Genomic DNA, 72,089 nt, shown 5'->3' on the forward strand with positions numbered 1-72,089 from the left:
TGACAGTGCTGTGTTTCCAGGATACCACTCATATTCAATATGGCAAGTAAAACAAAACAAAACCCTGTCTGTATATACTGAAATCTTGTATATACTTATAATATCTCTGTATCAAATGTATAGTGAAAGTATATGCAAAAATATTTTCTCAGAATTCATATCTCACCCCTGGAAGTTGTCATACTCAGATTTAGTTCCTCTAAGCTGAAGTCACTGAACAATAAAGAGTAAGGTTTATTTTACTAAAGAGTTCCAAAATTAATTAGTTTCAGTGTATTTCTGACACCTTTTATAGTGAAAGAGAATGTAAGAAAATGGAAAACTTTCATATTTCATAGACTGGGAGAAAGAGCCCTAGAAAGACAAATTTTGTGACAATAACTTCTGGTAAATAGCCAATTTTTATCAAACTGCCTCATAACGCATTATGACTCTCTCTCCAAGTAGCAGTCCAAGATTTCCAACCTGGTATTCTATTCTATTCTATTCTATTCTATTCTATTCTATTCTATTCTATTCTATTCTATTCTGTTCTGTTCTGTTCTGTTCTGTTCTGTTCTGTTCTATTCAGAATGGGAATGTTGGAAATAATTAAGGACATTTAGAAGTATAGCATATATATAAAAAAACATAGTGAACTCACTTGTACTATGGCCATCACAATGCTTTTCCTATAACATGACAAAAATCATGTGCACCAAAGGAAGATTTACCACAATTTTTGAGCTGTAATTTGATCGACAAATGTTTGCATCTTATGTACAAATACGTGTATAAACATGTATGTTGAGAAAACATTTTAAAAGCCTTTGATTTTTTAAATTAAGTTACAAGGATAGCACTCATCAAAATCAAATTATTATACTTTCAGGATTATCCTAAACTGGAAACTATCATGTTTTAAGAGACCACTCTAACAGAACTTGAGTGCTGGGTATGCAACCTAACAGTGATCAGCAAAAACCTATCAACGATGACAACAAATCCTTGCTTGAGACTTCCTATGGGAATTAAGGGGGGGAGGGGAGGTGAGGAAAGGAGGAGTGTTTTTTGTAACAGTTAATGTACATCGTAATAAAAATAAATATATCTCAAAAAGCGATAAATGGGATCATTTCTATACTATGAAAACTACTCTAATTGGAGTTAGCCACCTTCTGAATAATGCCTGTATCTGCAGGTTTCATCTCTCTGATCTGAAAGGTAGGTGTTTAGTCAAATAGGATGAATCAACTCACTTTTGACTATTAAGGGCTTACAAAATTAGCTGAGGTGTCTATCTTTTAGATAAATAAATTTGATATAATTTATTCTTAATGTCATGACAACAGTAAAGAGAAGACTAAATTGGCAAAATGTCAGAAAAGCTATGGATGTGGAATTTGTGCCTAGGAATACATAATTTTAGCTTTTTTCATCCTGTGTTTTTTAGTTCTTTCAGAGGGTTGTGTGGTTGTTTTGAGAAGCTCATGAATCATGGGCCTCTGAACACATCAGATCAGACAGGCCCTTTCAACCTCAGGGAGAGCTGTGTGGCAAGAACACATGTGTTTGGGATTAGACCTGAAATACAAAATCCTGGAATCTTTTCCTCAGCAAATGTACAAATTAACATATCATTGTACATATCCCAGTGGTGAGGTGAATGTCTGAGCAGGCACAGAAGAGAATTTTACCATAAGATTATGGGAGAAAGCGTGACTCTTTAGGAAGGACCTATGTGCAGATAAAAGGGATCAGCTGCCACCTCCTTCCAACACCTTATTTGCTGGTGCAAGAGACAGGTTGTGTGCTGGCAGTAGGAGGCTTCGGGTGGCCAAACTTCCTTCTTACTGAAGTTGTAGGTCTTGTTTTGCCTAACCCTTTGTTGTCATAAGAATGTGAATAAGCCTGTTTAAAGCACAGCTCAGACTGTGGCTTCAGATGGGTCACTGCTTCTTGAGCCATTTTAGGAGATCCAATTCGGTGCACCACGTTGGCAAACAAACAGGAGTCCTGGGCATTGCACAAAGGCAGACACAGCTGGGGAACCTGCTTAAGCCAACACTGCTACCACAGTCTAAAATGCATGCCTACTGTGTTGCTCTCATAACAGTAAGTGGTCTTTACCTAAAGAAACTCATAAAACAAGGGTCAGAAAAACCTACCTGCTTACCTACATCTGTAACTTGGGGCAGATGCCACTACTGTTTTGGCCATTTGGTTTAACAATGAACTGAGCCATAAATAAAGAAAATCCATAATAAAGAATAGCACAGAAGCCTTAAAAACACTTGCCTGAAGTAAACAACCACTAGCAACCAGATGTGCAGTTGCCTACAGACAAGGCAAGCAGACCGTACCTGCAGAACAGGCCACTGTAATCCAGAGAGCATAACTCCAAAAACATTTAGAAGGGAACAGATGAGCACCTGTGTGTGAACCACCACTGTCCTGTGTGTCTTGTGCCAAAAGAATCCCAGGCAATAGGTGGCTCATGAGCTACTTTTGGCCACCGAGTACTTCACTGAGGAACTGACACTGGAATACTGCCTTTAAGTCTTGCCTTTATACTCTCTTAAGAGTGCACAAATTTGATTGTATTGAGTTTATATGACAAGGTTTTGGTAGTGGGGGCAGGCTGTAGGCTTTTGTGACAAGACACCAGAAGATTCCCATATGTGGGAAGGAGCCAGCTCCAAGACAGGCCTGCCACTGACCAAACCTGAGCCCATCAGTGACATTGGTAGCACCCCTATGGTAACACATTTAAGAAGGGGTAGAAACTGCTGTACAACAGCAGCCAGAAGTGAGAACACGTGAGAGAAACAACCCTGCAGAAACTAAGTTCAGTGAAGAAGGAGGGGCAGGAGATCCTCCACATGCTGGAGCAGAGATTCCCATGCAGCCTGTGGTGCAGACCATGGTGAGGCTGGTTGTCCTCCTGCAGCCCATGGAGGTCCATCATGGAGCAGAGATCCACCTGCAGCCCAGGGAGGACCCCACACCAGAGCAGATGGATGCCTGAAGGAGGCTGTGGTCCTGTGGGAAGTCCATGCTGGAGCAGGGTCCTGGCAGGACCCATGGCCCCTTGGAGAGACAAGCCCAGGTTGTAGCCAGTTTGCTGGCAGGACTTGTGACCCTGTAGGGGACCCAAGCTGGGGCAGTCTGTCCCTGAAGGACTGCAACACATGGAAGGGACCCACACTGGAGCAGTTCCTGAAGAACTGCAGCCCATGGGAAAGACTCATGTTGGAGAAATTGGTAGAGGACTGTTTCCTATGGGAGGGACCCCAAGCTGGAGCAGGAGAAGAGCATGAGGAGTCCTCCCCATGAGAAGGAAGGAATGGCAGAGATGTGTGATGAAGTGACCGCAACCCCCATTCCCCATCCCCTTGTGCTGCTGCAGGACAAATGGAGGGAGAGAAGCTGGGAGTGAAGTTGAGCCCAGGAAGGTGGGAGAGTGGGGGGAAAAGGGATTTTTGATTTGTTTTTATTTCTCACTATCCTACTCTGCTACTAATTGGCAAAAAAATTTAATTTCCCCAAGTCGGGTATGTTTTGCCCATGATGGTACTTGGTCAGTGATCTCCCTGTTCTTATCTTGATCCATGACCTTTTCATCGGTATTTTCTCCCCCTGTCCTATGGAGGGAGAGGGAGTGATAGAGTGATTTGGTGGGCACCTGGTCACCGGCCAGGGTCAACCCACCACACTGACAGAAGCCAAGAAAGGAACTATGAATTACTCAGTTAATATTGATAAAATATTCAAGAGCTGGAGAATGTCTTGCACTGGGAGATGTAGAAAGTTCAATCTGTTCAATTTATAAAAAATATGTGATAATAATTACAACATGCAATGGATATGGATTTTCCTTTGGGGAAGAAAGTATCATGTTAGAAAATTAATTTTACTTTTTTTAATTTGTGAGAAAGAACAGAAGCAGATGACTGAAATCTCAAACCACAAATGAAACTCTATCCTACTCCTAATGCTCGAGGTGAGGCGTCCATCAGCCTATGAGGCTCATGGGGCACACACCATCCTTCACAGCCACCCCAACTTTAGGCAATTTCATCAACATTGTGTTTCGGAGAGGCCGCACAGGCTGTAAGCTCACAGGCCTGCTGCTGAAGTCTGCCTATTTTAATCAAAGTGCCTCCCAAACCTGTCAAGCCCATGAAAAACAGTATTCGTGACCTTTCTCCAGTATTATGCGGGAAATGCGGGGGCATACGCCCGGCGCGCCCGCAGCGAGAGGAGGGGAGATGGCCGGGTAGGGGACCACCTTCTCCTTACGGCCCCCTCAATCCCAGCGCCTCCGCGGGGTCGACGCCAAGAGCCCGGTGCCGCGGGCAGCACCGGGCAGCACCGGGCAGCACCAGGCAGCACCAGGCAGCACCAGGCAGCACCAGGCAGCACCAGGCAGCACCAGGCAGAACCGCCAGGCGCACAGCCCCGCTGGCACCGGGCTGACATGGGGCGGACCCCAGGCGGACCCCGCCCCCGCCCCGCCCGTGCTGAGGCGAAACGGCCCCGGCCCCGCCCCGCGTGTCCCCGCCCCGCCCCCGCCGGCCGCAGCTCTCGCGCAGGCGCAGGCGCAGCCGCCGCCGCGGCCGTGACCTTGCCCCGCCTGGCTCCGCCCCCCGCGGCGGCCGGTGAGCGAGCGCGTGCCTCAGCTGTTTCCGGCAGTGCGGAGCGCCGCGCAGGCGCGGTAGCGCGGCCCAGCTCCCCTCGGGGCTCCGGGCCGCCGTCGTAGTCGCCGGTGTCCCCTCCTGCCCGCTCCGCCGGGTGGCACCGCGCGGGCCACGGCCCCGCGGCCGCCCTGGTTGTGAGCGCGCTGGGCCCTGCCTGGCGCTCGGCAGCGGCCTGGGGAGCGCGGGGAGGCGGCAGCCCTTGCCGAGCAGGTACCACCCGCAGCCGGGCTGGGCCGCGTCGCCCCGGGGGGCGGAGGGGGAGGCCATGAGGGGGAGGCCGTGATGGGGAGTGATGAGCGCGTGCCAGGCACGCGGGGCTCGCGTGCGTGACGTAGGGGTGGGTGTGGGCGCGTTACGTGGGGCCGCCGGGACGGGACGGGCTGGGACCCGCCGCTTGTTGACGCGGCCGCTCTCGAAATCGTTTCTGCGAAATGGTGCAAGGTACAGACAGAACCTGCTCCCCCTCCCGCGGCGGGAGGCGCCCTGTGCCCATATAGCGGCCTGCAGCCCGGCTGCGCCTCGGGGTCGCTGCGGGAGCGGACGGGCACGGCGCAGGTTCAGGCACCGCTGAGGCAGCTCGAGGTAAGGACACCCCTGCCTGCGGTGGCATCGCGGACTGCGCCGGGGTTGACCTGCCCGACCTCCCCGACACTTGTCCCAGGAGCTGGAGAAGTCTGAGCTTGCCGGTTAGGTGAATAATGCATTCGCGGCTGCAGTTTCAGCATAACTTTTGTATACTGTGTGAAATTCTGATCCACCTCAGAAACGTCTTACCTTGTACAGTGAGAATTTTATACCACCTTTAGCTCTTAGGGCAGGAGTGTTTCATTCAACTTGTGACTTTATGCTGAAGCTCTGCTCAAAGAACTGGTGTTCAAGGGGTTGGTAATATAATGACAGTTTCATTTGAAATTTGGTCTCCGCACAAGATAATTTGCTAAAGAGATACTGGAAGGACCAGCAAGCAATTTTCTATATGTCACTAAATGCTTTTGAGAATTGTTGCATATTGCTCAAGATGGGCTTAAACTGGCCTTTAAGAAATAATTGTGTTGAAATGAAAATGTTTGGATGACGCTACCAAAAGCCCTGAGCAGCAGATATCCCCATGAGATTATTTGGTTTGAATGTTTATCTGTCTTAACTGAAAGAATAAATAAGCTGCATCTGCTTTAACCATCTCTGCAATTTTAGTTTAACCTGTTACTGGTTTGGGCTTTTCATTGTTGTTTTTTTTATATTTTTCAGATAACACCGTAATACGAGACTTATTTATTGAAATAAATTTTCTGGAATTAAGTAGACAAGCAACATAGAAAAGGTGTGGTTATTTATAAGTAATGACAATTCATTTTTCTTTAGACACATACTTGTTCTTTGTGATTAACCCAAAAAGACTTTGGTGGAAGCAAAGAAACAAATACTTGTTTTTTTATAGACCTAAATTTACTTGGAGGATAAATCATGCCATTCAGCAAAGGATTTTTCATACAAGTGAGCCTCGGTGTAAATGGGCCAGAAGCAGAACACTTTGGTATAACAAATACGTTTACAGCCATGACTTTTTATACTACAGAGTTTCTAAACTTCTAACTTCTTCTGCCAAAGGACTTACAAAAGTGAACAATCGCATGTCACGAATTAAGAATACTATAGAATCTGTTTCGAAGGCAGTGTCTAGCACTCACAGTGAACTTGTTTCACGGATAGCTCGATTAAAGTCACATTCAGATACTGCGGGAAAAGCAAATAAAAGTAATGCAGATGCAGATAACCTCAGTGCAAATCTAGAAAATGCTAAACAAGTCTCAGATGCCAGAAGTCAGGAGGATTGCAACAGAGGCCCAGCTGCAAAGAAATCCACTTGTGTAAGTGAAAACTCAGAGTCTATGTTAGTAAGGTCAAGAGGCACTTACCAAGATACTCCGGAAGATTCAGTGTCTACTAGAAACCACCTTTTTCATATAAGCTACTTTTCTACAAATTTTGGAGAGACTTTCAACTTTGTAGCTGATCATATCAACTGGTACTTTAATAATTCTGTTATGGATCAAGAGAGAAAAAGGAATGCTTTACCACAGGACTTGAAAAATGAAGAGAAGAATAAATGTGATTCATCAGAAAACACTGAAATGAGTGAAGAGAAGATAGCGGATTCAGCAACAACTTTAGCTCCTGAAGCAGAGACTCTGGGTGCTGAAAAGACAAATGCTGCTCTTCCAGCTTCCACTAAAAAAAGTATTGCAAACTTTCTTTCATATCCCAGTAACAGTGTACAGGCTTTTGTGGACAGCTACATTGGTGGGTTGGTTCCCAGGTTAAGATCCGATGCAAAAGTTGTTTCACAACAAAAGAGTAAACAGCCAGAACAAAAAGTGTCTGAGAAGGATGAGGAGGACAAAGCAAAAGAGGTAAAGGCTGCAGAAGAGAGGGAAAAGCATCTGTTTCTACAGAGAGAAAAGGCAAGTCAGTGTTTAGTGTTATTTCTTTATATATTATTTCTATGTATATTTTATTCAAGTGTGTGTATATATATACAGACAACTGTGTATACATCTATATATAAACTTCTACAGTTACATCAATAAGCACATATCTATGTATGTACTTGCATACATGTAAGTACACATGTGCACATTTATATATGTGTACATATGTACTTATATAAATATTTATATACACATACATAAAATCAAAATAAATTTATACATATCATATGTAAGTTATATATAAATTTACATATCCATATATGTATTTGCAAGTAAGTATATGTGTACGTAAATGTGTATGTTTTTATGTAAGTATATATATGTAACTTTATATATTAAGTATATATGTACATAATGTCTGTATAGTATATGCATATATTTAGTTCATATGTATGTAGAGAGTACATAAATATAGATAGATCTAGTTACGTTGTTGTTGTTGTTGTAGTTATAGTAATCTTACACCTGGTCCAAATACTGTGATTTCAGACCTGCCTTGAAAATACATTTGAGTACATGCTGACATGTGTTTGGTGTATTGTTGCTGTGATCCTCCTTTATTTACTTTCCTAGTAAACAAAGAGTCAAAAGGTTGCCTGTTTATGTTTAAGCAATGCTTACTTGGATCTTGTAGCAGGTCTGTAGTACAACATGCTGTCCTTTACTTCTGAGAAGTCTTAAAATAAGTTTGCAATTAGTCTTGACAAGTTGTACACATTTCTTAGAGTGGTTTTATCTTATTTATATAACTTTATCTTGTTTTAGATTATTGCAAGAGTGAGTATTGATAACAGGACTCGAGCTTTAGTTCAAGCCCTACGAAGATCCTCTAATCGAAGAATCTGTATCAGCAGGGTTGAAGAACTGACCTATCATCTTCTAGAATTTCCAGAGAGCAGAGGAGTTGCAATTAAGGTGCAAATAGACTTTATGCTTAGACAAAATATAGATATCTGATAGATGATTGCTACAGAATAACAAAACTTTCTTCTGTGCCTTTATGGGCTAGTCGTTAATTTTATTTTTTTTTTTTAAAGAAAGCAAATGTCACTCCAGTCTTCAAAAAGGGCAAGAAGGAGGACCTGGGTAAATATAGACTAGTCAGCCTCACCTCCATCCCTAGGAATGTGATGGAACAACTTATCCGTGGTCCCATCTTAAGAGAGTCATTAGAGGCAGTCAACATGGCTTCACCAAGGGGAAGTTGTGCTTGATCAACCTCATTGCCTTTTATGAGTACATAACAAGGTGGATAGACGATGGCAGAGCGGTGGATGTGGTCTACCTTGACTTCAGTAAAGCATTTGTCACAGTCTCTCACAGCTAAACTGAGGGAATGCGATCTGGACGATTGGGTAGTGTGGTGGACTGGGAACTGGCTAAAGGAAAGAAGCCAGAGAATCATGGTCAATGGGGTGGAGTCTAGTTGGAGGCCAGTATCTAGTGGAGTGCCCCAAGGGTCAGTGCTGGGACCAGTACTGTTCAATATATTCATCAATAATTTGAATGAGGAATAGAGTGTACTATCAGCAAGTTTGCTGATGACACCAAGCTGGGAGGAGTGGCTGACACGCCAGAAGGCTGTGCTGCCATCCAGCAAGACCTGGACAGGCTGGAGGGTTGGGTGGGGAAAAATTTAATGAAATATAACAAAGGAAAGTAAGTGTAGGGTATTGCATCTGGGTAGGAACAACCCCACGTTCCAGTATAAGTTGGGGAATGACCTATTAGAGAGTAGCGTAGGGGAAAGGGACCTGGGGGTCCTGGTGGACAGCAGGATGACCGTGAGCCAGCACTGTGCCCTTGTGGCCAGGAAGGCCAATGGCATCCTGGGGTGTATTAGAAGGGAGTGGTTAGTAGGTCAAGAGAGGTTCTCCTTCCCCTCTGCTCTGCCCTGGTGAGACCACACCTGGAATATTGTGTCTAGTTCTGGGCCCCTCAGTTCCAGAAGGACAGGGAACTGCTGGAGAGAGTCTAGCGCAGGGCAACAAAGATGATTAAGGGAGTGGAGAATCTCCCATATGAGGAAAGGCTGAGGGAGCTGGGTCTCTTTAGTTTGATGGAGACTGATGGGTGACCTTATTAATGTTTACAAATATATAAAGGGTGAGTACCATGAGGATGGCGCCAGGCTCTTCTCGGTGACAACCAATGGTAGGGCAAGGGGTAATGGGTTCAAATTGAAACACAAGAGGTTCCACTTAAATTTGAGAAGAAACTTCTTCATGGTGAGGGTAACAGAACAGGCTGCCCAGGGGGGTTTTGGAGTCTCCTACTCTGGAGACATTCAAAACCCACCTGGATGCCTTCCTGTGTAACTTCATCTAGGTGTTCCTGCTCCAGCAGGGGTGTTGGACTAGATGATCTTTCAAGGTCCCTTCTAATCCCTAACATTCTGTGATTACAATGTGAATGTCTCTTTTTATAGCATTTTTTTAGCTGGTTTAAGCAGATTGATATGCAAACTATCAGTAGTTTAGCTTAAGGCTCTTGAGATTGCAATGTTTAATTTAGAAGCATAGAGCATTGTCATGTGGATAGATAGTATAGCTTTTTCTAGTGATAGCCAAAGGTCATACACTCGTGTCCTCTGTTGCAACTGACCAAACAGAATGTACGGTACAGTTGATCTACATATGCACAACTGTTTTTATGCTTGTTTGCATGCTTCCTTTGAAGAGAAATGACAAGAATGGAGTAAAACCATCACATAAGCTCATGTAATCTAGTCCTACTCATTCCCTTTTCTGCAGTGAGAGGACAGGAGGTGGGTGGTAGACTATTTTAGCAGTACTAGCCAAAGCACAGCTTTTGTTAGTCCTGTACCTTTTTCTAGAAGATGACGAATGTGTGACATAGCTTGTAGAATTGCTCGGAAAAGAGATCATTGGGAGTGGAGTGCAGACCAGGTGAATCATCTGGGCAGGGCACAGGTTGGGCATCCACATGAATAGATGGAAATTACTTTAAAATGAAAGAATGCATTCACTACTCCCATTTTTATTATGATACACTGTATCTTTGTGATAATAATTGTAAATTTAAAAATACTCAATGTGAGGAAGAGTTTTAATTTTTGGGGTTTTTTTGTCTTAGTGTACTTTGAAGGCATTTCCCACTTTGAAGCATGATGGTACTTATTCAGCAAAGCCTGGGCTTTTAGCTATACTTAGTGTGCTCTGTACTTGAGTTTATTTTGGCCAATGTGAAATTATTGTCTGTGAAACTGAACTGCTAGTAAATATAGGTTTTCTAGCTACTAGAAAGATTTACATTTCACCTTGTTTGCTAAACTACCTACCTATCAGAATTAAACAATGAGGGCCATACTACATAATACTGGAGTCTATCCTTTCCCTTGTTAGAAAGAGAGATGGGAAATACAGATTTAAAGAATTTTTCCTCTGAGTTTAAGTAATATAATACTTAAATGCCAAACTAGTAAACTTAAGTATGGATTGTCTTGGTATAAACATACAAAGATATTTATTCTAATTATATTTATCAATAGGAAAAATTAATCCCATGCCTACTGCGACTGAGACAGGCAAATGATGAAAGTCTTCAGGCTGCTGTTAGAGAGACTTTAGCTGTAATTGGATATACAGACCCTGTGAAAGGCTGGGGAATTCGGGTCCTCGCTATTGATGGAGGAGGAACAAGGTAAAACCTCTGGGTTTTTTATGTACTTGTAGACATTTTTCATTCTGTAACTGAAAATAAAATTTCAGTTTCTCTTTATGTTTGTGTTCAAAGATGCAATTTGTGATTTACAGTTCTGTATGTTGGACCATCCAAGTGATGAGTTTCACTTTGAACGCATTTGTGCTTAAATTGCTATGCATTAGGAGTCCTATGACATGGAAATTACCCATTTAAAGTTGGCTACATACTTAAGTACTTGAATAGGCTCTTTCTCCTTTTTGAAGTGAATTAAATAGTTATTTGAGTTAGTCTGCTCACAAGCCTAATCTCAGAATACAAAATTTTTGTGAAATCCTACAAGTACTTGGTGATTATGGTTGTGTTGACTTGGTAATACAAAAAATGTTGTTGCACTTTCCTGAGGGTGACCTGCCTTAGCAGGACTGGTCTCATATGAAACATTTAATAGGCTAGTAGTGAAAGTTATTCTATCCATGTTACTAATTTATATTTCTTCTACAATGAACACTTTTTTCTTTGGTTTATGTACCACATCTCCTTAGTTACGTGAGCACTAGGTCTGCATGAATTTGTGCATCTGCCACAATTTGTAAAGAGTAGCAGCAGAACCACATTCATTACATTTGAGGTCTGATGAAGAGCTGTGTTTTCAGGCATATTTGAAGAAATCTTGTTGGCAAATATTTACCAATTCACAAGTCTTTAGTGGTAGACAGTGAAATACGAAGTCCGTGTAGAAATAGTTTCACCAACATTTTGTTTCCCCATAGTATTTCTTTATTTGCATCAAAGTTAGTTGTTTTCAGTGAGGAGTATGTCACAGCTTCAACATTTGTGTTTCCAAAAATTCATTGTAAACCATAAAGATTTTGCAAAGTAGAAAGAATGATATTTAACAAATAAGAGCATGATGCCAATATATACAAATACAGTGTGTTAACTTTCATGTTAGAGTTTTAGTGACATTACAAGGACCTTTTTTCCTCATTTATTTTCTTCACATTGGCACCTTGCTAGCAAATCATGTATGAAATAGTTGACATCAACCATTCTGTGGATTTTTTTTTTTAATTAATCAGAATTCTACCTTTTCTGTAGACTTGGTGCTTATACTAGGCAGTAGTATTTTAAAAAATACGGGGCTACTGCCTTAATACAACATATAATAATTAGTAAAATATTTTAATGAAGTTTTAAGTGTTTATGGAAAATTATACAAGCCTAACCTTGTTTTAAGGGAAGTATTCTGTAGCTCTGAATGCTGAAGTATTGTTTTGTTCCAATAAAATACGAGGGCAGTTTGGTAGTATGCGTGGTATTGTAAAGGCATATATATACCTATTAATAAAGCAGATAGAAAAGAGTTTTCTATGTGTTTTGTTGTCAATGGAGGATGTTTTGCAGTATGTTTTATAGTAGAAGATTTTCAAGAAGTGGCTACTGATTTTGTATTTCCAGTTGTCTTAGAGAGTGATAGTTACATCTATACCACTATTTAAACAAGTCCAGGGAATGACCATGAGCACTGACCACTGGTTGTTGTGCCACCTAATTGGTGGCATTCAGCTGGTTATAGTTTTGGACTGGGTTAACCAGTGCTCTTCAGCATAAGCCAGGACAGATTTGGGGACAGCGTGCAGGAGGTGCCATTCTCAACAGAATGTGTTGGCAAGAGGGTGCTTGGTTTGATGCTCCTGCTGTACACAGCTCTCCAGCAGAGTTTGCCACTTTGCATGCCAGATGCTCTGTTTCATGCTATAGAAGCAAAAGTGTGATGGTCTGGAATGCATTTCTCCCATTATTTCTGATACATTGAATTGAGGCAAAAAAATCAGACAGAAAAATACTGTGTTGCAAGAGGCATTATATAGCCCCGTTGAGACCAAACTGTAAGTGCTGTGCAGGGTGGATGCAGCCAAAATCTGTCCTCAGTCTACATCCACAGATGATCATCCCCGAGCCTTTGCTACAAAATGATACAGCTGTAGCTATTGAGTACTATTTTTGGTATGTCTGTGTATGTCATTTATACATAATATTCATCAATCCATTTAAATTGTGGTTTGTTACTTTTTTATTCCCTGAAATATTCAAGATTCTTACTGTTGCAAGTTACAAAGTTATAGTTAGTTATAACTAAGTAAAGGTGAACTTAATTAGAGCTATGTAAGATAAAATTACCATTGTGTGTGAAGGGTCTTTTTTGTGTTTCAGGGGTTTAGTTGCACTTCAGACCCTACGGAAACTAGAAGAACTAACTGGAAAGCCGGTTCATCAACTTTTTGACTACATTTGTGGTGTAAGCACAGGTAATTGTTAAGCCACAAGCTGGTATTTTGTCATGAATATACTAAAAGAACATCTGAGGACTAATGTAGATTTTGCAGAACTTGCTGGTTTCTGACTTGAAGTGTAAACTGGTAGGCTACACGTGTGACTTCTAAAGGCTTTCTTTTTTCTTCTGAAGAAGAACTTTGAGTGATTCATTATGTACTTGTTGCTTCTAATTAAAACCTCAAATTCATTTGTCATTTTTTTCAATGAATGTGAAACCATCATTTTGAGCAGATACAAGTAGCTTAGATGTTTATGGGGCTTTACAGACAACTAAGGTAATATCCCTCAGGGACTGATACTGGACCAGTGATATTTCCTATCTTCTATTAATAAATAGCACAGCAGGACAGAGTCTACCTGTAGCAAGGTCTTGGATGATACTAGGAGGAGTGGTCATACAGTGATGCCCTCTCTTCAGATCAGCCTGTGCAGGCTGGAGAAATGGCTTGACGGGAACCACCTAGGGTTCAATAAAGCCAAGTATCAAGCCTTCTGTCTGAGGTGAGCTGACTGGCTAGAAACCAGCTTTGCAGAAAACAACCTGGTCCTGTTGGAATGCCTTGAATGTGAATGATCAGTGTACCCTTGTGGCAAGGAAAGCTGACCATGCTTAGAGCTTGCATGCTCTAAAATGTACCCAACAGATTAAGTGTCTCTGGCCACTGTATGTCTGCTTTTGGGCTTCTCAGTAAATTCTTAATCTGTTGGATACATTCTTATAGATACTGAGTGAGTGGCAGAGGGCCAAGTACATGGTCAAGGGACTGGAGGTCATGACAGAGAGAGTGCAAGAACTAGGTTTACTCAGGCATGAGAAGACTAAGGAGAGACCTTATTGCTGTTTCAGCTAATGGGAAAACAGAGAAGATGGAGCTAGACCCTTCTTGAAGGTACACAGTGATAGGAGAAAAGCCAACAAAGAAGTTGGAATATGGCAGGTTACAGTTGGGCATCAGGAATCACATTTTCCTTGCAAGGATGGTCAGACACTGAAAGAAGTTTCCTGCATGGGCTGTAGAATCTCCATACTTGGATGTATTCAAAACTGAACTGAACAAGTCCTGAGTAACCTGTTCTAATTGAACCTGTTTGAACAGGAGGTTGGATTAGATGACCTCTAGAGGTCCCTCCCAGCCTTAATTAGTCTGTGACTCAGTGATAAGTTACACTTCCGTAGGAAGCAGGAAACTCTAATCCATAAGGTTCTTGTTAAAAGACAGTCATCTCTTTTGGAAATGATACTAGACCAGTAGCACCATAATTCTGATTTCTAATATAAGCGGTATGCTGTAATTAATAGCTCTGTTTCCTTCAGAAACTCACATTCTTTTTTTTCACTATACTCATCTTCCAGACAGTTTAATTCAGAAATAACATTAAATGCAGTCACCTTGAGTATATATAATGTTTATAATGTTCATGTTTCCAGAGATTTGCTTAGTAGACTCAAAATAGTAGAGAACAATGTCTACTAGACAGAATTTGTTTATATGCAGAATATAGTTCCCTGCTTTACATTTTTAATAGTCTTTGAAAAAAGTCCTTTGTTAATTTAGCAGTAAGTGGTTGGTTTTTTTGGAAGATAGTTTCACTAACAAAACAATTCTCTAATGTCTCCTTCAATCATGTTAAAGACATTTTATCTTTGATAGAGGGGCCTGGTGTTCTTAAGTTGATCCCGCTACTCTGATTAAAACTAAATTTATTCTTAACTCTTCCACAAGATTTGTGGTTTTGTAAGCGCTAGTAATATGTTCTTTCAAGCTTTGTTTACACTATAGAATGTTTGCACTAGTTCTCCTTGTGTTAGGTGACAAGATGTGGCTGGGATTGGCTGTACATATCTGTCAATTTGTGCTAGCAGTGTACTTTCCTATTTCAGTTTGTGTTGATGGTATATGTCAATAAGATTTGCAGAAGCTTGCAACTGGATGAATAGTGGTTTGCAAGACTGATGTATTAAGTGGTAGGAAGGAGCCTCTTGTGCATTAGAGGAGGTGGGGTTTTGTTTGTTTGTTTTTGTGTTGTGGGTTTGTTTGTTTTTTTTTTTCTTTTTCCCCTGCTGTGCTTTTCCTTTCTTTCAATATCATTTAGCTGTTTTGCCTTTGAGGTTTAGAAATAAGCACTTTGTTGTGAATTCAGCATCACAGAGTGTCTTTGTAATTATCTTCCCTGTACTTCTCTTCACTGGTGGTCATGGGGTGTAAATGCAGGTAGCTGTAGAGAAAGATCACTATAATGATGCTGTTATGGGCCTTGCATACTTAGGTCACTTGCCTGTTGCTGAGTATGACATCTGGGCATAGAAGCACCAGAAAATCTGCAAGCACATGCAATGCCATGATAACCAAGATAATGTAAATTGTGTGCCAAGTTTGTGCCTGTTCTGTGCAAAAATTCAAAGATGAAAACACGGCAGCTGAGAGGAAGAAGTGCCATTGCCCCATGAACTGAGTTGCTGGGAATTCTGCAAGTGAGGATGATTATCACTATTTTCCAGAGTATGACATGCTTTTATAAATGCACAGAGCACTTAACCCATTGAGGACAACTTACGCGTAGGTATGCTGTGGATGCAGCTTGTGTCTTGTTTGCACTGCCTTCGTAGTCTTCAAATATATCACAGATTCTTCTCAATAGTGGTACACTTATAATTCAGTCACAGGGAGCAGTATATAACATCAAGAGTATGTGATCAGGCTAAGCGCATACTACCACATTTTCAGATGTGCTGGCCTGCCCCAAGAATTCTAAAAATACACTTTTTTTTTTTCCTAAATTTCTATGTTGATCTAATAACTAGAGGCATTCAGGTGCATTGTATGAGAGATTCAATCATTGACATAGTGTAATTGTAGGTTCTCTAAGCATATTTTTTTCCAGTGCATTTTACTACAAAGATATCTGAATTGTGTTAGTCTCTTCTACTATCAGTTTTGGATGTATGCGCGGTCTGCATTGGGATATTATCCCAAAATAATCCTCTCAAGTTGTTAAGAACAGCAAAGGGCTGGTGCCACCTTGTATTCTTCCAGCCTTCAGTGGTTTGCGGATGAGGAGCCTCCTTAAATGAAGCTTGCATGTGTCTGTGACTTTTTTTTGCCCATTATATGTTTCCAGTTTTGAAATGCATTTTGAAAACCTTTCTGATGGAAGAAGTATATTTTTCAGGAGAACTCATGAATAGATCAAGTCATGGCATTATGGAGCTGGAAGTATCCTTAGGAGGTTATCTTGTTTCTCGAGAGAGGGATCAGCTCTGTGTGTTTCACTATTGTCAGTTTTCTAAGATTTCAATTCATGGTAGACCTCTTCAGAAAATCTGTGCTAGTGCTCTGCTGTCTTGTCTTTACTTTTGGGAAAAAAAATCCAAATGTCTAATGTAGATCTTCCTGTTGTAGTTCAAATGTGTTTCCTCTTGTCCTGACTCTCTGGGAACATGGATAACAGACTCTTTTTTTCCTCTTTGTAGCAGCCTTTCTGCATTTAAAGGCTTTCATCGTAGCCTGCTTACTCAGGCTTTCCTTAAAGACTGATTCCCTTGACCTGTGATCGTTTTTGGGGACTTTTTTGTGTGATTTCTTTTTTTTTTCAGTTTTCCACATCTTTTTTTGAAGAACATCATTTGGGTCTATGTATAGCATTTCGTCTGAAGTCTTCCTAATACTGAATAAGGAAGGAAAACTTTTGTCTGTCGAGGTATATTCTTGCCTATCTTGTGTAATCTTATCTCTGTGTTCTTCAAGATATGCCCCTTAGCCTTTCTGGTTTTATTTAGGTATTTTTTTCCCCCTAAAGCGTTTGCCATCAGGCTTGAGATGGTGGCTGCAGCTTATGAGTCTGTCATACAGAGCAGGATGTGTTTGAAGCATCAGAAACACTTTTTCACTGGACCATCTGACAAAGCCTGCACCTTATCTTCGATTCTTCAATTTTTTTTTTTATTATTTTTTTTTTTTAATTTTTTTTTTAACCTTACTCTCCTCTGAGTGTCTTCTTACCATCCAGCAGGTTTCAGCGAAGCCCTTTAATGCGTGCTTTCCCTCTGATATTATCCACTGCCACTTTTGTGCTGACATGGACTGCAGTTTTTGGTGCTGTTTCTCAGGACATGAAGTGATAGAAAGTTGAACATGAGCCAAGAGTGTGCCCTGGCAGCCAAGAGGACCAGCCGTGTCCTGGATGCATCAGGCACAGCATTGTAGCTGGGTGAGGGAGGTGATTGTCCCACTCTACTCTGCACCTGGAGCACCGTATGCCTTTCTGAGCACCACAGTATAGAAAAGATATTGAGCTACTGGAAAGTGTCCAGAAGAGGGCTACAAAGTTGAAGAAAGTTTTGGAGGGGAAGCCCTATGAGGAGCTGCTAGAGTCACTTGGTTTGTTCAGCCTGAAGGAGGCTGAGGGGAGACCTCATTGTGGTCTACAGCTTCCTCACAAGGGGAGCAGGAAGGGCAGTTGGTGATCTCTTCTCTTTAGCAACCAATGACGGAACCCGAGGGAATGGCAGAAAGATGTGCCAGGGGAGGTTTAGGTTGGACATAAGAAAACGTTCCTCACCGAGAGGGTGGTGGAGCCCTGAAACAGGCTCCTCAGGGAGGTGTCACGGCCTCAAGCCTGACAGTGTTCAAGAAGAGACTGGGCAATGCCCTCAGACATGTGGTGTGAACTGTGGGGTTGTCGTATGCAGGGACAGGAGTTGGACTGAATGATCCTTATGGGTCCCTTCAACTCAGGACATTCTATGATTCTATTAAGTGAAAATGAATTTGCATTTGATATGAATTTTACCACTTTTGGCTTTGAAACTGTTCACCAAAATAGCAAATATGTGATATTACAGAATTGATGCTGCAGAGTTAAGAGGAAAAGGAAGTACCAGAGGATTTGTGTGATTTAGGAAAATGGTGCTTCTCTGCTGCTAGATGTTTACTCTGTGTTAGATGCCGACATGGGGTGATTTGGAAGTTGAGTAAGTTTCTGTTGATGAAACTTTGTGTGGAGTAGGCCCAGGTTATGTTAAGCATGTGTGCTACATTTTGAAAAAATGAGACCATCAACAACTGATACTTGCCTATAGTGATGGGGTTTGTCAGAACAAAAGCAGCTTAGAAGTCCTGTTTCCTTTAAAGCCATCTGTAACTTTATGTTGTTCTTTTTCCAAATGTGTTTTATTCTTATGCTATTTGAATAGTTTACTCCTTTTTAAATTGATGTTATTCAAACCTATTCGTGTTCACTTCCAAATGGTAAAAATCTTGTGTCCTAATTATTCCTAATGCTTAATTACATGTCCTTGCAATATTGCACAATGAGATATGTCCCTTTCCGTTTGTTAAGAATTGTGGGGATGCATTAATTGTATTTTTACAGTCTTTTTGATGGTATTCTGCAACGATCCTTTTTGGATACCATTGTTTGTTTCTACAACGGTAGCTTGTCAGATTTTTTTAGGCACACACTAGATGGCAGTACATATGAATGACTAATTTTACATAGTTGCAACCAAATGTATTCCAAACTAGTCAAAAGTACCTTCTTTTTACAAAATTTTCCTAGACTTTACCAGATAGCAAGTAATGCTCCAAATATATTTTTAATACCATAGCACGGATTTCTCTTACTAATTTCTCTTTCCAAATAAAGAAGTGGATTTAATTTGCCTTCTGCCATATACGTGTTTGCAGAGATGAAATCTGCAGAATGAAATAATGCCATTTGTCAACTCCTCATAGTTCTGTTTTTGAAAGCAGACTCTTCCTGTCTTGTATACGTCCTTTTAAAATGTAGTTTGTGATCTTTGAACAGGGGTTTAGTGTTATAAATGTCAGTTGGTCTTCCCTTTTCAAGATAGATATTCTGCTAACCTATTAACTACATTAAATGGTAATCCATCTTTATACTCTTACTCCAGGCTATATTTTACATTTCAAAATATTTATTTTTCAGGAGCTATATTAGCTTTTATGTTGGGGTTGTTCCATATCCCTCTGGATGATTGTGAAGAACTGTATCGCAAGTTAGGATCAGATGTTTTTAAGCAGAATGTCATTGTTGGAACAGTCAAAATGGGTTGGAGCCATGCCTTTTATGACAGTGATATCTGGGAAAAAATACTCAAGTAAGTAAAAAAAAAAATAAAGATCAGTTGAAAAATAATTTATTAATATATAATATCTGAAAGCATTTGGGTTTTGTTGATTGTGGTTGGTTGATTTGTTTGTTTTGCTGTCTAGTAAGCAAATTCTTAAAACTGGAAAGGATTAGCATATACTCTCATTCTTTTGGAATAGCTGTTTTCATATTTAGCAAAACCTTGAAAGCCTTTAATGTAATGATTTCTGTTTCTGGGGAATGAAATAAGCTTTAGTGCACTGATTTCCGATTATATTCCTGTATGTTTGCCAGCTCTGCTTGATCTGACTTATTATAGATCTGCTACAAATTTTACTAGCCACCTGCTGTGCCTTTTTTCTTATTAGGAGACATGGTGAGAAATGAAATAATGTGCTGTAGCAGGGATTTTTAATTTTAGCTGCTATATTGAGGGGTTTTGCCCATTGCCCCTTTACTTGAAAAGGTAAATGAGATGTAAGGATTGCAACAAAAAAATATGTGCTGTGTCGAAGTTGCCAATGAAGTGGTATTTATTTGTATATATACATATATATATACAAGTGCATTAACGGATATTTAGGAAAAGTCACTGGAAGAAATTATTAATATTTATTACAAGTTTCTTACTTAGCTTTATTCATCTGTATTTGTATTGATAGTTCCATTTTTAGCAAACCAATGTCATAGTTTTCCAAGCAGTCTCAGCTGGCACTGCTGCTGAGACAACTGAAACAATATTCTCTGAGAGCAAATGGAAAATGGTAAAGAGCTTCTATGGATAAGTAATTACAAATTCCTTTGGGAAGACGGTTAATGTGTTTTATGGGATTGAAATCATTTCTTCTAAACATTATAGTGGGAATAACTGTGCTGCCTGAGTTCTAAGCATCTCGCTTTGCTGAAGTAGAGAGGGAGGCTTCCAAGCACTTTTTCTCTGTGCTCTTGCATATTTTTATGAATAAATTTATTTATCAAATGATTATAATGACTTTTTCTTCTCAGATATCTAGAATGCCTCTTTTTTCAGAAAAGAGATTTTCTCTGTTTTCTCTTTCTTTCCCGTGCCCAACTCAAAGTCTTACAAAAATCAGAATCACCTCATGTGAAAATATTTTATATACCTTTAATTAAAGTGCTGTTATTCTTGGTAGCTGTGTGTTATCCATGAGAGAGGTAAAGCGCTCTCTACTGCTGTACAGAGGACTCAAACCAGGCAATTACTATATTATCCATAGATTAAATTAAAAATTAAATTTACTGATCAGCAAGCGAGTTTTTGTTGACCTAATTCTGCAGTGTTGAAGGAAGATGCTATGCCTACATATCATTTTATTGAAAATGAGGGATTCCTGCAGGTTTCTTTGTGGTGTGGAAGCCTAAACTAAGAAGGGTATTGAAAGGATATATAGCATGTCCTTATGGCAACAAGAACATCAGGTCTAACTTTCAGTCATTGCGTGGAAAAACTGCTTTATATTTTGTTTTAAATTTAAAAGCCTTTTGTATGCTCTATGTTGTTTTGTTGTTTAAATGGTAGTATACTTGTCAGCATTGCTTGAAATAGGGGATATCCATTTACAATATACAGTCATGCAAAATATGTTTAGTCCTACCATAATATTGATGATACTATTTTCTATCAGAAAGTATTCTTGCTGAAAATAATTAAGCTAATTTTGCCTGCATTCGTGAGGCATATTATAAATTCAATTTTAGAAAATGACAAATATTTTTTGTTAACTAACTTCTTATTCTGAGTACTGCAGGGAATTTATTTTATGTCTTACATATATGTTTATTTTAACTTCTTATGTATTCCTTGAATTTCAGTTTGAGGAGTGGTTTTAATCAGTTACTTATATTACTTTTTTGCAGAAAATTATACTTACTGTACATGAGCCTATGGGATGCTATATTGAATTGCATTTCTAAGAAGCTGGCTTATAGTTCCAAGTTTTCTGTTTGTCAACTGTTATTTACATATACAGTTTACTACTTTTGTACTGTGTTGAGAAACTATTGCAGAAATTTGATGAGCAGCTAGGGCTTTTCACAAGCTAACTGAAATCCCATACTGGGAATTTGTAATCCTGAAAAGCAGTCAAGCACTGTATAGAGGGGAGGGTAAAAGTTGCATAGTTTCTGTTGACAGGAAAATGGATAGTGCATGTATTTGTGTTTACAAGTAATAACACTTCAAAACTGTATTTGTTATGCAAATTGAAGTATAAATTGAGAGTGCTTTCCAGTGACTAGACAGGCAACGTGTTCTGCACCACTTAGTCACTCCAGACATGCTTAACAGATTTTGCAACATTATCAGTGAGATATTCTGTATCCTTATTGAACATGAAATAGCAGTCTCTCCTGTAGGTTTGGTAAAGGTGTCATAGTTCCCTGCTACTTTTGTTGTTGTTAGAAGGGGATAAAAGTTACAATTTTGCCTTTCAAATAGAATTCTTTGTCCAGACCATTTGATTGCAGCCTGGCTGTAGCCCATTGTGCTTGGCAGTATGTTCTTCATAGCATTACTGAAATAAGCATTGCAATAATAGTGACTCAGAACACTGAAAGAGCAACATGTATAAAAGACTTGTTGTTTAGGTAGGTCATGTCTAGAGGAGGTAGGTCACAGACAGAAACAAACAAAGCAGATAAATGGAAAAAACGGATGGCAAATGGAATTATATATAGAATAATAACCCATGAGTGGAAAATGTAAAATGCTTACAGAATTTAAATTATCTTTAACATCAAAAGTGATTTGGTTGCTGTCATGGAGAGTTTAATGAAACATCTGTATGCTTGTGGTCAAACAAGATGATTCCATGTGCGATAATCAGGATTGAAAATACAGAAAATGTTACACTCGTGTTATATTAGTCCGTAATACATTTGCTTTTACAATACTAGTTACAGTCCCAGTTACCCCATTTTAGAGAATGCTTCTGTTCTAAGATTGATAAAAAGTAGCCACTGACCTAAAGGCTACTCATACAAAGAGATTAGGACTCTTTATCTGTAATTTAAAAAGCAAATGAGTGGTAAATTGAGATAGTAAGATATCTTGAGAATTTCTGTTCTCAAAGAACAAGGAAGTATTCAATAAAATTAAAATTACAACTCTTTCTCTATTAACACAGTATGTGTATAAACTGTGGAATTAATTGTGTTGTGACTTTGGTAAAGGTAATTGAACAGTGTGGCTTGACAAAGACATATATATAACAAGTTATTACAGTATTAATGCTAATAAGAAAACTAAAATAAATTTGGAGGTGATATTAAACTTTAGACCCTAACATCTAAAGTTGTGCAGTAGTTGAAGGGATTTTTTGTACCTACTCTGAAGCATCAGTTCCTGGCTTTATAAGAAAAGAGATGTGAGAAAATAATTCACTTCAACAGTTCCAGTAATTAAACGGTGGATATTGCTTATGTAGTTTTTTTCATCTTTGCATTCAGGGTTTGGGAAAAATAAAAAAAAAAATCTAATACAGAGATTTAGGAAAAATCTAATACAGATATTTAGGAAGTAGATGAAAGTGATGCAAATCAATACATGTCTTTCATATGTCACCTCTGTCAGTCTCACCTTTTATTTCTGAATATTCCTACTTCATGGTTCTGTGTGCCTTCATCTCCTGTAATAAATGAGTGCAGATGGCACTCTTCCCTTCTGGTTGGTGACTGTGAGACTGGAATTAACACATTTATTGAAAACAAACCCAACCAAAACAAAAACCAAACAAACCAAAAACCCCACAGTGCTATTGATATGAGGATTGTGTCAGCAGCAGTGTTCAGTGATAGGACTAGAAGCTGTCCCTCTTCATTCTTCCCTCTCAAGAACATGTACCCAGCCATCCTTCAAGCACAGATGTCCACTAGTGGAACAGTAAATTGTTGTGCTTTCAAATACAGTTTAGATTGTGGGCTACTGCCATTGTAGCATTTTGAGCTTCTTTTGTTTTCTGACCTGACTGGATTGATAAAGGTGGTGTTTTTGTGAGTGAAAGCACTACTTCCTACTGTCACGTCTTTTAAATGCAAGGTTCTCAAAAGGATGAGAATAATGTCTTTTGTTCATGCTAAACTGATAGACCATTTTCAATTTGCAGAGAAAAAATGGGCTCAAATCTTATGATTGAAACTGCAAGGAATTCGAAATGTCCGAAGGTAAGTACAGTTGTCTAAGGTAAATACTAATTCCAAAAGTACTGTTAAGAGTTCTGAGTAAAAGTACTATCCCAAGAAAAGTATTGGATAAACGGCATGAGTGTTGATACAGTCTTCAAGCTTCCATGTGAGATAACACATGCTTTTAAAGGATAAAAATTAATGAGATTCTTAAATTTCTGCAGCAATTTCTCCTATTTTAATTAATAGTCTGAGTTAGAATATGTTTCAGAGATGTTAGAAGGCTTGTAAACAGAGAAATACTTAGGTCAACTTATTGAAGTTGTGCAAAGTTTGTTCTTTCATATAAGAGCATTCTAGTATCTGGAGAACCTGTCATGTTGGCTGTGATCTGTTATTGTTATTCCTCCTCACTTTATATGGATTACCATGTTTTCTCCAGTCACATTCATAGGCCCTGAGAGCTCTACTCTTCCTGTATGGTGTAAATGGCACCAATTAATTGGAGGGTGTTACATACAGCAACAGCACGGGAGTGGAAGATGAGAAAGCATGGGTATTTTATTCTTGGTGAAGGATAGGGTGTGAAGAAAGAAGGGAAATATGATAGTACATATTTCAGAACAATCTGTAATTAACAGGTGTTTTGGTGTCATAGCACTGTATTCAATGCTTTACTGTTAAATGGAAGATATTCACATTTTTCTAAACATAGAAACAAGTTCTTGACTGACTGCGTTCCTAGCCCATGTCTAAAACAAGGACATGAAAAGGCTGGAGTGGTATGTTGCTTTCTGAGAGAGAAGCTATCCTACATTGACTTGAAAGTTATCTTTGAACCGGGATCTTTGGCTTCCTTCCATGTTCTTCAGTAATAAAATGTGAATATAAATAGAGTTGAAACTAGCTATTCCCAGTAATAGCTTTGTAGTGCTGGCAGTGCTGGCACTCTTTACAAGGCACAGCAAAATAGAAATAAAACACACAGTTGTGTGTTCTCTGCTGTTAAATTCATGATGAGATGGATTTTTCCAGAAGGTGCTCAGCACTTTATAATTTAGACTGCATCATGAAGTGCAAGTGTATATGGGTATTACCAAAAATAAATTCAAGCATCTATCAGTGCTTAGAAACAAACCTTTCTTTTGACAAGGCCAGGAAACTTTTCCTCCATTGAATGACAGAGTACAATCATGCCTGTGTGGTGTTTCTGCATTGTCATATGGAACAATAAGAATGGACTTACTGTGAATTAAGTTATTTAATTTATGTAGCTGAAGAATGGAAATGAATACAGTGATATCACAGCATCAGCTGCTAGTGCCGTTGAGTAACGTTTCACAAAAACACCCTACTCTCTGAAATAGTAAACAAAATAGAATCGAACACCCACTTGTCTGCTGAAGAGTATTGTTCTCAACAGTGCCAGCCAGGCTGGGTGCATCATCACTGAAAGGTCTTGCACATTCTAACACCTACCCATAACTATAAGTACTCTCACCTTGTGTCATTATATCTGTAAGATGTAAGTTTTTTGTTTTGTTTTGTTTTTTTCTTCCAGTCATAAGTTTTGTTTTATGGAAATACCATTTTGGCTTTTCACTTAGATTTACATATATGACTTTTTCTTAATGGCATTTCAGTGTCTTTACAAAAGAACCTTGAAAAACTTATGTTTGATTCTTTTGTTTTGTTTTTTTCTGTGGGAGAGATACTTCCTCCAGTCCTTTGACTCACATTGCAACATTAAGTAATCATTTTATTGGAAAAATAATTTGGTTGACTTTTCCATTGTCATTAAGTGCATTGTTGCATTGCTGCTTACAGACTTTTGAGAACAAACTACTATTCATAAAGACAAAACACTTTGAAATCATCTATATGACACCAGCTTTTTGTTTAAATATCAATGGATAGATATTAGTAGAAACAGAATAACCACTGGAAACAAATAATCTCAGGTTAAAAATAGCATTAACTTCAGGAAGTTTGGTTAGATGTGGTCTTTTTGGGGTTTTGTTTTGGTGTTGTTTTTTTACTTTTCCTTTTTAAAATTTAGATAGGCATTATGAAAAAGTAAATAAATAATAAACCAAGTAGGATTCCAGAGACGCATTTAATGTATAAATTGAATTTCATATTGTGGGAAGTTGTTCTTCTTATTATCATCATTGTATATATGACTACTTTTGTTCCTCTTAAATCACTAGGTAGCTGCAGTAAGCACCATTGTAAGCAGAGGAACACCACTGAAAGCATTTGTTTTTAGAAACTACAATCATTTTCCTGGTGTTAAGTCTCATTATATTGGAGGCTGTCAGTATAAACTTTGGCAGGCCATTAGAGCATCATCTGCTGCACCAGGTTACTTTCAGGAATATGTTTTGGGCAACGATCTTCATCAGGTAAGTTGAAATCTTCTCCTTTAGTAAATATTACACTTGATAAACAAACTGTCTGAATTTCTGAATTAGAACTAAGCTAATAAGTTGGTAGCAGAAGGGAAGTCTAGTATGGATAGGGGTAAGAAAGGAAATATTTTGCTTATATAGTACTTAAGAACTAGAAGGGGTATAGGCTTATAAAAGAAAAAAAAATCTTAGTCTTCTCAATACAGACTTCAGCTCTTCAACTCTTCCTTTCTTCTCTGCCTGGAAAGAAACCTTATACGAGTGGTAAATTACTTCTGACTTCCTGCTTACAGCTGGTATTTCATTGAGCATTATTTTACTAAACAGATGGTATGACTTAAAATCTAACAATACTGTTAAGTGTGGAAAATATCAAGTTATGCACTTCAGTGTTCCTTTTGTTAGTGCATAATTTCAGTTTATGGTCTACTTTTAATTCTTTCCATTGATAGCAGATTAAACTGAACCCTGGTTCTGAGCTAGTAAAAAGAATAAGAGATGCCACAGCAGTAAAGTTAAACTTGGAGGACAACTGCAGAAGAAATTCCCTTGAGGATAAAGCAGTGTCTCCTGTCAACAGTGTGTGCTGTTTAATTGTATTATAGCTTCTGTTGGTGACTCTGGCTAGTAAAGAGCAAGGTAAATTAATTTCTTTAGTAGTTTTTTAACCATTATGTTATTGTTCTTCAATTCCCCTTTATTTTTCTGCAGTTCTTTGAGTTTTAAAAGAATCCTTTTTACAGTACATGTTAATTTAAAGCTATTAATATTTATTTTTAAAAAGATGTGTGGTAGAAAGGGCTGCAAAGGGTGACTGAACCGTTCAACGAACAGTATAGGGTTCTATCACTTCAATTTAAATAAAGTATCTATTACATTTCCATCATATTAATTCATATGATGACATTAGCCTTAACGACTAGAAAGCAATAATAATGTATTTTGAGTAGTAAATGAACTTGGATCACATACAGAATTTCTCATTGTGTCCATTTAAAGGCTGTGTAATCTCATTAGCATTGTAATGTGCATAAGTAATACTAAAGTTTAAAGACTAACAGATAAATAAGAAGTATAACATGAAATAGTGAAAAATTCATTAGATGAAGAAATAATAAATAGAAGCATTGATACAGAGAAACAGCTATAATTTAATCTGAGAAAACAGCATACTTCCATATTTTGAATTAACATTTATAAGCATATGGAATAATTATATTCAGCTATATAAAAGCTGGAGGTTGAAGGAGAAGGGTTCCCCTGAAAGGCAGGATGGTGCCCCTACATCAGTCAGATTCTAAGATCTTCCATTCTTTCTGTTTCCACTTTTTTTTTTTTTTTTTTTATGGTCGTCTTTGTTGTGGTTGTTTGTTTGGTTGGTTTTTCCCCTCTACCCCCCAACTGCCCCAATATGATGCATCTTGTTATCCACAAACCAGTTTAATCAAATACTGCATGAAATAAGCAAATAAATTTTTGTTGGGTTTCTTTTTAAGCTAAAAATGGAGTAACACATCAGACATTCCAAGCCTAAGCACTGCTTGAAATCCTGAAACATGGTCATTTTCCATCTGGCCAAGCAAAACTGGAAAGGGAGCTGTTTTAGCCTTTGGAGCTGTTCCAGGCTGCTCCTTAGCTGCTTGAATGGGTCAGTGTTAAGCTATGTGAAGCACTTTACTTGCTCTTCTCACCTTTCCACCCCCTCTTTCCTTGAATTGAGAGTACATCTGAGTCTGTCTGTGCTTCTTTATGAAGAATAGCTAAATAAACAACATGATTTTTAACTTCTGTGCAGTGCTTAGAAAATTATTTGTCTTAACCTAGTTTCAGAATTGCCAGACTCGTGTGAAATGAAGTAAAGTGGATATTCGTTTCATCTATATTCACTTTTAAGTCCAATTTACCAGGCTAGAGAATGTATAATTGGTGTTAATAGAGATTAGATCCAGTCTTCTGAGACACAGAGAGCTAGAACGAAGTCTAGTTCATTTTTCCTTACTCTGAACTCTTTGGACCAAGCTGCTCCATATGATCTTACCAACACTGTTTTGTCTTACCAACACTTGTCATTCTTTTCTATTTGACGTATTTTAATTACTAGAAAGCAAGGGCTTGGGATGTGATTCACCTTTGTAAGCCATAAAAAAACTAAATATGTTTTCAGTACTAAAACTATTTATTGCAGTAGAACTAGATGTTAAATTTTCTGAGTTAAACTTTCATATCATCTGAAAAATCTCTCTTCTACCCAGGCATGATATATAAACACTTTTAGAGTCCAAAGGTTTTTACCTTTCATGTCTTTCATGGTTTTGTGCTTTTCTTTCTCCAGATAATTATGTATTTTTTGTCGAATGTGCTTGGTTTGGTTATTTTTATAGACAGCTAGCAAGGTGCTACATGGCAAACACTACATAACTGTCTTCATGGAAATTTCTATCTCATAATATAAATCCTGCACTGCACATTCAAACTACCTTGAATTACAGAATCACAGACTGGTTGGGGTTGGAAGGGACCACTGGAGATCGTGTAGTCCAACTCACCTGCTAAAGCAGGTTCACCTAGAGCAGATCACACAGCAATGTGTCCAGGCAGATTTTGAATGTCTCCAGAGAAGGAGACTCCACAGCCTGTTCTAGTGCTCTGTTACCCTCAATGTAAAGAAGCTTCTCCTCATATTCAGATGGAACCTCCTGTGCTTCAGTCTCTCCTCATTGCTACTCTTCATGTCCCTGGGCACCATTTACCTTCTTTTAACCCTGGGGTAAGAGCCTCTATGCATATAGCAGAGTATTACCCTTATGTTCTTGGGTGTAATGGAAAATTAAGGTAATCAAGAGCTTTATCTCTATTAAAGCATCCAAGATGAACTGAAAATAATATGTATGCATAAATAAATTTTTAAATAAATAGAATGCTAAATGCAGTCCTATTCCTGTTTAAAATAGCTTTGGGATTATTTTTAAGTTGTTTTAATAATTCTTACTCCTTGGTTATATAGCTCATATCATAAATATGAGATGATAGATTTTGGTTAAGCATCTTTATCCTAAAAATGTGCGTTGCAACTGTCATGTTAAGTTCCTCAGCGAGGTCATGTATGATAATAACGTTTGTAGTTTATGTGGAAATACTTGCTCTTTTCTGTTTTATCAGTTAGAGCTGTACACTATCTTAACAGGTTGGGCTGCTTTTGAACTACAGAAATAAATGGAGCATAACATTGTTAGACATTCTCAGTAATACCATGATATTTGTAAAGTGCATCAGCACAGCATGCATTAATTGTAAATAATAATTTATGCCAAAGGCTTCAGTATTGTAGTACAGAGGCGGAAAGATGATGATCTTATGAGGATTTTTTAATAGATTGGAAGCTTCCATTAATTAGTCAATATAATCTCTTTTTTGAACACAAACCATACTCATTTCTTAGTAATTTATACATAATCGGTTTCTGCAGTGTTGATATTTCTAAATAATTCAAAGAATAAAGATGAACGAAATGTGAAAAATTATTGTAAAATGTCTGTGAAAACTCAGAATAGTAAATATTATTAGATTTGTTTCCTGGATTTGAAGTTTGGGACTCTAAATGATTATATGTGGAGACCACGTTTTGTATTCGCTTATCGGTCAGTTGTACATTTAATTCTGAATGAAAAGCACTCTGGCAGTTGATCTGACTTAGGACTCTTTAAATGTGTGAAAATACTTATTTTGATAATAGAAATTTCGTGGATTTCATGGTCAGCCTGCATATTCTTTTATCTAGCTTTTGTTGAAATTGGAGTCCTTCCTCAAACTGTATGGGGTAGCTGAATGAGAATTATGTAGAATTCGATTAATTTGTAAGGATTTAATGGATGGCTCTAGACATATATGCTTGAATCATGCCTGAACTGAACTGTAGCTGTGTGCTTTTACCCTCACTTTTCCATAATAAGTATATATATATATATTTATATATGCATGGGTGATTGTGTACGCACATGCAAGCCCCTTTTCTGGGAACATTCCAGTCTGACTTGGTGTACTAGTCATTATAAATGTTTGAGGGGATTGTAAAGTTTATTAGTCTATTAATCAGGTAATTATTTTTACAGTTCTTCTGATGCAGTTGTTTAGAAAGGGATTTCCAGGTGCCTGAACACTTATTCTTATTTGTGCTGCAGATAAGCTGTTGCCAGGTTTGTTAAATTTCCGCAAAAAGTAACCTGTTCAAAACCAAACAGCAATATTTACATTCAGGTCAATCATGCCTTGCTATCTGGTTCCACGCTGTCAAGTAGGAAAAAACAGTGCAGCTGTTGGTAGATGAGGGGAGGAGGATTAATATTCTTTGTGGTTCAAAAGAGGAACACATTAACATTCAAAGGGATTTAATCCCTGTAACATGCTTCTCTAGGAACTGTGCAAATCAAGAGAGACTAAGTCATGATGTTACAATATAGAAGCTGTATTGCCACAAATGTCAGCTTTTTTATATTAAAATCTACTTATGAACCACTGAAGGTCTCTTAACATATCCCCAGTCCTGTTACAAGCAGTGTATTATTATTATTATTATTATTATTATTATTATTATTATTATTATTATCCTACTTCCCATGGAGGAATGTTGGTTTTTGTAGATTCCTCTTTTTTTTTTTTATTCTGCGGTGTGAAAGGCATTTGGGGTACTCAGTGTCATTTCAGTTGGCAGTACAGTATGCTGAGAAAATTGCCAGTTAATTAAAAGAGCAATTTAAGATTTAACAAAATCATTATGCACACTTCATTTACTAGGTTTTACAGTAAAAACTAAATTTGTCCCACAGGATTAATTAAAAGGGCAGGAGGGTTTGTGTGTGTGGTAGTGGTGGTGAGTTTAACAAAGCTACAGATTATTCTCAAAATAAAACATGCTCAGTTTAATACTAAGGACTTGATCACCTTTTTCATGGTAGCTTCCCATGATTTAATTGCTGCATTGCAATTTCATTTATTAAAGTGCTTGTGTTAACTCACAGTAGTGTTCAAATAATCATATTTTCTTTGAGCAAGATCAGATACTAAAGTGGTTAAATTGTCATCTAATCTGTTAGTGGAGTTTTAATAATGCGGGTGTAACAGGATGTGTAGTGAGAATACAACCTAGAAATAAAAAAAATACGTACAGTACAATAATATGATGTAACTAAAATTTCAAATCTCACCTTCATTAAAAAAGATGATACACAGTTTCTTTATATTTTTCAAATCTTTCCTTTTATTAGGTAGTAAATCTATAAAGCCATTTCATCTTTGTAGCTTGTTACAGGAGAGGCCTTCAAAAGTGATTTGCTTAGTGCATCCTACCCTAATTGGTTTTACATGGTAGCTTTTAAAATTAGATTCAAGGGTGCTTCCCAGGCTCTAAGAAGACATAGAATATAGGTCACATTGAAGTTCTTTTCATTCTTAGGATATGCCACAGTGATCAGTATGCACCAGAGCTTATACAGACTGTGGTTTAATAGGTGTATCTTGTTCTCACAATGATAGAAACAAATATTTCTTTGTTTCTGTGTCTACTTGTTGCCGTACACATTTTCCTACAGCCTTGGAGACAGTGTTGCCTCCTGTTTAAGGAAGAGGGCATTTACTGAAATGTGTTAGCTACATGGATATCTGCATTTCTTTTTCTCTTATGGATTCTAGAGGTTTGGTTAGTGGCTCTTAAGGTGGGGACACACATGATGCAGTTTACCAGCCTTTGTGAAGTAGCTGTGCTTACCACACCAGTAGTATTTTTGCAGAGCAGACTGTCTGCAAGATCCTCTGCTGGGACTTGCTAAGTGAGGTGTTATTGGAAGATCTGTTTAATGAAATGAAATTGAGAGTATATTTCGTTTAGGCATTTAACTTGGATACATTATAATTTTTATCCTCAATGATTCAGAGTGATGCCTAGCTAATGTAATTTTCAGAGTGCTTATTTAAAAAAAAATAAAAAAAAAAAACCTCACTCTCAAATGAGCTTTATTACATTTAACTATTTTTTTGCTTAGCCTTCTGAGTCCATATATCTTTAATGACACTGTTTACCAGGTAATATCTGCTATAAAACAAATCTTGTAAAATCAGAGGGGGCTGCATATAGTGAAAAATGAAGAGCTAAGTCAATTCAGTGTTCTCTGTACAGAAAGCCTGGGCTGCTGATCTCAACTTACGATGTTACCAGCCACCATTTCTTAGATAAAAAATAAAATTACTGTCAGTTCTCGATAGCTTGTAATTTTTATTTTCCCAGGCTTTATATCTGTCTAATACTGACTTGAGTGGGGCCATGTTTCTATATGAAAAAGCCTTGTGATACTCATTGCAAATAAAAGCCTAAGACTGTAGTGGGACTAATGAGATACTGTTACCTCTTCCCTTAAGGAAAGCTTGTTTATGATATATAGTGGTCTGGTGCTTAATACAAAGAATCACTTCATGCTTTGTCAGCCACCATCCAGCCTCTAAATTGCCTTCTGTATTGTATTTTAGGAAACTGCCCTCTTCTTGTCATGGATACACATCTGAGTACTGTGATATGAATAATTTTCACCATTTATATAAAATATGCATAAAGTCAAATAGTTCAATACCCAATACATTCCTATTAGTCAAATAGGGCATAATATCTAAGCCCCATTTCCTGTACTGAGCTTCTCTTCCAATACAAGGATTAATCTGTAGTATTAGTTTTGCAAATTACAAATCAGTTGGCAATCTCTTAAAATATTCTTTACTTTGCAATGTTTCTTTTACTTGTGGTATATTACACTGCTGGTTTTAGTAGCAGATATATTTTAGATTTTTGGCTACAGAATTTAGAATTATTTCATTTGGCATTTCCTTGGGGAGGGGTGGGGGAGAAAAGAGATAAGGGAGCACAGAATGAAACAGTTTCCCTCAGGTCGAATTCAGTCCTTTGTCATGGTTGCCAACTACATCATAGTCTGTAGTTTGTAAACATGTAAAGCTGTCTTTGCTTTTGCTACCCTTGTAGAAGGTTATTTCAACAAGATTTTTCTTCATTTTTCTCATGGCCACAAGATTTCTCATTTTTACTCTTAAGTCTGTTCCTACCTAATGGATACAAATTCTTCTTGTGCCCATACTGTTCTCTAGTTTAACTTTTCTCGTAGTATTTACCTTTCTGATGTGTGTATAGAAAGCACTCATATCCTTTTTTATTTTGACAGTCTAAATGTGCCACTCTGTCTCAGTCTTGCAGAATAGGCTTAATATTCTCTTCATCATCCTAGTGGTCCTTCATTGCACCTACCGCTGTTTGAGTAATTTTTCTTTAAACTATTCAGTGTATTTGGGCATGACCCAAGGCATACTGTGCAAAGTTGGATTAGCCAGTTCTTTCTCCACTGTAGTGTCTTTCATCACATCCAGTGGTCTGATATGCAAGGTACTCTATAAATCCAGATTTTCTTCATTGAAAATTTTCTGTTTCAATTTTTATCTGTCTTTGATAAACCCATCTTGTATTTTGCCATCCAGGCATGTCCTTCTTAATTTAGAGGACTCATGAATGAAATTTTTCCTTCAGTTCTTTCTCTGCTTTTCCCTGTCCCCCACTGTGAATACAAAGACTAGGTAGTTCATATACAAATGCTGAACTCTTCACATGAATTACCTCCTATAATTAGTTCACTTTATTTCCTAAATTTTGTCCATTTTAAGATCAAATCCTTTTGTTATGAACCTGCTTTGTTTCAGTTGCAATGAGATGAACTCTAATGTTTGAGTCAACAATAAAAGAATAAAACTGTATTAATAAATTTAAATAGCTTACATAGTTTTATAAAACAGGGTTTTATGGGAAATCCAATTTCAGTTTGAAATTACAATATGAAAGATAAGAAATTCATGGAGTGTGTGTAATATGTTTACATTTAGAAGTTGTCTGTAGAGTTAGCTTACAGCATTCTGATTATTGTACAGTTTTAAACAGAGGAATGACCAGCAGGCTTTGAGTAGCATTTATTGATGATATATCTAATAATATGAGTCACCTGGATTCCCTATGGGTCATTACTGGTTGTTTTATTCTTCATATTTTTTCTCAAAGCATTTTTAATTTCCTGTCATTTTACTATTCCTTAGTAAACTGACAGCTAAAAGTGTAGACCAATTAGTTGGGAAAACTAGTATGAGTAAATAATATTAATAACAAGTTATTGATGTAAAACTATATTGAGTCTTAAGAATATTTACATTGTTAGCTTGGGAAATGAAATTTAAAGAATTTTGAAATATTGAAATTCTAACATGGTCAGCTTTCAGAAGGGTTGGATTATCCCTGGATCTGGGATTTATTGCTCACTTGTGGACATTTTATAGTGATGTGATTTTGTTTAACTACAAGGGCTTTCACCTTATTCTGATAAATCCCTTCATAGCAAATAGAGTTTTTATATGCTTCTTAAGTTAAATGTTGTCAGAAAGGACAAACCTTCCAGACTTGAGCCCGCTAGTGTCATCTGAATCCGTAAGGTTTTTATTTAGATCCATGAGTTTCTTTTAGCTGCTTTTTTTATTTGTTTGTTGGGTTCTTTTGGTGTATTCTTGAACCGTGCCTGTGCTCCACAAATATCCTATGACAGAGGTGTCAAACTCATTTTCACTGGGGGCCACATCAGCCTTGCAGTTGCCTTCAAAGGGCCAAATGCAGTTTTAGGGCTGTATAAATGTAGCTCCCTGGTGAAAATTAGTTTGACAGCCCTGTCCTATGGAGAACATGAGCTCAGCCCTTTGTTTAGGGCTGGTATAGATTCAACCACAGGCCATTTTTTTCCTCTTAAGTTGCACACTATGATCCTCTCTTGTAATATTACAGGCAATTCATCATTTGGGAACCCCAGTTAAAATACTGTTTTGGTGATGTCCCATTGTTCATTGCAGAATTCGTGTAATTAAATCTGCAGTGTGCAGCTTGTGCTTCAATGACAATATATTTTATTGCTCAGTAATTTGTTCATGATTCCTGCTAATATTTACCAAATCTTCATCAGAACAGTGTAAGAGTACATTTTATATGTCTGACATAAAGCCATGAATTCAGTAGTGTCTTCAGAGCAGCTGGTCACTTTCAGTGAATTAGTGACTCACTGCAATGAGTAAATAATTTAAGATAATCACCTAGCAATCGACCTCAGCCAACGATTCATTCTAAATAAATATCAAGAGCAAACATGTCTGATGTGGGATAAAATAATGTAAAATATATTATTAAATTATTAGCTTAAAATAGCAATAATATTGATAGTTCTCAGAAGCATTAAACATAAAATTTGTGTGTATGCAAACAGTCTATTACAGTGGTACTAATTTTAGAAAATTATAAGCACTGTATGGGAGAAAAGGAAGCTTTTCAATAAACTTTCAAAGTTTATTAGATTTTTATTTATTTATTTAATGTGTTCTCAGAATAACGTGTTCTTTTTTCACAACTGGTGTGTTAGAAGTACAAATACAGCTAATATGCCTTCTGACTTTTAAAAAAAAAAAAACTGTCAAGGACAGCAGTAATGGAGATTTTAATATTGATGTCATTCAGTAACAGAAATACAGATGCATTTAAATTTCATTCTCTGTACAAACATTTTCTAAAGAATGTTCCCATTAACCATTTCAAGGGGAATCCCTTTTTCAGTGCACACTTGAGCAGTTACTTGTCACAGTTCTACAGTGTTTGTTTTTCTAGTGTCTGAAGGGAAATCATAATTTTGAGATAGTTTGCAAAGTAATGAGCAGAACACATTTCTTTGAGGAATTTAAAGGAGCATCTCTGCCTCTCCTTAAGTAACAGAATCAGTTCATTCTGGAATTGTTAAAAATTTGTTGCATATGAGGATTGCATTAATATCTGTCACCAACTGAGGCCTTTGGGAATAATCATAGTGCAGAATACATTATAAATTGTATGTAGTTGACCCAATACCATCCCTATTAGCATGGTTGTAAAGCAAGGGTGAATCTTTCTACATAAATTGCATGAAATATTTCTAGAAAGAGATAACTGTAGGTCATTGTATGCTTTATAGGAAGCTAGCTAATTTATTTAAAGAAAAACCCTGTCCTCACTCATATCTCTTGCAGAAAAGTGGATCAGACTCACCATTAGAATGAAGCTAAAACTAATGGTTCTAGTGCACTATGCATTTTAGACAGAGATTTGTTAGAATATTGGCACCACCATCCATTGCTGTCACCAAGATAAAGAGGAAACAATTCTACTTCTGTACTATTTCATGCATATAAAACTTTATATATTTTATGGGCTCAAAATAGTTTGTGCACGGACATAAATATTTCCCATGCTGGCTGGGAGCTCCTCTTAACAGTTTCATCCTCAGTACTACTGAGGACCAGGCTGACTGATTACTCACAAGGGAGCCATAATGTAATATTTGAAACATTTTTGTATATATTTAACAGGACAGGATAATAATGTAATCTTTCTATTGAGGAGAGTATGTTTGTGCTGGACACCACAGGGGCTAGTTTATTGCACAGTTAAATCTAAATGTATAGATTCCTTTTTCACTAAGCATATATTAAAAACGGTAATTTGGCAGCCGAGTGATGTTTGACCAAGCAAGCCTTAAAGCTTTCTAGTTGGAGGCCTGTATCTAGTGCAGTGCCTCAAGGGTCAGTACTGGGGCCGGTATTATTCAATATATTCATCAGTTATTTGGACGAGGGAATAGAGTGTACTATCAGCAAGTTTGCTGATGACACCAAGCTGGGAGGAGTGGCTGACACGCCAGAAGGCTGTGCTGCCATCCAGCGGGACCTGGACAGGCTGGAGAGTTGGGCGGGGAAAAATTTAATGAAATATAACAAGGGAAAGTGTAGAGTATTGCATCTGGGTAGGAACAACCCCAGGTTCCAGTATAAATGGGAGAATGTTTAGAGAGCAGCATAGGAGAAAGGGACCTGGGGGTCCTGGTGGACAGCAGGATGACCATGAGCCAGCACTGTGCCCTTGTGGCCAGGAAGGCCGATGGCATCCTGGGGTGTATTAGAAAGGGGGGTGGTTAGTAGGTCAAGAGAGGTTCTCCTTCCCCTCTGCTCTGCCCTGGTGAGACCACACCTGGAATACTGTGTCCAGTTCTGGGCCCCTCAGTTCCAGAAGGACAGGGAACTGCTGGAGAGCAATGCAGGGTGACAAAGATGATTAAGGGAATGGAGCATCTCCCCTATGAGGAAAGGCTGAGGGAGCTGGGTCTCTTTAGCTTGGAGAAGAGGAGACTGAGAGGTGACCTTATTAATGTTTATAAATATGTAAAGGGTGAGTGTTATGAGGATGGAGCCAGACTCTTCTTGGTAACAACCAACAGTAGGACAAGGGATAATGGGCTCATATTGGAACACAAGAGGTTCCACTTAAATTTGAGAAGGAACTTCTTCTCAGTAAGGGTAACAGAGCACTGGAACAGGCTGCCCAGGGACTCCTACTCTGGAGACAATCAAGACCTGCCTGGCCGCATTCCCGTGTAACCTCATCTAGGTGTTCCTGCTCCAGCAGGGGGTTTGGACTAGATGATCTTCTGAGGTCCCTTCCAATCCCTGACATTCTGTGATTCTGTGAATATAGTAACATTCTCATAATGGCAGTGGGTGCCCAGGGCAATGACAGGACTAGGTCAGGATGTGTATCAAAGTTACCTGTATGAGTAGATCTTACAAGTAGTTAAAGAATTTACCTGTTTCTCATTCCTGTGTTTTACTCTGAGGACATTTGCTGCTACCTGTGTAAATGTATTGAGCTGATTTTACAGAATGATTTCGCAAGGCACACCCTTTTTACTTACGGAAACTAGAGTAAATGTTTTTAGAGTAGGTATTTTAATTTTTATAAGAAGTAACCCCTTGTGATAGTGCAGCAACTCTTCCAACTCTGCATTTGAAGCAATAAGTGCTATCCTTAACCTGCATGTTAGTTATCTCTATGCTGGCTTTTAACATAGAATTTGAAAAATACTTTTCAGAAGTCCATTCAGAATCATAGCCTGTGTTGTCCTAGCCTGTGATAGCTTTATACTAATTCTGTCTCCACTTCTTTGCAAAGACAATAAAAGTAAACAACAGAGCAAGTCTGTTAAAAGTGAAGTAAAATGCAAAGCATGTCTGCATAGGCAGTGAGGTGAAATGGTTGCTATGGAGCCACCAAAGTCAGCTTCCAAATATCAGACTTGTCTTTCTTAGTTTATGTATCCTTCACCCAGTGCTAGATTATTTTCTTCACTAAACTTAGCATCATTGAGGTGAAACTGTGCAGTGCATAGAATGTTATACAGAACAGTTACAAGTCACAACTTGAGCCTGACAAAATTAGGAAATGCAGTGATAGCCTATGAATGTACAGAGTATTCTGAACTTGTTAGAAACAACTGCCCATGGTAAAGCATAGTTCAAAGTAATTTATTTTTTTTTCAGCATCTTAATTTTAAATAATTGTTCCTAAAGTTTTGACTTAAATATGTGAGTAGTGACTTCATACATCTTCACCATAATTATTTAAATGGAACAAGATTTTCAGAAGGTTCTGTGCTACCTGGTTCCCAAGTGGTGTGGAGCATTTGCTTTTGTTGAGACTTCCCAGTGTATTTTCCTTCTGAATGTAGAATTTGCCCCATCTAGTTCAGAATGTTTAACCAGGCCTTTCTTTATCCCTGGAACTGAGTAAGCAGGGTATGTTCACCAGAGCATTTTCATTGGAGCGTATGCCTACAAAAGATGCATTTCTCCTGCTTTAAATAATTTATGATCTGGTAGTTAAATCATGAGGGAGCCTTCTCTGACTGTTTTCCAGCTATCAGAATACTTAACAGAAATATTAGCTGCAGCTTTAGATTTCTGGCTAACAGCAGGCCCTAAACATATGGTTACAGTTGCATTTGGAGGTTTTTGAAAAATCTGTATAAAAAAAGCATTTTCTTTTGTTCACTTGGGAATTAGCTGATAAAATATTAAACAAAACAGTTGGATGTTTACCACTTGGAAAGCCTTTGGCAAAAGCCTGAAAGTAATGTCCCAGTCCATGACTTCATGGCTTTACTGTTGCTAATAAGCTTGGGTTTATATATATATATATTAAGCTCCATTTTAAGATTAAGGTATTTGATTATTTCCATTACTTCTATTAGAAATGTTTTAAAAAAAAAGTCTTCTTCCCTGCTGTTCACCTGCATGATGATATTAGGAAAGTTACAAAACCTTTTTCAGCACTTGCTTGCATTAACATACCTACTATGGCACTTTGGGCTTAGTGTACTGCCAGCAAATTGACTTGGCTCAAGTGTGGAGTGGTTTTGCGAAGTTCAGAATATGAAGAAGCTTCTAGTACTTGCCAGTGCACTGACCGTAGCAGCAGAGAAGAATGCAAAAGGGAAGTGGTGACTCGTATGTTTGGGAAGTGGAAAAGAGAGTTTTCAATTGGTTTGAGAACTGGCTAAATAAGAAGAGATGGTGAAATGCAGGGAAGAACAGATAATGGGAGAGTAGAGAGAATGAGGGGTCTGCTCTGGCTGCTTGCCCAGTATTGAGTTAGAACTTGGGACATTTGCACATTTTTGCGGGTGTTGGTCAGCAGTTTAGCCATTTAAAGAGTTCCTGTAGGTTATTCTTTCAGTTACAGATTCCAAGGTATGAGTTGCATATGGAAAACTGATGTTTGCATTTTCCATGAGACTTTTGTCTAGACTGACATAGTTCAAAGGGCAAGCATGAGGAAGGGTATGTCGTTAGTTCTTTTTTTTTTTTTTTTTTTTTTAATTTAGATCTGGCTTTCACATTTTTTTTTATTGTTAGATTACTATATTTCCCAGGAAGGTTTCTTTGTCCAGTTTTATGAAGACAGAGAATAATGTAATATAATTAGAAAGGTTAGCTTCTATTTTTTAATCTTAGAACTGGAAAATTCTTTGTTTACAGTTTTCTTACAATTCATGTTATGTGTGAAATCATTGCAACTAATTTTAAAACTTGTGACATATTTTTCCACAAGAATGTCAGCCTTTGACATAATTAGCTCTAAGGTTTCTGGAGATGCAGAATTAAATTAATTATTGCAGTAATTCCTGGGTTGAGTCCTTAGTAGTCTGATTGAACTAATAACGTTATTTACTGCTTCAGTGTTGATCATTGTAAGGAAAAGAGCAATATGATGAACATCTTTGTTTAACAGAGTAAGCAGATTTCTTGAAGCATGATATTGATCAGGATGTGGTCATTATCAACCATAACCTGTTGAAAAGGGAAGAAAAAGCTCAATTGCCTGCCTTATTCAGTCCTACTTCTAACTTTCCAAAAATGATACGTATCTGTATAAATGTTAGAAGTTATGTTAAAGGTGTCTAAATTGAGAACTATTAGGAATGGATATTTACTGTCCTTCCAATAAACCTAAATTGGAGAATGATTAAATATGGAAACTAAGCTGTTGGTTATCATCACAATATATGTGTGGTATGTGTACTGCACCTTTCTTTGATGTTTTATGTGTCAGTATCACAAAAACATTGTAGTAGTCTGGTATTATATACTCCAGAACTTTTGATAACACTGGTTTTTCCCATGGTGGAGCAAACATCTTTAATTAAATTATATTGACAGGATCAGTGGAAATTATTTGGTAAGCAGGTTTTTAATCTAGGATTTAAAGAAAAAAAATAAGCACCACAAAGATAACTAGTAAGATTTTAGATTAAGATTCATCAGGAATTATATCAAGGACAAAAACATCCTTGTATTTAGTTTTCTGTGTAGAAACTAATTTAAACATAAGCAAAGGATAATAGGCACTGAAGAGACCATTCATTTTAGCAGTGTTTTGAGCAAAGGGGACAGTATCCAGAAAGAGTTCAAAGAGCTTTTTGTAGCTTCAAATGAAAGCTTAATTAAAAAAAAAAAAAACACCCTCAGCTCAGTAATCCTGTTTTTACTTATTTATCTTGCACAGCTGTAGTTAAAAGGAGTTTCTGTTAAATGTTTATCAATTCCAAAACTTTTTTTTTACTCTTAGCTATTCCTGGGTAGACTACTTCTTTTTTTTTTTTTTATTGTTCTTGTAACATGATGGTGAGGTACGGGATATAGGGAGTTTGAGGAGCTGTCGGATATAGGGAGCTTTTGCATAGTGCTTATCATAGTCAATATTCTGTTTCTTTTATATTTTACATGTTTTCTTCGTATAGCTTTTGAACAGCTATAAAGGTCTTTGTCTTTGCTATTGATAATGTTTTCTTAAGCTTTGCCTTTATAACTGTTTTTCAAAGGCATTCCTAATATACAAAGTCCTTCTGAATTCAAAGTTTCTTAGTTGGCGTCAAGATCATTTTACTGAAGTCAAAGTGCTGAACATACTTTTTGAGATTTGCTGGATCAAAATTTCCTCATCTGAATGCTTGTCGGACATACTGATTCCTGTTAGTCCTAAAGTATTTTATCCCAGCCTCATCACCTACACTTTTGACATGTTGCTAGCAAAAGTTGCCTCTGAAGGATAAAGAAGGTGATCATGAGTAGTCATCATGGATTTACAAAGGGGAACTCATGATTGACCAACCTGATAGCCTTCTGGCTAGCTTGGTGGACAAGTGGAAAGCAGTGGTTGTTGTTTACCTGGACTTTAGTAAAGCCTATGACACTTATCTCCCATAACATCATAGGCAAGCTGACAAAGTATGGGTTACATATGTAGACAGTGAGGTGGATTGCAAGCTAGCTGAATGACCCAGCCCAAAGAGCTGGGATCAGTGTCACAAAGTCCACTTGGAGGCAGGTCACTGGAGGTATAGCCCAGTGTTCAACATTGGGGCCAGTACTATTTAACTTCTGCGTTAATGGTGTGGGTGATGGGATAGAATGCACATGCAGATGGTACAAACCTGAGAGAAATGGCTGGTACAATGGCTGTTTGGGCCACCATTCAAGAGAGACTACAACAGGCTGGAGAATTATCATGAAGTTCAACAAGCAGAAAGGTAGAGTTGTGCATCTGGGGAGGAATAACCCCATGCACCAGCCCATGCTGGGGACAGACTGGTTTTAAAGCAGCTTGGCAGAGAAGGACCTTGGGGTCCTGGTGGACAACAAGCTAAACATGAGCCAGCAATGCACCCTTGTGGCTAGGAAGGTCAACAGCATCCTGGGCTCCATTAAGAACAGTGTTGACAACAGGTCAAGAGAAGTGATCCTTCCTCTGCACAGCTGAGGCCTCATCTGGAGTATGGTGTCTGTTCCCCAGTACAAGAGAGATATGAGCATACTGGATCAAGTCCAGTGCAGGGCCACATCATATGAGGAGAGACTGAGAGAGCTGGGACTGTCCAACATAAAGAAGGGAAGGCTCAGAGATGATCTTACTTGTGTGTACTAATGAAGGATGGAAGGGAATGAAGGTGGTGGAGCAGTGCCCACTGGCAGAATAAAAGACAATGGCACAAACTAAAACACATAAAATTCCATCTGAACACAAGAAAATTTTTCACTATGAGGGTGGTCAAACAGTGGAACAGGTTGCCCAGAGAGGTGTTTGAGTTTCCATTAGTGGAGATACTCTAAAATCTGACTGGACGTGGTCCTGGACAATGTGCTGTACGGGACTCTGCTTGAGCAGGGAGGTTGGACCAGAAAAGCTCAGTAGGTCCCTTCCAACCCAGATGATCCTGTGATTTTTCCAAGTCTTAAATCTGGGCTATAACATCCTATGTAATGACTGCTTTTTAAGTAGCTTTGACCAAGCTTTGACAGGGTTGATAAGCTCAGGCAGCCCAACTGCACAGCTGGTACATAGCATAAACAGAGCCATTGCACAAAAGATGGAAATGCTTATTTTATTTAATTGATTTTGTATATTACAGTTGTGCTAGTTTACTTCATAGTTGCAGTTTCTTTTATGACTAATATTTGTATTTGATTTCCAGGATGGAGGTCTGCTTCTAAATAACCCTTCTGCTCTGGCAGTTCATGAGTGCAAGTGTCTTTGGCCAGATGTTCCATTGCAGTGTCTTGTATCACTGGGCACTGGTCGATACGAAAGTGATGGAAAGACAAGTGTCACGTACACTAGTTTGAAAGCCAAACTCACAAATGTTATCAGCAGTGCAACTGATACAGAAGGTTGGTGTCTTCAGATACATTTGTATTGTGACTCTTCTAAAGTTTTTGTTTCTTATAGGTCCAACTCAGACAGCAATCTGAGCCTTTTGTCTTTCTCCTCCTCCTCTCTACCTGCCCATTGAAACTACTTGAAATGTGTTTCTGTGTAATTAATGCATAGTTGGTGCTTTAGTACCAGTATTACATGTTTTTTGGAGATGATAGTCTTATCTCCATGAGTTCATATTCACTGTATTGTTGCTAAGCTCTTTTAGTTTGAGTTCTCAAGTGTTAATATGAGGTGGTTGACATCGCTATACCAGAGAGAAAAGGTGCCTTAATCAGAATGACAGTGATAATCCAACAGGATTTATACAAAGCAGTATGATTTTACTTATGTGTCTGAATAAAGGCATACTCAGGAATTCATTTCAATAGAAAAATCATTTTCTTATTTGGTGTTTTGGGTTTTTTTCATTATCAGAAAAGCTTAATAGTTAATATAGGACATAGTATGGTTTTCAACAGCTTTATAAAAAGTATTTTAGTTCTTTTCCATGTGTTTTTAACATGTGCTTTTCCAAGGACTATAGTCTAAGAAATCTAGATTTTAGGCTGACACAATTTGCACAATTGCAGGAAAGGCAGTGAGAATTGTGAGAAAGAGAGGTGTGTCCACTTTCTATCAAGGGAAGGAGAAGTTTCATTGCAGCTGAAAAATCAGGCAAGAAATTTGATGGGGAAAAGGAGGAAAGTTCATTGTGGAGACCAAAGGAGAGGAAATGGAAATGGAAAAAGGGGACAGTAGATTTGAGCAAATGGGAAGGAAAAAGGGAAGAGTATTAAACAGGGCAAGAAAGACTGGATGTGATGGGACAAGAACAGAGACACAGCAGAGGAATTTACAGGAGGACAGACCAAGCAGAGAAGATTACACGATAACAAGAGTCTTTTGCTGTGGTCTTACCCATGATGTTTTTTTCACTTTAGATTTTGTTCTTTATATGGCAGAAAAAGAATGGGGAAGTGTGGTAAGAATGCAAAGATGATGGAAATAAGAGAATAAAAGATAAAATAAGTAATGGAAATGGAATTTTAAGGGAACCAATCAATAGAAAAGATTTAAAAGAAGAGAGAAAATAGGTTATAAAAGAGAGGGAAAAAGGAAGAGGAGAGAGGGACATCTAAATACATTGCATAGCTAATTTATTATTGTACTAGTTAACTGAACTGTTATATTTAACATGAGCACTTCAAATTAAATGAAGTGTAAATTCAAACTCAGTATCTCTAGTAATGTATAAAAAATAATCAGTTGCAAACAAAAGAAAGCTTTAAAACAACATACTTTTTACTGCAGTCTCTGGGATTAGAGAAGATGATACAGGTGTGGGTTTCATGATACCTACTTCCATTAGTACTACTGTAACAAATCATGTGTATGTTAAATGGGAGTACATAAGTTACATTCCTGCTCTTCAGAATATGCTCTCATTTGCAAAGGAATGGAATGTGAATGTAATTAAAAATCTGGATGGCTGCAAAGCCTTCTTAATTGTCGTACCAGTGAAGTTGTCTTAGAATAAAACATTAAGTTCTCCCTGGTAAACAGAGCTGCAGGGTCATTTGCAAACCTTCTAATGTGAAAGGGATTTTGATAAGGCAATAGTGGAAAAACATTTACTCAGCAAAGCAGCATGTATTTACACTTACTGTGTCACTCCAGAGCACTTGTTGTTCAGAGACTTTAGGACTGTTTGTCTCTTATAAATATAACTGTTTCCTTTATTTGTTTTCAATACAGAAGTTCACACTATGCTGGATGCACTGTTGCCTCCAGATACTTACTTCAGATTTAACCCTCTTATGCATGAAGACATACCCCTGGATGAAAGTCGTAAAGAGAAACTAAATCAGCTGCAGACAGATGGAATTCGTTATTTAGAACGAAATGAAGAAAAACTGAGAAAAGCCGCAAAAATATTAACACAGGAAAAATCAGCTTTGCACAGACTTCAGGACTGGCTAAGATTAAAGGCTGACATGTATGAAGGCCTTCCTTTTCTTTCCAAGTTGTGAATATGGAATGCATGAAACATCATAAATGTAAATCTTGTACCAGAAAATCCATTCAGTACTGTAAAGGAAAAAGGTTTATTTGGGGTAAATGACATCTTTAGAAAGTTGCCAGAATTCTGGAGAAGCAATTCAGGATGGCTCTTTTGTGCACACTTAATTCATACAAGGTTTTATGGTGTTAATTTTTTGAACTTTATGGATCTTACTGTTGCTCTACTTTGTTAAAGTCTGTAAAACTGAAAATTATGAAAACAATTGTGTTCTGCATTTTTGGATGTATATACCATAATTATGGCGACTGTAAAACTTCAGCTTCCAGGCTTATTCAAAATCAACATAAAATAAAATCTTCATTCACATTAGTGTAGCCAATATAACTGTTAGGCTCTTATATAGCCAGTGAACTTCATAGAAATGTAATGTTCCTAAAAAAAATTTGCCCATGTTAATTGCACTTTTACATTTGAAAGATAACATATAAATTCTAATTTTCAGTGGGTTTTGTATTTAACAGTATTGAGTAAGATGTTTGGATGACTACAAATGGCAAATTAAATTATAAAAATTAACTGATATTTTAAGGACTCGCTGCTTATTGTTTTTATCAGGATAACTTCAGATTGGTTAATTCATGATTTGAAAATAATCCCAAGCCCCAAACCTTCACTTGAGCAGCTATTCTTGTCACAGGATGAAGAAAACAAAATCTTGAATTAGTTTACTTGTTAAGTGACTTCAAAACTTACTACAGAAGCTTTGGGTTTGGATAACAAACTTCAGGTGTATCTGGCTGAGAAAAAAATTAGCAGTTGATGCATGAAATAATAAATTATGCATTTTCTTTGTCTTTTTAACTTTCATATATGCATCCTCTTGAAATTACTTTGAGTTGTGAAGTTACATTTAGCTCACTATGATCTTACTACTCATTCCTTTGCAGCTTTCTGCTTATGTCAGGAAGGGTGGTGTGGTGAACTATGATGTTGTCGTGGTTTAACCCCAGCCAGCAACTAAGCCCCACACAGCTGCTCCCTCGTTCCCCTCTCTGGTGGGATAGAGGAGACAATCGGAAAAGCGAGAAAACTTGTGGGTTGAGATAAGAACAGTTTAATAGGCAAAGGCCGTGCATGCAAGCAAAGCAAAACAAGGAATTAATCCGCTACTTCCCACGGGCAGGCAGGTGTTCAGCCATCTCCTGGACAGCAGGGCTGCATCATGTGTAATGGTTACTTGGGAAGACAAACACCATCTCTCTGAATGTCCTCTCTTCCTCCTTCTTCCCCCAAAATATATGCTGAATGTGATGTTATATGGTGTGGAATATCCTGTTGGTCAGTTGGGGTCAGCTGTCACAGCTGTTTTCCCTCCAGATTTCTTGTGCACCCTCAGCCCACTCACTGGTGGGGTGGGGTGAGGAGCAGAAAAGGCCTTGACTCTGTAAGCGCTGCTCAGCAGTAACTGAAACATCCCTGTGTTATCAACACTGTTTTCAACATAAATTCACAACACAGCACTCTGCTGGCTACTAGGAAGAAAACTAATTCTATTTCAGGCAAAACCAGCACAGACATTATAGTATGTCAATGAAATGGTATTTTCAACAACAGGAAGGTACATGTGAGTTCTTAGACACGGTATGACTGTAGTGACATTTGAGTTAGACACAGTCACTGTCACAGGTTGGGCACATGCCCATTAATACGATCATTTCATAGATTTCTGGGTGAGTTTTTGCCTCTTAGTGGGCAGCTACAGTACATGAAAATAATTATTAGATAAAAGGTATGTTTTATGTAGTAGATAAAACATTCAGTTTCACAAAAAAGTGCATTTGTCAGTTTGCCTTTCAGGACTAATCACCTGCCATTGCATTATCTGCTATAAATGACATTTACTTTGATAGTCACCTTCTGTACTTGTCTCAAATCACTGAAAATGATATGAGGCTCCCTTTGGAAAGAGACTTGGAGGAAGACATCTGAGATGCTTTGTTATCTTAAGAATTGTGAAATAGTATTCTGTGATGGTGCAAGAAAACATTTGATTGGGCTATTATTTTTTAAATCTGATGTATTTTTAATTTTTACCTGTGTCATTTTACTCAGACATTCATGCTTTTCTGGTGCTCCCTCTGTTCTCTGGCTTGTTTGTGCCAGGGAAGTTAATAAGTCTCATTGGTATGTAAGCTGTAGCCTTCAGGTTTTTAAATTGTTTCCAGTGCAAACAATTTCTAGATGCATAAGGACTAAAAAGGCCTTTGTCATTCAGTACATTGGGAAGTGAAAGAGAAGAAACAAAAAGTTAAAAAGCTACAGCAATGTAAAGATAAGAAGTGAAAGAATGTTCATTCTGCCCCCTGCTTTGTTTCTACAACGATGAACACCAAAAGTACTTCCTTGAATAGGGCAATAAAAATACTAAAAAGGACAGTTTTACGATCTTGGTACAACTTCCCCTCTTCATGCCAATTACTAGGAACTGAGTAAAAGAATAACAAGAGATCAAGCCTCTCCCATCAGTGTGAGATAGTTTAAGCATATTTTAAAAATGTCTGTCTTCTGATCAAGGCATCTTATACAGATGCTCTGTTGCCAGCATCTTAAATCAAAATAGACAATGGGGGATAATTTCATGTAACAACATACATAATACACTTCTTCCTCCCCTGGTAAAGGAAAAGTCACAGCATCATCCATAAGACTATCAAAGGCATTATTCTGAATTCATAGGTTTCCAATCATAGCTTTTTGGGATAAGCATTTATTTAAGAAAACACTTATCTGTAGTGAAAAAAGTGGTAACATTTCCATTTAATTTTTATACAAATAAAACCTGTGAGTTACTAATGTTCAGACAGTGGGCTAAGTGCATATACTGGACTAAGCGATGCAGGTGGATTGTTGTTTCTCTTTGCCATAAAGCAATAATTTTTCTTCATTGAGAAGTTTTCTGAATACTCTGTACACTTCTCGTGGAAAAAGGTATTATACTAGGAGCTGATTAGAGAATGTAAACCAGGAAAGCTACAGACCTTTTGAATCAGTACAGAATATCTCAAACTAGCTTTAGTAAAGTATCACATTATTTCTAGGTTTTTTTGAGCTGCCTAAAAAGCTTCCACCACCACTCTGTTGAAAACAACCAACCAACCAACCAACAAGTCGTTTTGTACAGAGCCTTAGCTTTTCTAATCCACCTTCCAGAGGACTACATTAAACATGCTCTAGGCTGATAAGTGCAGCCATTTGGCTGACTTTGAATATCCCATATTTAAAAATGGCAATATACTTGCTAAGACATCTGTCTTGTCTCTGTGTTACTTGACATGGCCTTTCCAAGTGGATTTACAGACATGCATTTAATCAGCTTACAGGAGTGTGAAGGCAAGTGCCGTTTCACCCTCGAAAGGGTCCTTGCAACATGGTACTTGCAGCTGATTGCTTTCTGCAAAATCCCAGAGTGTGCAGCTTCAGCCCACAGACTGAGACATGAGAAGTGCATGGGCTGCATGTTAGACCTCTCTAAAACTTGACTTTAATCTTTGGTTTGCACTAAAGGAAGTCTGGTTCTGAGTTACACAAATACTAATATCTGAGATGGAGCACATGCGTGTAAAGATACGTGACAGCAACACCACTAGGTAAATCTCTCATGAAACACCAGCTCATGCTTGTGACTGGCGAGGGTAAAAAAAATGATACTTCTTAAACCAGTGAGGTCAAGACTGTATATAAAAAGCAAGAAGAAAAAGCTGTATTTAAATCAGGGTCATTTTAGAAGAGGATCTGTTTCAGTTTAAATGTATTGCTATTTTTTAACATTTTGCTGTCTCAAGCAGAGGAAAAGAGGAGTTTATTTTAGGGCAAGATCTGGATTTGAGATTACACTGCTTTTTGATGGATGCTACTATAGTAATTCACTTTTTTTTCCTCTATTGCTGTAACAATATTTTTTCTTAGGTGTGACTTTTAAGCTATGGAGTAATTAATTCAGACTGTTTGAGGCCACTGTGTGTATAAATTCACAAGATGCATTTATTGAATCCTTTCAAACTCAACTCTTTGATCCTCAGTGTTGCAAGTGCTGGACTGTCTATCAGGCAGTAATTAGGAGTTTGCTCTCCCCTCTAAACCACTTTAAAATGTGCAGATGCAACAGTTTTATCACTCTAGCTGTAATTAGTTCAAAAAAAATATTAGCAGTTTGCAAGGAATCCCAGCTATCATGTATGTGTTGCTACAGCACTGTGAATAAAGGAAAACTATTTTCAGGAGGTTTATTGTGCCATTAGGTATGGAATCCCACATGATAGTTTAGTAGAAGAAAATGGAATAAGGAGAACTGTAGAGGAATCAGAACTGGCTAAATAAGGAAAAAGAATTTTAAATTAAGGAGGTTTATTGATAGGAAGCAGAGGGATTAGTGCTTGGTCAAATATTAGCATATGTTAACTAATCATTTGGATGGATTGAAGAACCTCTTCCCAGGTGAAACTAGGAGAGATCATGAATACTTCTAATGATAGGATTTCAGTGCAGCATGAATTTGAGTATTGGCTAGAATGAAAAAAGTGCCTCTGTGAAATGTGAAATTAACAAAGGGAGAAGAAATAATCTAATGCAGAACATCACATTAAAGGAATCCTGCTTTGAATAAGTACTGCTGGGAATGCTGTGCTGTTACCCACTCAGCAAACTGAAACTGAGTCAACAGTCACAACCACAAAAATAAGGATGTGCATCAATGCATCAAAGAATGTCTTAGCTAGGAAAATGTGAACAAACCTGAAAAAAATAGATATCAATATGAATTTTGAATCTATAATAAGAAATCACAAGAAGATAGTAAATAACCATTTCAGGTTACTCTTAAAGCCAAGGAGGACAACAAGGCTTGTCTGCCCAGAGGAGCATTCCCATATGAAAATGTACCAAGTTGGCATCCTGGAAAGAAAATGAGGAAGTTCATGTTTTCATTTAGAAAATGATAATGTAGAATCTTTGCAAAATTAACATAACATTCTTGCTCTGATTTTGAAAGGTGGGAAGAAAGAGTCCAGACCAGGAAAAGAAATTCTATAAACATAAAATAATCTGCTTTTATTTAAAGTCACAAAGACAAAATGCCTCCAGGTCATCTCTTAGTTTGTAATTATCTATGCAGAAGGAGATCTTAACTGAAGGGGGGTTCATTATCACAGGAAAGAAAATAAAACTATTAAATGTTGAAGTGTGATCACTGATTTTAGGATATTTCCTGTCAGTGTCCATTCCAGCAGTGATATGAAGATACTGGTTCTATTGCACAAGGCACAGGCAACAGCAGTTGAATATAATTATAGATTTGATCACTGCTATTAGAGAAAGAGATATTCAGGCTAAAACAGATGCAAAGAAGGGCTGCCAAAGGGAAGATTAAGAGAGCATGGTTTGTTTTGTCTGACAAAACAAGGGCTGGAAGGAGGATACACGCTGCTGTTTAAAAATACTTGAAGAAGGAAAAGAGCAAGCTAAAGGACAACACTTTGCATGAAACCAAAGGTGCTCAAACTGACCAGAAATAAATCTAGCCAGAAAGTAAAAAGATGCTAAACTGCTGAGGAGCAAGGTTACAGAATAGCTATACAGTGAACTAACGGAGGAAAAGAAACTGGTTTAGTGTAAGTTTTAAAAACTGAGCTCATGAATGGGGTTCTATAATGCACTATGAGAACGGCTACAGTCCCCATGGCCAACTGAATCTCTTCTATCCTATGTGGCAGGTAAGAACTCGTTAAGCCCTTGTATAAAACAGAATCCATATAGGTTTATGGAAGCTTCTAGCAGCTCCTCCTCATTAGGCCTGACAGATGAGAGTTATATCTTGTCTTTGATCCATCACTTAGAGAGCATTTCATTTATTTCACTTTCCTTGCCTAGCTGGTAAAGGGAGCTGATGGAGGCTGAAGTAATACAAGACACATGACAGGTGAAGGAAAAAATCTGGTGTGTGCTTACTGCTCATTGGCACCATTAATTTTTCATCAGAGATTAAAATACTTGTATGCTGCTTGGTCAACGAATAGTGCTGATTTTCTTCCATTAAAGGACGGTTCTCAAAATGACAAGTATTAAATACAAACAATTTGTTGCAGGAGAGGTTGTGTTAAGGTTTCCTCTTTCTGCTTAAGGACTGTGCTCCCAGGCACAGCTGTGATATAAGCCCACAGTCTTTTACACTCAACTACATAAGCCAAGAAGGCAAAACCATTTGGGGTTTTTTTGCACTGTTGCTTAAAGAGTGAGTCAAATTTTCAAACCTTGCAGAATGTCCCATTTGAGGGACAATAAGGTACATTCTTAGTGTAATCCTATTTGTTTACAATTAAAAATAAGCATGCCAGATGCCTCTTCCTCAGACTCTGTAGGAACAAGATGAATAGGCTCTGTCCTTGCTCCAGCCCCACATCACTGGGGTGTGAACTCAAGAGGCTGCAGCCTCTCAGTTCCCCTATTCTCTGCTCATCCTCCTCATTCCCACACCTGCAGCCACATCTGCTCCTGGTACACACCAGGTAATCCCAGTGGGACACCCGGTCCAATACTTTGCTGATGCTCTTCACTGTTTGCAGCTTATATAACTTATACAATGAGAACAATTATTCTTAATTGTTCTTTCTTCAAGGTTTAACAAAGACAATGCTATTATTTATTTCAGTAAAATTGGCAGACTTTAGTAAGGAGGAACTACTAGCAATTTTCAGCATAATATAAAAATTATAATAAATAAAATTGATCATCATCATCATCAAACAGTGAAATACTCCAGTACTTATATCCCTGGTAATGCATGTTAAATCTTCAGTAGCAATGCAATTTTCCTTTTTATTTAAAATTTAGTTTAATTAATTTAATTTAATTTAATTTAATTTAGTTTATTGGTTTCTCGTAACAGTATAATTAATGGCTATTTCACCATATAGTTGCAATAGCAGGAAAAATACAGAGTAGCATTTTGAAATCTTTACCTTTCAGAAAGAAGCTGTAATAGAGCATTTTCATGCAAAACCACAGAGACAACCTGGACAGATTATTAATACCATTGAAGTGCAAATGCCGAGTTCAACAAACGTAGTATTTTAGCACTGAAAAGCTTTTTTTTGTTTGTTTTTCAAAACCTTGTAAATTGGAAAAGGAACAGCTTTTTGTGCTCACACCATCATTTTATAATTAAATAATAATAAGCACAATAATATTACAGGGAGTCTTCCAGAATGTCTCAAAATGTTGATAGCAACCCCCAAAAAGTCATTTCTTAAAAACCCAGTCTGTGTTCTTGGGCGTAATCTCAGCAAAACTGCTGTTCCCTGCTTTCTCACTGGCTGCTCTGTAGAAACCAGAAATACAGTCCTTTCATGTCCTGTCCATTTGTGCACCTCATTTGAAGAAATCTTCAGGCAGGCAAGTCAGGCAGCCATGGCATCCTTTTACAACGAAATGACAAGAGATACATTGTAGAGAAAGGGGGGGAAAAAAAAAGCAAAAAAAAAAAAAAAAGCAGGAATGTTTGAGAGTTTAAAAGTTGAGTAGGGAATATTTCTACTCCCTACAAGAAAAGACAGATATCTCAGGTACTGCTTAAAATGTGGAGTCAAAGGACAAAACCATTGGCACTGCTAAACGTGACTTCAAAGCATTACTTTACCAAGTTTACTAACACACAAGCATGTAATAACTTCAGAACTTGAGCATTGTGTCTATTCTAGCTGGTTTATTTCTTGCTAAATATTAGACTTAAAACGATCACCAAGCAGGTCTTAACAATACTGAGACAAATCTGGGTATAAATACAGCAGGAAAGACAATAATATTTCTATAGCAGACTGAGTTTTAAATAATTTGCTCTAGATATGTCATAAATCCCTGGGAAGAGCTGCAGATCAGTAAGGAAAGCTTAGATGAGATTGTCAGGAAGCAAGTGAGCTCTGCACAGCTGTTTATTGCATAGATTCATATATATATGTATATGTATATAAATGGTTGTATCTATTAGAGACGGTAAAAAAAAAAAAAAAACCAAAAAAAACCAATAAATTCCAGCATGATGCTGTTCCTATGTGTTTTATATCTTGCCTGTAGGATGCATTCACTTCAGACTTTGAGAAAAGGAAAGCTTTTTCTTATATATTATTCAGGACTCAGAACACTGCAGTCTCCCAGGTAAACATCATCTCTTTTCAAACCCATACATTTACAGCAGGTGCATCATATTAAAACAAATACTATTAAAAAAGGAGGCTCATTTCCAGAAGCGTGGATTAGATCAAAACGGAGGGGTTGCTACCGTCTTTTGTCAGGTCTTGTCCCTGTGGCACACCCAGGACACAGCACCTGCTGCACGGCCGCTCTGTCGCTCTGTCACGGGGAGGCTGCGGCAGCTGCAGGCGGGTGCCCAGCGGTTATTCAGCGAATATTCTCCTCCTTCACATCAGAGCTGTAGCCACTTCATATTAGTCACTACTCTGACCAGTCAGGCCTTTACACAATCAAAGCACACAGAAAAAGATACTCCTCTTTCCTTCTGGAGATAATGAGGAAGAAGACTTAGATCATTATTACTGTCCAGGGCACAATGCCTTTGCTTTCCTCCTTCACAAGAGCTATTTGTAAAGAAGCAGCTCTTGCAGCCAGGCCTCAGAAAACAATACTCCATGGTCACAACAGCCCACAGTGAGCTCAAAGCCACTAAAAACACTAGAAAGGACTATTTCTCATATCTCCAAAATGGGAATGTTTGATTTCCAGTTCAGCTTAGACTGCCAAACCCTAAAGGCATTACGAAAGTGTCAAGAGGTCCCTCTGCAGAAGGTGCCCATGGTAAGTTCCCCATTGCAAAAACACTTCAGAGGTGTGGAGTCCCCAGAGCAGATAAATTCCAGCTGACAGTAGGTACCTTGTTCTGGCAACCTTTTCTATGAAGAGCATCCAACAGATCTGGTATCAAGTGCCCAGCTGACATATAGGGTTGTTTGTGAAATGGCCAGAGAGTTATTCTTAACATGCAGATGGTGCCAAGCCTTCTCCTTTCTGCCTGGGACAGTTCCTCAAAAGAAGATTCCCATGTCAACCTTCTGTCCCGAAGGAATCTACTGTACAATGAGACAACGAAGTTTCCAAGCTAGATTCAGTGTTGGGCTGAGGAGTGTCAGGGCAGGTTTTCAGGCATGTGAGGAAGGGAGGATGTCTTCTGAGGAAGCCAAAGGATAAGCATGGATGCTGCTCTGCTAACCCTACAAGCCACTTACGTGACTTTTGATTGTCATCAGGGGTTGACAAGGGGATAGGCAGGCTGCTATTGCAAATGTCAAGTTTTCTATCATGTCAGAGGACACTCTTCTGTTGGCTCTAGAAAAATGTGACTAGTCCAAATATGTGCCTGTGCTTCCATGGTTTTGCAGAGGTGTTCCACCTATGTAATCAAAAGCATGCACTATGGCAGTGGCAAGGAATATATGCTGGCAGTCGCAGATCACCGCAGACCACATAAGGTGATGTGAATGAGAGGAACATGGCTCCCAGACTTGAGTTGGGAGTTCTTGAGACACACACGTAGCAGTATCACTATGGGTGGTGCCAGAGGCATGCTAGGGAATGAAGGAATCTGAAACTACATGAATGTGATGATTTTAGCAAGGATATAGTTAATTTCCTTCACAGTAGCTACTGTGGGGCTGTGTTTTAGATTTGCGCTGGAAACGGTGTTGATAACACAGGGATGTTTCAGTTACTGTTGAGCAGTGCTCACACAGAGTCAAGGCTTCTTCTGCTTCTCACTCCACCCCACCAGTGAGGGGGCTGGGGGTGCACAAGAAGTTGGGAGGGGACACAGCTGGGACAGCTGACTCCAACTGACCAAAGGGATATTCCACACCATGTGATGTCACGCTCAGCATATAGAGCTGGTGGAAGAAGACGGAAGGGGGGACATTTGGAGTGACAGTGTTTGCCTTCCCACATAACAGTTATGTGTGATGCAGCCCTGCTGTCCAGGAGATGGCTGAACACCTGCCTGCACATGGGAAGTAGTGAATGAATTCGTTATTTTGCTTTGCTTGTGTACGCGGCTTTCTCTCTACCTACTAAATTGTCTTTATCTCAACTCACGAGTTTTCTCACTTTTACTCTTCCAGTTCTCTCCCCATCCCACCAGAGGGGTGGTGGGTAGTGAGTGAGCAGCTGTGTGGGGCTTAGTTTCGAGCTGGGGTTAAACCACAAAGTAGACCCAAAGCCTGTACAAAGTAGTGAACCAAACCTCTAAGTAGGTGCTCAGGAGAATGCACTTTGTTTATCATGACAGCTCCGGAACAGCTTTTCTTCTCTAGTTACCTAAAAAGAAACAAGAAAAATGAGCTTCTTCAGAAGGCGAATCACTCTGATAGACTGTGTTTGTAAAAACAAACACCTTGCATCTCATAAACCCCTTCTCCACAACAGTAAACAGCAGATTAGAAAATGGTTGAATGTAGTTGATTTTCTAATCTGATGCAGACAAGCTCAAATATCTTTACAGAGATATAGCACTGCAGCCTTCGTTTAGCTTGAATTAAACAATACCTGCTACAGCTAGTCTATATTTTACTGTTAGCCTCTTATCTTCAGTCACCTACTGTGAAGGTCAAGAAATCAGATCACAGGAGGCTCGATGTCAGTATCTTACATCTTTGAGCTTTTATTCAGGTATATGTGTCAGAGCAGTGTATCTACTCTCTATGCATATGTGTCTGTCATTACTAAAACAAGATGTCATGGTAAATGTTGACAAGGAATCAGCTGTGCACTCAGCTGCATCCACTTTTCCACATCTCTGCGAAGATGTCTAGGATTTCACAAGTCCGAAAAGTCATCTTTCCTTACTCTCATATTGCTTTCAAGGGCTAGAACAATAGCTGTTGTGAATCAAGGTCTAGGTTTACTTCATTAGGGACGAAAGATATGACAGCATTTCCATACAAATTCCTACCCGAGTATGGCTTCAAGATGTCCTCTCTTTCCTGTAAAAGATCAAATTTTTTCTATGTCATCGTTCCACATTCTGAAGAACTCCATTATTTTTAGCTCTGCCCTGTGAGCTTGCCTATGTCTGGTTTGAACTTTGACACCCCAGTACCCCTAATGCTGTGTTTTAAAGTACTGCCTTTAATGATAACATGCCTAATTTTGAAAACTAATGCTCCTGTTATAAACTATTGTTAAATGGCTTATAGAACAGTCTTTGTGCTCAACTTTTTTCTCTGTTTATTTCTGGACAACAGTGTACTTGCCTAAGAGAGCTCTCATGTTACTTCTTGAATTTGTGCCATAGAACAAAGAATGATAAAAATGTTACAGTAAAAATAAAAAAGAATAGCCTTGTATCTCTTGCTCAAAAATGTCACTGTCACAGCATTTCTAACCCTTTGACTGGAGCACAAATGTTTCTGAGAACAACAGATTATTAGAGAAATGAGAAAATCATTATTACATATCTAAAATAACACATCATAGATGGTGCCAAGGGATTGATTTTGGGTATAGTAGAAAATCCCTCCCTAATCGCAACAACAAAAAAATAGCTTCAGAAAATAAGTAGAGGTTAGCAGAAAAACAGAGCTTGATGTCACAGGTAATAAATACCATGTTTTTGAAGAGAAATCCAGCTGACAGATTAATCTACTTGGCTTGAAGGCACAGATTGAAACAGTAAGCCACCACTTCATTTGTGTATTGATTGCAGATTATTCATATATAAAATATGCAAATTATTATTGAATGTGCTGAATAAAATGGTTACTTAGTGTAATTATGTATATAAGGAACTCAGACTTAAAGCTGTTTCTGTGATCCATGGTAGTGGAAAACAGTGAACAGGTGCATGCACACATACAGAAAAAACTTGCATCTATCCACACCCAGTTGCAAGTTCCCTGGAAGGAGTACAGGCATTCTCTTGGCTCCATTTTAGGGACAGCACTAGCTTTAAAGGTCAGGGAATCAGTCCCACAGGTTTCCACCACCTCTCCTAAGGTTGGTTGACCCACCTTGTCTGAAGCTGTGGGCATCAGAGTCCACTAGCTACACCTGTGAGGGCTAGTGCTAGCCCATTAACCACATTGGTTGTCACCAGTTGGGATTTACAGCACCGCAGAGCAACAAAACTGTATGCTTAATGTTTTTAGGCTTGCTTACACTCTGCCTTTATTATTAAAGAAATGAAAAATTCAGTTGGTATTACTCAGTTTGAGTAAACCACTGAAACTTCTTTGCACTACTATTGGTGATAAAATATTGCAGTCTGCACTCTGTCACTTCAGCCTCTGATTTGAGGGCATATAGCTGGTAACTATACTAAATTTGCTTCTGCAGGTTTTGAAAATATTAAAGGGAACTCCTGAGCTGAGGAAACTGTGGGACTCATGAAGCAGTCAGCATCACAGCAAGCAGGGAAGTGGGTTCCAGCACTGGAGGAGGTGAGTGATATTCCTTGAAATGTGAGCCCTGCCTGAGCAATTTGGAAGGAGCAAGGGTACTTACAGAATGAAAGACTGATGATCTTAAATGTGAACTGGAAAAGGCCTCACTTCCAGTGAAAGGAAACTGTGAACACCAGGGATCATACATTATTAACGAAAGTTTTTCATGTATTTGAGTGAGATACAGCATGTAGATGGAATATGATACCCAAACTTCACAATAATTGGTGTCCGTGATGCTAGTTCTTCCAGCAAAGTGTAAATAGTGAGCTAGAGGAGACTCATTCCCAGTATTCTCAGAAACTGTGTCACTTTCCTTCAGTTTGTGAAAGGAAAATTACAAGCTCTTGCCAGAAAAGAAAGGGAAAATAACAAAGCTCAGGGACCATGCAGCAAAGGGTTTAGAGGAGATCAAGCAAAAGAGGAAATGGTGAAGCATTCAGATGCTTTACTGAGAAGTGCTATGCCGGTATACCACAAGTTGAAAATGATCAAAGAACATGCAAAAAACACAGGCAGAAGCTCACCTGCTAGAGGCAGAATGCTAAAACTAAATAGAGCTGCTTGCTGCTTATGTATCAGTGAGACTTTCTATTAGGAATGAGAGGATAACAGAAAGGTACTCTTTCTGTTGATGCTGAGGCTCCCACCTGCACATGTAACAGGACTTTTGTAAGTTTGCGGCACCTCAATTTAATCTCAAAAGCGTGGGGAAAATTATTTCCAATAGGATGTCACCTGTCAGCATTCAGAACATCTCAGCATCTTTTAATTTTAAAATTCCTTTATTTTGTTAAATGTGGATATATCATAATACATTTCAGGTGGTACATGAATATATTGTTTTCAATTCATTTGTTGTGTTCCACATTAAATATTTTCAGTAATTTTTTTCCAAGTCCTTCAAAGTATTTGATTCGTCTGGGGCAGATTTCTTGAGCTCTTCTAAATTCCCAATTCCTACCTAGAAGTCATCACAACTAGAACATTCCCATGGGATCTTAGCTTCTCTTCCAAGCTTCCCCAAGGGCTAGTGATTAGCTGTTGCAGTGATCATCAATCATACCTTCTAAACACCATTTGGTGCTTGGGCTGTGACAGACCCCATGAATTATTGACTAACCTCACAACCAGTTAAAGCTGAGAATATTCACATACCACATTACAGTATACATTGTTATTGAGGTGATGGACTGCACAGGTATTTCTTTCCTTCTATCCTGGGCATTTTGCCTGTGTGAATTATACATTTTCAGGGCCAGAAATCATATTTTCTTTAGTATTTTGGTCTAAGTTTAATAAAAGCATAAAATGTGAAACCTTTTAGTTAAAGTAGTTACAGGTTTTTTGACCTTTAAAAATACATAACTATCCTGATATGGTGACCAATACAAGATAACCTTGGTAATATGTTTGATTATGCAGAAAAAGATAAAGCTGATTGTTGTTTGTCATCTGCTTCAGAAAGCTACAAGGACCATGAGCTGATTTTCCTCTGGGAACCTAGTAGAGTCTGTCAATTTATCCAGAGATATTCTCACTTAAATTGCTTCAAGAAATCCAAACATTTGTAATTTAAAAATAATTTCATCCTTAGAAGGTCCAACAGACATAGAGAATAAGGTGTTATCTTAAGCAAGCAGACTAGAAAAGACCTTTGGGCAGTTTTCTAGTTCAAGACTAAAGGATAACTTCAAAATGACTTAATTGATGTAATTTTCCATCAAAGATTTCCTTTCCTCCTTCTCAGTTTCCCAGGCAAAACCTTTCCTTCATTCTGAGCCTTATGACATGTGACCAAAATTCATATTTATGTGTTGGGAAAGGGAGCGGACCTCACTCTTTCACCAACTTTGCTCTTTTTCTCCGTCACCTGAAAAGACTCAAATACATGCTTAATTTTTTTGTGTGTGAATCATTAAGTTCATTCATGTTATGTATATGCTCAATAAACAAATTCACGAACATTTGGTGGACTGGAATAAAGTTTCACTAAAGCAAGAGTTATAGCTTTAATAGCTATTACTAGGCATTTTCGAGAATCTTGGAGTAGCTTTCTTGCTCATTTCCATAATGGAAACCTCCTCACCAAAGACAAACTCAATCTGTAAGACACTTTGCTGAAAGATGCATCAGGTTAAATCATAAGGTCAAGCTTGACTTTAAGCTCCTGTTTTTAAAAGGGAGCTTCTTAGTATTCAGCACTTTAGAAGTCCCTTGGATAAATTGCCTGGTGTCTGTAGACTTTTGATCTTTGTGGAGCAGTTTTTCAAGAACCTTGAACCATGAATTAGGCTTGTAAGAAATTTTAGCTGTCTCAGCCAATCTCTTCTAATGGAAAAACTCTAATCATGCACACAGAATGCATTTGGTGTTTGCAGACAGTTGAATCCGCTGTGTGTGAAAGACTTCCTCTCTTTATTTATATACCAGATAAAACATTGGTCCTGTTAAAATCAATATCAAATTTCCATTGACTTGAGCCACTTCACCATGTTGAATACTGCTGTCAAAAATAGATGTAGCTTCTGTAATATACCACAGATCACATTAAATACATATTTTATATAATCCTTTCTCTCTCAAGTTTCTGACAAGTTCCAACGGTCCTTTTTGTTCCTTGAGATCACCATCTGAGCATGGCCAAAAGTACCATGGTCTGCATACTTTGGTATCTGTGGATGTTTTAAAAAGTTCACCTCTCTCTTTCACCTGAAAGTCTTGACCTCTCAAGCATTTTCAGAGCACATCCATCTGACTGATTAAGCTTGACATAAACCTGAGCTGACGGTAATATCTTCTTGTGATTAGAATTGTCCAGGCTGTGTGAGACATATGTTTAAGTCCTTTTTCAGCCTTTGCTACCTAGCAGCTAAGAAATGGAATATTCCAAAATAAAACGGTGCTGTTAACTTTCCTTCCAAAGGGATTTCATTTTGCATGGAATTATTAAATACTCATAGGCACAAGAGACAATTCTCTAATCATTAGCCTGGATAGTCAAGCTATTGGTGAGAAGGGAGGCCAGTCACAATCCTAATTCAAATAAACAAACAAACAAACCCAAACTAAAACCCAACACAGAAATTCAGATATAGGGTTAGAACTCAAGTTTCCCCATATATAGACAAATATATCAATTACAGAGTTTCTGTGTATTTGTGTGAGATGTATTTTATGTGTGTAATCTTACATTCTCTCAGTGTTTAACTACCCTATGCAAGTGGAAGAGCATCAATAGGGTAGACTGAAAACTCTGTCTTCATCCTCAGATTCCCCTGGATCCTGTTGTGAGGTTTGTGCCATGAGAAGTTAAAGTTAATTAAGCGAAGGAAACAACTGAGCCCAGACTTCCTACTTCTTTTCTCAGCACTCGAATGCACAAGTCAATGGAAGATGGGACAGGTGATCGCACCAGCAGCTCATCCTCTCCATCTGCTCCTTGAAGAACAGGATCCTCTCTTTCCATTTTGCATTCAAGCATCTAATTCCTGAAGGAAGTTTCAGCCCTGTGAATCTCTGGTAGTGTCTCCCAGCTACTTGGAATATCTGAAGTCCTAAAAAGGCAAGATTAAAACCACAACATTTCCATGTGGATGTCACTAACGGGCTCTTTGCTTAGCCTGCTAGCCTTCTGGGGTGCTAGAACAACTTTGATTTTTTTTGTAAGGGAAACTGAGGTGATAGCTTATGCATCAGGCACAGCAGTACCTAACTGGAGTCACAAATTGTCTTCTGAGAAAATAGTTCTGAAGCCTTAAATTAAGTATTACTTTTCAATTCTTGACAGCACATCAGAACACTTCTGTGCAGTGTCTTTCCTGTATGATTCTCTTGCTAGTCTAGTTCTCAGCATATTTTACATCAAAACACATCCTCTGCCTGGTTCTCTGTGAAAGCTGTTTTTGACACTGTATACCAAGCAGTCCAGCTTTTAACATGAGACATTTTCACTTTAGCTTTTGATCTTGTCTTCAGTCTCTTCTGCTTAGGAATATTCAGATTTTATGCTGCTCTAGCAAATAGACATCAGCTTCCAAAAAATATCAGTCCAGCAGTAAGTGTGTTTACTATTGTGGTATCAGAAGATCCTCCAAAAGAAATCTGAAATGCCCATAAATACATTAAATCAAAATTAATCTCAAAAGTTGTTCAGTTTTTTATTTGGAGGGCCCCATAATCTATTAAGTACAATTAGTCTAAATTTTATTGACTTTCAATATATTCAGTGGGATATTCCTCGGTGTTTCACTTTGTGTAAAGTACTTTGTGTGCTACACCATGCTCCATTCACCACTGTACAACCTCAGAACAAGTGGGACAGCGGGATAACTTATGTTAAAATCACATGGGTGCCATGCAGCAGACTAAATGCAGACTCTTACAGTGTAGACATTTACAGCTGAACGAGACACCCGCTGGTCCTGTTACAGTCAATGGAGAGAAACTGGCATTTCTAGGATGCAACTCATCTTAACGTAGACATCTAAAATAGGTTAGATGAATCATACACTAAAAGTGCCTATTTCTGCTTCCCTTTATACTCAGTGAAGAGAGTGACTAGCTCAGATGCAGACATTCACATAGTAGACATCTAAAGTTAGGTGAGATGAACAACCCAAGATGCTGTTCCATATCCTTTAAAAAGTCTGGCCTAAGAACAAAAAGTCAAATAATTATTTTCAGCTCACACTAGCCTCTTCCAATGTAGCAGCCCTCTGAATATTTCATTTAGCAACCTCTTCCTAAAAACACTTTGCAATTGTCCAGATCATGACTGATACGCATCACATATAAGGTTTTGATAGCTTTTCACGTGTGACAATACTGCAATCAGGTGTATCAATTTCGTGTATCTATTTCGTGAACGTGTCACGTACCTGATCAATCCTTCCCTAGATAGACTACAAAAAACCAGATTAATATAGAAGACCATGGTAGATGATAACTAAGTGAATCGACGCTGATACTAAAGCAACATGAAGGCCAAACCACTACATTTGGAACTGACCACCCATGGATAAAATTGCAGCAGGCAAAGTGAGGAGAAATGCCAGGGCAGGGAAGAACTCGGCAAGCTCATACTCTTTCAGCCACAAAACTTCTGCTTATCATGATAGCTGTTGTTGTTTATGCCAACAAGCCCACCTGTTTCTTTTTGCTTGGTGCCACCATCCAGCTGCCAGTATGGATGGCACCCATCCACAACAGTGGATGAGATCACCAGCAGAAGTAGCTCCTAGCTCTGTAATAGGCTGTATAAACCTTTGAATTTACTTGTTTAATGATAATTATATGTATGCCATCATTTGGAAAGTTGTGGGAAACTGCAGCGGGTCTGTGGAATCCTTGACAGAAAATATGAGAGTAGGGATCAGCCTTGAAGATATTAAGATTTACCCTTGAGAAGGATGGGAGTAAAGGAGTATCTGGAGGTATGGAGTTGTACCCATGAGAGAGAAGGGGATAGAAGAATAACATGGATGATAGCAAAATTAACCAATGAGATGTTAGTGCTGTAACTTGTAACCAATAGTGAAAAGACACATGAACTGGTAGAATTGTATAAAAATGCACTTGTAGCAATAAATGGCACCCTATTACTTCAATCTTGAAAGAACTTGGTCCATGTCGTTTGTCGTCTCAACCACGACAGAAAGTTCTGTTTTGTGCTATTGAATGTGTGTATTTGTTTATCCAGTAATACAAAAACCACGTAGTTTAAATTCTTAGGGGAATCATAAAGGTATCATACCAGCTGCAACATTTCAGCCTAATCATACATCAATATGAAGATGATTATTACACCCTCTCTGCAACTGTGAAATCTCTTCATCTGTTTCTCTGGTCTAGCTTGCACCAAGTGGTTTGCCCCAGCCCATTGGTTTGTGCTTATAAAATCTGGTACATTTGCCAGCCAAATACTAACCAGATTCTTGCTTCTATGTTTTAAGAAAGTTAAATTTTCAACTCCAGTCTTCCCACTGAAGTGTGCTGAAGTTCTTCAGTCCACCTCCTGAAGGTTTGGCTCACCATGTTCCACTAGGAATCTGGCAAGGATGCAAAAAGATAGCTGTCTGAGAAATCATGCTTCTCTCAGCATTTTACACCCATATTTTCTCAAAGCCAGGAGTGGCTACATATTCTCCTCATGGAACACGGTATCTTGCAAGCAAAGTCAGGCGATATCCTAATGTTTTAGCCTGCCTGTTTACACTTTGCTGAATGTTTTCTTAAACTGTAGTGTTTTCATATTTAAGATTAAACAAATTACTTGGAAAAACAGGAGTTGTATAACAAGAAAAAAATGTAAGAAAACAGAAATAAAGAACATTTAGTTGTACACGGTAAATTCAAGCTCTTACTTCCTTCTCTTTATAAAAAGGATTTTCTTCAGATCCATCTAACAATCTTTCCATATTCAATTCTCAAACAATAATATCCTGGGCTCAGATTGATAGGAGCTTGAATATCTCCAAAGTCTGAAGCAGTAGTGTCTGACTTATTGTTTAACCTTTGGGTATTTATATGCATGTGCTATATCATTTACAGAATCTGTTATTCATGTAGAGTGTTGTTTTTCAGTAGGTCAGCTGTCCAGATTTAACTTGCCAGAGTCATAATGGAGTTTCTGCAGAGATGCAAGGTAAGGGCTTTTTACTCATCTTGGGCATTGTGTGCTGCACTATTAAGTTATCACTGTAGCATTCACCTTGAAAGCTGTTTCCTGAAATATATAATAAAGAGTTAACCACTATGAAAGCTGCCACCTTGCAAAACACGAAAGGCTATTCCTAAAACGGCTGATCCAAAAGCAAGTTCAGCAGCAGCAGATAATCACATTTGCTACATGTTAAACGTAGAATTGGATTAATTTTGAGCAATATAGGGCATAGCCCATAGAAGTTTCAAAATTGTATTAAAATGCTTTCTGGCATTGAATGAACTGCAAGATGTGGAAAGGAAGGTGAGCATTTGATTGAGAGGTGTGTTCAGCAGAGAGGTTTACTTGAAGTAACCCTCACCTGAGACTCTTCTCCAAATGGTCTCATCCGGAGCTTCTCTTCAAGTGGTCGCATCTAAGCATCTGACTTCCTGAACTTGTGAACTGGAAATTTAACCTAATTCAATTTTGCTCTGACTGGTGCGGAACGTGCTGGTACGAGCTGTGGGCAGGACGCTGGCCCCGCTATTTGTGGCAGTCCCCGGGACAACAGGCATGCCGCAAGGATTCCACCGCCCCCCAGAAGAAGCCGGCAATGCAACCCTCTGTCTTTCCCAAGTCAGTTTAATTTACTGTATTGTTATACCCACAACGGCCCAACTTATTGGCTTCAATCCTGCAAACACCCCTGTTTTAACTACACACATATGAACAGCGCAACCGAGTTCAATAGGACTATTCTCGAGCGTAAAACAATATCCTTGTCTCCAGTTTGGGAACTAGCTGAAACCATCTATTTAGAGGGGCACTGCCTGGCTAAAATAATGCGTCTATTTAAAACGCCGCCTTTGCCAGGGCCCGCAGCGCTGAGGGGGCGGGTGCGGGGGTGCCCGGCGAGTGCTCGGCTGCCCCGGCCGAGGAGGGCAATGGACCGCCCGCCGCCGCCCGACACCGTCGCTGAGGCGGTTCGGCCGGGCCGGGGGCCGGGTCGCTGATCTCCCACACCCCGCAGGAGGGGCGGCGGTTACGCGAGTTTGCGGCTGGGAAGGCAGAGACCTGGCACCGCCTGCAGGTCCGCTCGCAGAGCACGATGACGATTTTACCCCGATTTTCACCCGGGGGGCGGAGAGACTGAGGGAGGAGGGAGGGTCGGCAGGGGGGCCGGGGCTCGCTCCCTGCCCGGCGGTGCCGCGGGGCGATGCCCAAGATGGAGCCGCCGCCCCAGGTGCGTCCGCCCCGCTCCGCGGCCAGCGCGGCCCCGCCCCCGCCCCCCGCCGCGCGCGGCCCGGCGCAGTTCGCGCGGACGCGCGCCTTCCCCGCCCCCCGCGGGAGCGCGCCCCGCGGTACGGCGGGGGCGGGGGTGCCGGGGAGGTGATAGGCGCGGGAGCGCGCCTGCCTCGGCTCTTCTCGCCGGGCTGCCGAGCAGACAGGAGGAGCGCGGTCGCGGGTCCCCCTCGACCCTCTCCCTGGGCGGAGGGGCTGCAGCTTCCCGTGAGTACCGGCCTGAGCGTCCCTGCCACCGCGCCGCGCTTCAGGCTGCAGGAGGTGTCGCGTCCGCCGCCGCACCGGCAGCCCCTGTGCTGGCAGCCCCAGTGCCGCCGCCGCGCTGTGCGGCCGCCCCGACGGTGAGGAGCCGCCGTCCGTGCTGGCTCTGCCGTCCGTGCTGGGGATGCTCTGGGGGGACGGGCGAGCGGGACGCGGAGCCTCCCCCCCGCTCCCCGGGCAGCAGCGGCAGGTGCCCGAGGCGCGGAGACCTTGTGCGGGCGCCGCCGGCAGCGGCCGTGAGGAGGCACCTGGCGAGCCTGCTCGGTGCCGCGGGCGCTTTGTTGCGGCGGCCGGTAGGGACCACCCGGGGGCGGGCTGGGTGGCCCCGGCGCGTCACAGCCGCGGAGCGTCTCTGCCCGGCCGGGGACGCTCCGCGGCTGCGACGCGCCCACATCCCTCGGCGGGTTGGTCGCCATTTCGTGCGCTGGCCGGCGGGGGCGAGAGCCCGGTGAGGGCGGCGTGTGCGGGAGGGAGCTGTCTGTGCTGAACCGCCGCGGGCCGGGCTTCGGCTTTTACGCGTTCATTTATCAGCTCGTTTAAAAATATACGCGTTTATTTATTTATTTATTTTCCCTTCCACGCTTTGCTCCTTGCAGCAAGTAGCAACGGCGATTTTCTTTAGGTATAAAATAGCTAAAATGTGTCCGGATCCCTGAGCTGTTCCTATTTGCCCTTGTCTTGCCTCCTCTCTCTCTCTCGATTGCGATTAATGCAGGAAATTGCAACGAATTCTAAGCAGCAAATACACTTGCTCTTTGGTTGAAAAAGTAATAATTAACGAAATCCTCAGCTGCTGCTGAACTCCTCAGCACAGATGTGTTAGTTTTGAAGTCTGAAATGTATTTAAACCAAGGCTTTGGAGTCAAAGTGTAAACATTACCTGATTAATAATGCCAAGCTGTTTAAATATTTAAGATCATAGTGTGCTTCAGCCCAGTCAATAAGGCTGTTCCATATTGACAAGTAAGCTGTTAAAGGAATGCTGGGTTTTAGCTGTCTGTATAGTTAGATAAAACAATGGAAAATGTGATATATAACTATACAGTAGTAGGACTTATAGATCATAATAAGATGTCCTTTTATCCATAAAGGTCCAGCTTTTCACTGTTCATTTGAAACAACCTCCTACTGAGTCAAGAAGGCAGTATTATCCACCCGATTTTCTATTTCTCTAATGCTCCCTGTTTTTGAGTATTTCTTTATCTGTTTCCGGGTATTAAAATACATTTTGATTCTTAAGTATATTATAGAAAAGGTAGATGAAACTTGCAAACTTCACTGCATCTAACAGGTGCACTATTAATCATTTCAACTTCTTCCATAATTTAACATAATGTGATAGTTTATGGATAGTAATTAGATAGGGCTGTGCATGGAATAGGTCACTGTACAATATCAGAAAGCATATGGACTTTGAGTTTGAGAGCAGTGTATATGCCAATAAGTGCATCTTACTGGTATTCTTTGGCAAAGGATTTCAGCTGGAAAGAGAAGGGTACTATAGTGTTACATACTAGCTCAAAGGACCTAGAAGGCAGAAAACTGACTTGCAGATGCAGCGTATTTTTCTAACATATTTTTCATATCTGTCTAACCTGTCTGATATTACAATTTGTATGAATATGCCTTAGGCACTTGTTTAGTTGATGGTGGTCCTTTGTTTTGAATAGAAATTGCAAAGAAACTGACCAGAGTTGCTAAAGAGTTTGATACCAAAGTCTGTGAAAGTTACAAATTTAAATTTTGAAGTACTGTGGAATCACCTTGGATGTCTAAAATTAGCTGTCAGACTGTATCAATACAGAATTGGGGAAGTACAGTATTCTGAGAATATTGAATGTAAAGAAGCAAAACCAGAAAGCTGCTTGGGACTGACAGAACTTGGGATCCATTGAATGAATTCACGTTCTGCATTGTGCAAAGGCAGTGTAGCTAAAAGAAAACTGTACAGCTGTATGACCACATCTGATGTCAGGGTAGTGTGTACCAGCTGATGGATGATGGAGCCGAAACCCTCTTCACAACTCGCAGGATAAATCCACAATTGACCATAGTTGTATTGGTATCTTAGTTCTGTAATTAATCTTAGTGGCCACAGTAAAAATACTCAAACATAATAATGTTCAAGGTGAATGTGATCACTGGAGTCTGAGCCTTAGTTATCATTCCTTATTTTCTTGCAGAAAGTGTAATATTTATCACATTTACCACAGTTTTTTTTCATAAGAAGCATTGTAATAAGAAAACTCAGCTTTTTGAAATGGTCTTTATTTTCAGGAAATGAAATTAATAACAAATCCAGTGGATACTTACTGATACCTCCTGCTAGGTTGTTGTGCTTTGGTGTTCCTCTCTGGTGCTCAAAAAGGTGAGAGCAGAAGCTTTAGTAACCAAGTTAGAATTTCTTGGGGTTGATTAGATGTGTCTCTAATTGACAGATTTTATTGGTTTGAGGATTCTGATTTAAAGTCAGGAAAAGGTAGTGTCCCCATTCTTCTTCTTGTGGGAGAATTACTCTCCATGGTATCTGGACATAAATTTTACTGAATACACAAGGGGTTTGGGGTTTCATTAAGAGATTACTGCACAGCTCAAATAGCTCAATCAGCCTAAAAATTAAATCTGTTTTGCCTGCGGCTGCGGAATTGCTGTTAGTCTGTAGTTTTATTCAGTTGTACCAAATCACCTTGAATTGCAATTACTTACCTTTCATTATATTGGAGTAGTACAGTAAAGCTGCTATTCAGTTTTCACTGGATGTGTTCATTTTGTTATGCTTTATGAACTGAGTTGGTAAAATGGGAACCTATACAGAGAAAGTACATCTTGGTAATGTAAGCTGAGGGAATAATGTAGGAGGCTGTCTGCTGGGCAATATGCAATGAATTTGATTTTGCCTTCCTGAGTGGGCTGATAGTATTCAAAAAATTCAGTTATAATTTCTCTGCAGTGATAATTTGTTGCATTTAAATTGGTAAGTATGTGTATTGCCTATTCAGTTTAGTATTAATGATAGTGTAACTTATGCATTCATGGACATTGTCTTGTAAATATAATATAAGGGAATTTGTAAAGAGTTAATCTCCAATAATAAGATTAACACGATGCCCTGTAAGTTTTGTCCTGCTGTTTGTTAACCAGGAGAGGATAGTTGCAAGCTAGCTATCTTGCTTTCTTCTGAGCTACTGGAGGCTGGCTGAGCTTCCAGTTATTTACCTCAATAGAAAACTGAAAGGGAAAAAGTGAACAAAGGAGGTCTGTTTTGCCTGTCCCACTTGCTGGGCTGTTGTCTTTGCCCTTTTCAGTGAAGGAGGGGGTAGAGCTAGGTCAAAGTTGAAGAACACTGAAAAGGAATTCAAGTCTTATATTGAAATGTGAATGATAGCTTAGTTTGAGTGCCGAACACATTTGTTTGCATTAATTTTTTTTCTGTCTGTGGAAGCTTTAACTGACAGATGGTGATGGACTGGCATGTACACTGCTAGAAGGTGCAGCTAGAGATGTGTTCAGACCCCGATTAAGATGCTCAGTAAACAAGTACATATCTGATGAGACTTTTAATACTGGAGATAGTGATGCTAGACACTGTGTGACACACTAGACATTTGATTGTGTGAATTAAGGGCAGGCCCCTGCAGCTGGCATACATTCAGACTTACTTGTCTGGCCTAATTGCATTGCAAATACTCCTCTGGATTGCTCTTTAGCTTCTCCATTCTAGTAAATGTTGAATAAGTACAGAAATGTTCATCTGGATCCTCTATTAACTGTTGTAAGAAGCTTTCAATTTTTTTTATTTTGCTCTGTGAATCAGGGTAAATGTATCTTAGTATTCGTTTTGTGAATACACTGTTTTCCTACACTGTTTTGGTTTTGAAATGGCTCAATTCATAATGTGGTTACAGCTTTCCCCTTGTTAACTTTTTAGTATGGAAGCATAACAGCTTGAATTATAAAATGTTTCTGTAAGAGCTCACAGTACCCCCATTCTACTTTAAGCAACCCAGCTTTATATAAAAAGCAGCGTTTCATGCAGAGCATCTCGGATGCACAAAAATAACCAAGTGAGCTAAAAAAGGCCAGTTCAACTTATGAGGACGTGATAACTTTAAAAAACAGCTGCATTAGAAAGGAACTAGCTGTCTAAATTGTCAATTAAATCAGATACAATCAGTACGAACGTAGTCTCTCTAAATTCTGTAAATACTGATGCAAGACTATTGAATTTGGATGCCTCCCAGGGGGAATGCAGTTGTCCCAACACTTTGTCTGCACCATCAAGTATATATGACCGTTTAATTTCCTCCAATTTAAAGTATGTAATTGTTGCTGTTTAACAGCATGTTTGAGGAAAGCAAAAGTTGCTCCATAACGTCCTGGTTTTGTGAGTTGTTCTTTGGCCACTAATTAAGCTTTTCCAGACAGCCACTCAAAATATTAAAGTACTGTTTCCCTTTAAACTGTTTCCTAAGTGAGGAGCTGACAGTGCTTGTACATGAGTGCAGATTTTCTTTGCCTTTCTGAACTGCACCTCTAACTTCTACCTTCCCTTTTTCTGTGTTCCTGCGTTTGTCCAACTTGATTCTGAGGGTTCATGTAAAAGAGTTGCCTTTACAGTGTCACAGCACTGTAGGACTCAGTGTATGTTTGTATATGCAAAGGTATTGTATATAATCAGTTGGTGCAAAAGCCAGCTTTTGTACAAGATCTGGAGTCAGGGGACAGTTCTAATGGTGGAGAACAATACTGTGGAGTTAATGGAGCAGTGCATAAGCACTGGCCGAGGGAAGTCTTTCCATTGAATATTGTAGCATGGGCAGCATAGTAGAAATGAACCAAATTCAGAGAAAGAAGCCGAAGATAATGAATTATAAAAAAAAAAAAAAAAAAGGCAACCATGAGGAGGACTACTGTATGAGAAGGATGAAGAACAAAACATATTACTGACTTTCACATTAGAAAGAAGTGGTAGAAGCGAGGGAGTTGGAAGTAAAACTCACTAGAAATCTTAAAGAGAAAAGGCAACAGTCTTGGAAGCTCTGAGTAGAATAGATGGAGGGGGAGTGTACGTACAACTCGTGTAGAAGTGTGGGATAGCTCCTTGGTGTGAGGTGGGAAGTGCAACCAGTCCTGCAGGAGAGCAGACTTTTGAAGAGCACATCAAAAGCAGGGAAATGAGTTACTTGAAGGGGAGCAGTAGAAGGAAAACAAGAATTTGTCTTATTATTGGTGAAAGTGTTGGTTGTTTTTTTTTTTTCCTATGAATTACCAAATCAGGCAATTAGAAGGAAAACATTACCTACCCCTGTTATATTCATGGCACATTCCCTGTCATTTAAAGGGCTTTTCAAGAGTGTTTAAGAATTCAGTGTTGTTTATCAGTAGGCTTGTACACCATAAGTTATCCTTCGTAATGAGATGGCTGGTCCTCTTCACTACTTCTCCAGTGTTCAGAAGGAATGGTTCTACTTGCGTCTCTGAGGGAGTAAAAACACAGGAGGTGCTTGATGTGCCTTCCTTGTTACAGTTTTCAGGAAGATGTAACTTTGACCATGGCTATTCTTTGGGTGAAATAAACAGGTTCAGTGACTTGGTTACTGCCACGTTGAGTAAGCTGGAATCTGTGAGTCCTTTTGCCGTGCTCCCTAACCAATGCTGGGGTGGCCAGACAAACTGAATAGACAATAGGAAGTTTAATGCCCTTGAGTTGCTGCTCTTTTCTTGAAAATAGAAGATATTTTTTCATTGTCAGCTTAGATGAATTTGGTCATTTTGTAGAAAGTGTTATAAGGCCGCATACAATCAAAATCTGGTTCTTGCTTTGGGTGAGATGAGATGTTAATGGACTGTGCTAGCCACTTTACTGTTTTTTAATCTGTTCTAAGTATTTCTTACTGAAGCTTGGAAAAGGGAGATATATTCCTTTTCCTTTCCCATCCTTTCAAAATTAAGGACTTAAGTTTACAACAGGTGAGCGCTGCGTTAATAGAGAAAGGAACAGAAATTGAGTTTTTGCATGTAATGTTGGATAAACTGAGGCCTATATTCATTCTTGAGTCTTGCAGCAGTAAGTTCTGTGTTCTGGGTCTGGCTACTGTGGAGAGCTGTGTTCTCTGTGGATGGTGAGTGTTTTCACTTATGAGCAATTTAATGGTTCCAGTGTGATTAGCCTTTGTTGTTGTTAAATCAGTTCAGGACATAATGGCAACCTATTTTCCACATCATGAATTGAGTTCTGAGTAACACTAAAAGCCAGAGTCTGCATCGTGATGTGTTGCAGAGTCGTGTCATGTTTTGAAGAAGCTGTTGCTTTCTCTGAAGTGTGAGGAAATCATTTCA

At 38.9% G+C, this 72,089-nt stretch overlaps 1 protein-coding gene across 2 annotated transcripts; it reads left to right on the forward strand.

Moving 5' to 3' along the window:
• Positions 1-4,685: 4,685 nt before the first annotated feature.
• On the forward strand, positions 4,686-45,730 carry PNPLA8 (patatin like domain 8, phospholipase A2). Of its 2 annotated transcripts, none has more exons than XM_080352652.1 (10): positions 4,686-4,889; positions 5,928-7,141; positions 7,934-8,083; positions 10,680-10,831; positions 13,049-13,143; positions 19,121-19,292; positions 23,410-23,467; positions 25,639-25,833; positions 42,801-42,996; positions 44,780-45,730. In XM_080352652.1, exons 2-10 carry the CDS (start codon positions 6,020-6,022, stop codon positions 45,052-45,054), a joined length of 2,415 nt encoding a protein of 804 aa, XP_080208778.1. In that variant the 5' UTR covers positions 4,686-4,889; positions 5,928-6,019; the 3' UTR covers positions 45,055-45,730. The 2 variants fall into 2 exon arrangements, with proteins under 2 accessions (XP_080208778.1, XP_080208779.1); XM_080352653.1 differs by lacking the exon at positions 44,780-45,730 and adding an exon at positions 26,292-26,478 and having other exon boundaries at positions 42,801-42,925.
• The last annotated feature ends 26,359 nt before the right edge of the window (positions 45,731-72,089 follow it).

Source organism: Nesoenas mayeri (genome assembly GCF_963082525.1).
Source record: "Nesoenas mayeri genome assembly, chromosome: 1".
Classification (NCBI taxonomy): Eukaryota; Metazoa; Chordata; class Aves; order Columbiformes; family Columbidae; genus Nesoenas; species Nesoenas mayeri.

Excerpts from the sequence above, each read along its gene's own strand:
- PNPLA8 (XM_080352652.1), top strand. The coding sequence starts at position 6,020 with ATGACAATTCATTTTTCTTTAGACACATACTTGTTCTTTGTGATTAAC. Across the intron at positions 13,144-19,120 it reads CATTTGTGGTGTAAGCACAG|GAGCTATATTAGCTTTTATG; the intron begins GTAATTGTTAAG and ends TTTATTTTTCAG. Across the intron at positions 25,834-42,800 it reads TGGGCAACGATCTTCATCAG|GATGGAGGTCTGCTTCTAAA; the intron begins GTAAGTTGAAAT and ends TTTGATTTCCAG.